At 35.1% G+C, this 66,276-nt stretch overlaps 1 protein-coding gene and 1 pseudogene across 2 annotated transcripts; one reads left to right on the forward strand and one right to left on the reverse strand.

Annotated features, from left to right (window-relative positions):
- Positions 1-453: 453 nt before the first annotated feature.
- On the reverse strand, positions 454-12,037 carry LOC115442357 (pre-piRNA 3'-exonuclease trimmer). 2 transcript variants are annotated; one of them, XM_030167368.2, is made up of 11 exons: positions 11,730-12,037; positions 11,167-11,401; positions 10,591-10,742; positions 9,955-10,090; positions 9,196-9,524; positions 7,621-7,748; positions 5,892-6,034; positions 3,558-3,644; positions 2,353-2,441; positions 2,178-2,276; positions 454-643 (listed from the first exon to the last, which is right to left on the reverse strand). In XM_030167368.2, the coding sequence occupies exons 1-11, from the start codon at positions 11,855-11,857 to the stop codon at positions 574-576; spliced, it is 1,596 nt and encodes a 531-aa protein (XP_030023228.2). In that variant the 5' UTR covers positions 11,858-12,037; the 3' UTR covers positions 454-573. The 2 variants fall into 2 exon arrangements, with proteins under 2 accessions (XP_030023228.2, XP_030023229.2); XM_030167369.2 differs by having other exon boundaries at positions 11,936-12,018.
- Positions 12,038-12,182: 145 nt separating this feature from the next.
- On the forward strand, positions 12,183-38,282 carry LOC115442356 (annotated as a pseudogene).
- Positions 38,283-66,276: the final 27,994 nt, after the last annotated feature.

Here is a 66,276-nt window from a genome sequence, read left to right on the forward strand (position 1 = left end):
TTTGGATTAAAAATCTATGTAAAGAACATAAAATTAATTAACCTTTACTAATGTAATCAACCAATCAAGTTTGCGAGCTCATTTGGAACGCGTTCGTTATTGTGGAACGTAAAAAAAATAAAAGGGCAAATGTGGGTATCTTTTGTATACGTTTGAATAAAATCCACTTGGTATTAAAGACTGCTGCATAATATTTTTTTTAAATCGGTAATATAGACATATTTTACAATATATTCACAAATATTTTAATATTAAGGTTATTTTAAAAATAACCACACAATTAGATAGAAGACTTCTGTTGAAATTTTTTTAATGGTAATTTCTGGGTTGAAGGACCAAAAACGGCTTTCGCATTTGACTTTTCACATTTTCCGCACATAATTCTTTTGGTTTATTTTCACTACAGCTGGTAATGAAAGATAGGAATATTAACGCAGTAATAAAATTACCAAATGAAAATATAAACTCACTTTATTACTTAATCAATTGATGCTAACTGGCACTTGTATAACTTACGTTCTAAGCGAGGTAGCGGTATACAGGACGTGCTATAACAAACTAGGCGATCAAATATCAAGATATGAAGTTAACTCTCTTATGAATGAAGTACATCACTAGTCCTCCGGTGATGAGTGCGCTGCTCCTGAAAAACAAAGTTACATTTAAATACATAATAATACATAGCTGTAAGTCAAAATCCGCCATCTTGCCTCTTAATAAGGTTTAAATTAGGAAACCGGTGATGTTTTTGATAGCTATTTAAGCAGTTCCTAATCACCTCTTAATGCAACGATTAAAAAGTTTATAAGTAAGACTGTTTTTTCTAAAAATTTCATTTAATTTAAAGTACCTTTAAAGTTAAATGTATGTTGTATTGTTTTCGAGTTCCAATAACGGTAAACCTTAGAGTTTTGTAGTTAATCTTATTAATATTATAAATGCGGAAGTTTGTGAAAATATTTGTATGTTTATTAGAAGTTAACGGAGGAACAACTGAATGGATTTGGATAAAATTTTGCACACGGGTAGAACATCTCCTGGATTAACACATTCTTCTTCTCAGTCGTACACTTCTGGCGGAGTGGTCGTGGTTATGGATTGTCTGAAAAATCGATTGCGACTTTTGCGAGTCTCCTCCATCTCTCTCTGTTCATGGCACTGCGTGTACATTCAGTAAGGGAACACCTTACTGAATGTAGGGATTAACACATAGGCTACTTTTTATCCCGGCAATATGCTCCCGTAGGATTTTTTTTTTATATCTGATCTTTTTGAATAGATGGCGCTGGCATCGTAGAGTTTTAGGACCTTTGCAGCGGGAAAAGAATTTCGCGCGGTCCAAGCCGCGAGCAACACCTAGTAATGTACAATGGACACTTGAACATTTGTTATGAGTTTCATAAAAATACCACCTCGTAGGTCAACGTCTCAGTTCTGTGTAATGTCGAAATAAATAACCGCTTTAATGAGTTGAGACAGACAATAAAATTTTCAGTCTTGCCTTTTGGCTAAGAAATACTCCTCCTCTTAATTAAATGTTCCTTTCGAAAAATGTAGGCCTCGCATCCACTCCGTGTTATATTCTAAAGAAATATTGGGAATAACGCACTTGTACTTCAACACAGTATAAAATTTCCATGTTTCCAGTTTTAAACGCAACAAGAAAATATAGTTTTCGCCAGATATATTCGTAGGCACTATATTTGTTTAGGCATCGACACAAACATATTACATCTAAAATATCTACATGACAGCGAGTTTTATGAACCACGATATACATGTGATTTTATTAAATATATTTTTGCATCAATCAATCGTTTTGAGTAGTTGTTTTCTACCTAAACAATAGGGAGTATTTTGCCACAAATTTATCTAAGCTTTCTGTATTTTAACCAAACTCTTTTAACAGCCCAAGGCAGTAAATATGCAGTAACATTGTAAGATTTTATAGAGTGCAATAGCTTGTTATAAACATCATGGCAATTTATATCGAGTTGTTAACGTTAGCCGGGGATGCTTTTTACATTTCTCGCATATTTATATTATTCATTTTGAATATTATAATGGCTGGAGAATTTATTTAAAATGGTGGGTGTTGACATCACACATAGACCGCGTCATCACTTACGCAGAAGTGTCGATCGGACAAGTGTTACGTGTTAGTGTTGGATGCGTACCACACTGCGACGCGGCCCGCTGTCGTGTGTCGGTACACGCTGTACCTCGATATTCTGTACTCAGAGTCGTTGTTGAACCTCTTCAAGATTTTCTCCACACTGAAATGAAAATGTTATATTTATTTCAAACTAGATGTTGTGATTTTAAGTTATTTTTACAATGACATGTTCTCACGTGTAGTCGGAGTTAGCTGCTATTAGCGCTGAGCGGTACCCGTGCGGCTTTACGTCTATGGAGCCAAAGCTCGACAGTATCGACGCCACCTGCAATAAAACATGCGTGTGACATTAACGGTTACACATTGTCTATGCCATTGTTCTATATTTATGGTACGCGACGCAAACCGACCGCGGCCAACGAAACGTACCGAGCGACGACACACGCTCTCGGATTAATTATACATCTCGACCTTAAATCAACCTTGGCAGTGACATGAAAAATTAGCTTTTATACATTAGAGAAATCAAACACCGGCCGATGGGGACACTCTGTCGGAAAAACGCCGGTCTGAGGTAAAAATAAAAATTTTCTGCGTGTGACACTCGGGCATTATCAATCTGTTTTAACTAGCAACGGGAAATATGTGCACGCCGCGTGAATTATGCGTGTGTGGGAGTGAGGACGTGCGTGTGCGTGTCGCCGGCCTGGCGCCGCGCCAGTGTCGCGCCGTGTCGCGCCGTGCCGCGCCGTGTCGCGCCGTGCCGCTCTGTGTCGCTCCGTGTCGCGCCGTGCCCACCCGCGCCACACACACGGCGCGCAGCTGGAACACGCCGCCACACTCCACCGGCCCAAGTGACAATTATTACTACCATAACTGTTCTTTAACGTATGAGCGCTAATTTTGGCTCCTAGGACCGAGGCGGTGTCGGGCCCGAGTTTGCTCAGTTTAGCTGAACCGGATCCTATTTTGAATCAATTTGTTAAGTCATCCCGTTGCATAATGAGTCGACGTCTGGAGCTACGGCGATGCGATGTTTCCGACGTGTGAGCGTTGAAAATATTTCACGCGCACATCAAATATGATTTGAAAGTATGTTTGAGCGGCGACGGAGCACTCGGCCTCGGCGCCGAGAGCCGCGCTCTGTCCGTCAAGCCGTATAATATTTTGATGTGTCTGTGTACAAAGCGATATGACAGTTTTAGACGAAGACTGACACCCGACAGATGTTCCGCGAACGACGGGAAATATGCTTGCATATTTTCAAATGTTCCTCTTTAAAATTGACCACGAGTTTTGCATAAAAATGCCGATTTATTACAGGTTTTAAAAAGTTTTTAAAAGAATAGCTCGAGATGTATTTGTCTTTCGGGTCGGCCGTAAGTCGGTTTACATAACGAGTTTACTGCTTGGTGTATTTATATATCGCAAGAAGTATTGCCTTGTCGACGTTAATGAGTTGTTCTCGGAGCGTCCTGACGTACAGCCAGGCGGGCCGGTGCCGCGCCGGGTCGACACCACTCATGTTCTGCGGACAAACTTCGCATCAACACAAAACTACAACAATGCTCTCGTAATGCTAAAATATTATACTCAATTACACCTCGTTAAAGGAGATGTATTGTTATTCAACATCATTAAACATTTTGATACAAAAAAATAAAAAGGCTCGCTTAAAAGCCAAAATTATGGCACATTTGTTTCCCAATTTGTACCGGTTCATTTGGGTAAAACACATCAGTTGCGATTAAAAACGGACATGACAATTGAAAAGAGAGTAATAATCATTTGGCAACCGACAAGACACACATACCACAGTAAGTACAAAAAAATAACAAAAACAGGTGATGAATCATGCCTGTCTTAAACAGCATTAAAATTTAAAATGATTTTGACGGGTTTTTGTTCAGTACCGTTTGCCAAAATATACGTTCCCCTTTTACTCACGATACGAAATTTTGTTAGTGGTAGGATAGGTATATTTGTATCCGCCCGGATAGCGACCACCGTACACAAGGAGTTGAAACCCGCCATAGTGGCCCACGTAAGTGTGTCACATTACGGGATCAGCATGTGTATATCCGGTTCTAAGAGGTCGGCTTAACTATGACGACTGTCGAGGGGTAATCATCTCTCGTCAGTTGACATTCTATTGGACCCCAATCCACTTACCATCAAGTGCAGTGGGGTCACTTTGCCATGCACGTATAAAAAAAGGAACAAATAAATACGAAAAAAACCCGTAATTATTGTTATTATAAGGTCGACAATCCATTCACGTTGCCCATGATATTGTATGTGTGGTGGGCGAGAGGTGCTGCTGAACAGTGATCACCTATTTATTACTAGGTATTTAAGTATTTTTCGTTTACTTGCCTTCTGGTATGAAGAAAATTATATGATTGTATTTATATTTAATACTTTGGAACTGTCTTAAGATTCTATCCTTGAAACGGTGCGCATTTTCATCGTTTCATTATATAATAGAAAAACATTATACGGCACATTTCTGCAATATGGTATTCTTACTTTGTTGTTTAAAATTGTTAATATACAATTAAATGTTTAGTTCATTTCATTATGGAAAAGCTATGAAAATAGTTGATTCCGTGGTATTCCTCCTGAAGTGTATATAATTTTAATTTGAACTAACACAATGAGATAGACAATTTACTTGGGAATATTTTGTTAGTTTAAAATATTCAAAAATACTTAACATTTTTTTAAAGCTTTATGAAACAAATAGGGTAGTTAAAGACTTTTTAAAATACATTTCACAAAAATGGTTTTCATCTAAAATCTATCGGAAAAGAATTTTAATATTCAAGCTATAATAATTAAGTTAGAAAGATTTGAAATTTGGTGGAAACGGAAGCTGTCAAATTACAGTAATATTAAATGTGACGTCAACCAGTGCCACCGGCCATAACGTTGCGTGAGTGAGAAAAGGACAGCGCGATAACCCCACCACGCCCTACTTTTGTTCACAATAATATTTTAAATATGAATAACTGCCTTATTTTTCAACCAATTTTGATGCTGATTTCACAGAGAAATTTCTTTTTAATATTTTTTTCTTTTACATATAAAAAATAAACTAAATCAAACATAGAAAACTATTCTATTACTCAAAGCGTTTGGCTCAGCTTGGAGGGGCTTAAATTCTCTGATTGTGGGTATGCCTTGTGGGTAGGTTGTAGGTATACTTATTATGAAGATTCGTAATAAATTTTCATTTGAATCCGTAGAATTGAAGCAATATAATATTTTCTATAGTATGGTTATTTACTAACGCAGACGTGAGACTGACTAATATTGAAAATGAAGGAAGTAAAAATATTTAGATTGGATATTCTCCTCTTTTACTATAAACAACAACAAAAAATATCTATGTTAAGTGTTATCTATATCCTTTATACGTATTCTAAAAATCTAAATTTCTCCAATATAAAAATTATATAGCCTTCTTAGTTAAATGGGCTATACAATACTAAAAGAATTTATCAATTCGCACCAGTAGTACCTGAGATTAGCGCATTCAAACGAACAAAGAAACTCTTCAGCTTTATATAATAAGAAAATTTGTGAAAATGATAGGATATTTTTAAAGGGAAACACAAAAACCTCTAAATGGATTTGGATGCAATTTCTCACATAACAAGCTAAGTAATATTTGGAAAATTACAAGCGGAGACTATATTCTTGAAACGGTATTTCACAGAGACGAAACTGCATACAACTAGAATTAAATAAAACAAAAATGACGGGCACTCACTACATATTGCACAGCGCCTCGTATGATGTTGACTTTGTTGCAGTAGTGTGCCAGCGCGGCGAGTTTCTCCACGGGCCCCACGGCGCGGGACCTGCCGCGGTTCTCGGACGCCGCCCAGTGACCGAACCGGATGAATATGTGACCTGGTGAGGAACTACATGTTTATAAACGCAACGTGACTCTAACTGTTACGCTCTCGTTGTTGAACCACTCAATCGATTTCTATGAAATTTGGTATGGAGATAATTTGAGACCCTGAGATCGATATGGGCTGCTTTTTTTTTTTATTGATTTGAATGAGGAGATGAGCTTGCCGTTCGTCTGATGGTAAGTGATACGACCGTCCATAAGCAGTAGAAACACCATCCAACACCTTGAATTATAAAGTATTTTTTGGTATTGCACTGCGCTCGCCATCCTGAGGCATGGGATGTTAAGTCTTATTATGTCCAGTAGTTACACTGGCTACAATGTCCTTTAAACCAGAACCCAACATGGACTACACACTGCTGCTTGGCAGCAGAAATAGACATTGCGGCGGTACCAACCCAGGCGGACTCTTACGTATGAGAGACCTACCATCAGTAAGTTTTTATCCCCGAAAAGTATGAAACGGTATTTATTAGACACCGACTCCAAAATAGGTAAGCTGTATATAAGTAATGTTAAATTACTTTTTGTTTTTTGAAGGCGGTATAATATTTTGTTAAAAAGTTGTTTTTTGCTTTTTTGATGTATCTTCGAAGTCAATGATCCAACAACAATTAAATTGATATGGGACTACGCGGGAAGCCCCAGCTTTTAAATAAAAAAAGAATCATCGAAATCGGTCCACACAATCAAAAGTTCTGAGGTAACAAACACACAAAAAAAACATACAGTCGAATTTAGAATCACCTCCTTTTTTAAGTTAGTTAAAAAGGCGTACAAAGGCTTTTCGTTCTAATAAGATTACTGTTCTAGAATATATTAGATTACTAGCCAATGTCATAATAAGCAACGTTCCTATCGCCGTATTCGGCGTTATTCCATGGAACAATTATTGTTTGTCGCAACAATAACAATTCCTGATAAATAGAATACATGAATATAGCTTTTAGTTTCCAGAGAAATATTACCAATATGAATTAGAATTTCGAATGTCAATGTAAACAATAGAAAAAATACACAATACATATTTCATTATTTTTAATTTTTATCAAAATATTTTCCTAAATATAATTATTTATATTCAGTGACCTATAGGGTTGCCAACCGAATAATCTATAGCATTGTACTATATTTTGGGTATGCGTACCTACTATATACTGTTGAAGAAATATATAATACGCAAAAATACTATATTTTCAACATCTATAGCTAACAAACAAATCCTTCATTTTAAAAATATATGAACGCTCCTTTACATTCACTTTCGAATAACGGGACAGCGCGTATCCAAACTTTCATGAAATAAATCAGTAATAAATATATATGTCTATTATTTTGTTTTTTTTTTCGTATATTACTACATTTGTATGTACTGTATTTTTTATAACTTATTATGAAAAATACTGCATTTTCGCGAAGAAGTGACGGCGACCCTAGTGACCTATAACATTCTCCTTACGCTTTCCGTTCTTCAATACTTCCATTACAATTATGGGATTTTATGTGTTTAAGGACATCTGTTTTCATTAAATTACATGCTAGAATTTTGTAGCTAAAACAGTAATAATAAATGAATAACCTGTGCAATAAGAATCCCAACCGGCTTCATGATATGTCTGCTTCACGTTGAATGGCGTGCTCAACTTTATAAAGTTCAATTCATTTTGGAGCTTCTTGCACTTGCCTTCAGAGAAGAATTCGTATAAACTGGAAATAAATTATTTAATACAATTTAAAAAACTTCAATAGCGGCGATAGCGTAGTCGGATGTGGAACTACCGAGACGAATGACCGCAGGTTCAAATCCCAAGGTCACCTCTGACTTTACTAATATTATGTGTGTATTCTTTGTGAATTACCGCTTGCTTTAATGGCGACTGAAAACATCGTGAGGAAACCTGCATACTTGAGAATTTCTCTATAGGAATTTTGAGGGTGTGTGAAGTCTAGCAATCCGCACTAGACCAGCGTGGTGGACTAAGGCCTAGTCCCTCTCAGTAGTAGAGGAGGCCCATGCTCAGCAGTGAGACAGTATTAGGGATTGCAATCCGGTCCGGCGGATCCGGTAATCAGGCGGATCCGGTACGTTTTCGTTGCCTACCGGATCCAACAATATCACCGGATCCGGTGGCCGGTTCCGATATATTAAGAAAAACGTAATTTCTCTATCAAAACTGTGCGAAAGTACTAAAAAACACTGCGTATGCAAAACCGAGGCAACAAATTTTCAAGGGTCAAGGAATAATTTTTCCCCGTAGATTATTCCTTATATTATGCCATGAAGTTATAAATATGCGCTATGTTGGACACCCAAAATACCAATCCGGATCCGGCCGGATCCGGCGGAATTCTCGTGATTCCGGCTGAATCCGGCCGGATTTAAGTTTGTATCGGATTGCAATCCCTAGACAGTATATAATACAGGGCTGATAAACTTATTATATAAAAAAAACTTTACAACTTAACATTGTACAGTTTACCTTCAAGCAATATGACAAATACAAGTCTTACATACTTTAACCCAAATGAAAGTATTGGTTGTTAATAATGAATATTTTCATATTACACAGGGTTATTTTGACATACATTTTTCAAATCCCAAGGGCACACACCTCTGACTTTTCTAAAATCATGTGTGTATTCTTTGTGAATTTATCGTTCGCTTTAACGGTGAAGGAAAACATCGTGAGGAAACCTGCACATCTGAGAAATTCTCTATAGGAATTTCGAATTTCGAATCCGCACTAGGCCAGCGTAGTTGACTAAGGCCTAATCCGTCTCACTAGTAGAGGAGGCCCGTGCTCAGCAGTGGCCAAGTATATAATACAGGGCTGATATTATTTATTATTATTTATTTTGACATAGCTTAATAAATTAAACCATAAATCAAATGTAATTTTACTTTTAGTTACACCATGCAACCATCAAATAAGTAAATGTGTCACCCAGTAGTATATAAAAGTATAATTGTTTTTCTTGGATATTTTAAAGGCAATCAATAATGGAACATTGTAATACATTATACCTTCACTGACATGAAATTGTTATTGATTGAATAGCCATAAAATTACAGCTCTTGTGACAATACAATAGAATACAGAATAATAGAGGTTAAATCATCTATTGAAGGACTTGATTGTGTAACATTACTTACTCTTGCAATGCAGTACTCTTCCAAACTTCATCTGACTTTAACTTCTTTCCCATTTCCCATGCAATAAACTTTGTATCATACAACTTCGGAAACATGTTGTGAATATTATTTTTGAAGGTGGAATATTTTTTTGGCAGCGGTCCTATGAACTGGTTATGTAGAAGTACTAGATCGAGGTATAAATTGTGTCCTACAATAGGCTTTTTGTAGGTCTCTAGTAATGAAATAATTCGTGAAAAACCAAGAAGACAGTTTATAAGATTCACTTCTAGTGTCGAAATTGGGGCGCTGTTGGCGCCTTCTACATTTTTATCTCTGTATATAAGTACCTGTAACAGCAAATAAAATTATATTTTTAGTTTCGTTATGTCAAAGACATATCTAAATAATTTTTGCTAGCTAACTTAGCCCAGTGCATTCACAAACTTACATATTATATGCCTTTAAAAATTTTAAGTTAATTACCAAGGATTTTGTGAAGTTATTAATGTAATATATAATTAAGTTTATTTTTAGTTATACATTTTTTTATTGTACAAAATGGGAATAGGACTATCAAATTATTGACATTGTTAAAACTACTGAAGCTATATCTTTTCTATTCATAAGCGTATATTGTTAAATTTCTAATATTTTTAATATCTCTATGCGATACATACACATATTTTATTAAATAAACATTTAAAAAATTAAGGATTTTAGTCCATTTATTTCATTGGATCAAGATTTTTTTATTTCATAATTGCTAATGTAACTTACCATCTTGCTATTACCTAAGCTATCTGTAGTAAGGACGTCTGGAAATCGAGATCTGATCTCATTGTGCACTATGTACCGCATTAAAGGCTTCTCTATATCTAAATACATAGTGCCTTCATCACTGTTACACAGCCATCTGAAATTTTTAATGTCAAATTTAATTCAATATTGGAAGTTGATTTTAGTTTTTTAAGTAAATAAATAGTCTATGTGACGACAACCTTGATTTAAATGGTTTTACTAATGTATTGTTTTATGATTGATAAATATTTAACAATTCCACATAGGGAGTAATTTTAATACTTTTAACTTTTGTTTGGTAGATTGCATTATTTTTAATGAATGTTTTCCTTTGTCAAGCCGGTATGCAACCTTAACTAACATATTTACCAACTATAAAAATAACATAAAAATCAGTGACATGTTTAATCCAATAACTTATTTTCAGTAGTCATTTTAACTATCCATAGACCATTGCTATTTGAATAATGTTAAGTAAACCTCAAGAAGCACTATTCATTTGTTGGTTTACTTGCTTCTAAATGTACACAAAAAATATTATTACTTCTTTTAAAGATCTTTATCTATTATAAGATTTCAAAACAAAGAGAAGTGTTCAGTTTTAATTTAACTTACTTTGAAACTTCAGAGCAATACTGCTGAAGCAGCTTCTCATCTGCCATGTCTAATGAACTGATGGCTTTGCTCAAAAAGGTTTTATTTTTCATGTCTTGTTGTACCTTTGCGAGTTCAGCTTTGCTTAAAAATGGAAGCCCTTCATATATAAACTGAAAAGTGGATAGTTTAAATCACAGAACTTTAGGACTGCCTGTCCACTAAACTGATGTGTGTATATTTGTCAGGAAAGTGAACCCAGTTTCTCTCAGTATATAATCCATAATTGGCTGGCAATGGATAACTTAAGAAGAATGTGTATCCTTGCATTGCAGTCCCTTTAAACAACAGATTTTGTTCTAGATGATTGTAAATTTCACAAGTGAAAGCTAGCTACAATATTATTGAGAAATATAACTATTATATGGTAAAAATCTAACTAACCTTGGCGAAAATGTACAAAATCTAGTTTTCATCATATATACTGATTTTTTCATGCAATGATTTGTATGCTTTGGCATTAGAAGAATCATTGGTTACACTGGGGTGCCATAATTTATAAAAATAAATAACTACTTGGACTTTCTATCAATTTACCTTATTAAAATCAAATTTATGTTTGCACAAAAAATCTAGTGTAGATGCTTGGAAGACAAATGATTGATCTATATCCCCAAATGATTGAGGACACAAGTAGAATGTGTACCCAACAGCAACATAAGAGTCTCGCTCCCTTTCATAATGGAACATTGTCAGCCCAACTTGAGTCATTATCATCTTGTTCACTTCTGTTTTGATTCGGTCATATCTCTCTTCGTTTGTGTCAAATAACCTGGAAAGAATTTCATCATTTGTATTTCGTAGTTTTCTCAAACTTCTTATAATTAAGGTGTTTATGGTAATTGTTATTGCCTTTTCTGTTAGTTAATATTTTTTCATTTACACTTATCTAATTGTCATGTTAACAATGTAGAAGAATTAGTGACTGAATTATATAATTAGCAAGAATTGTTGTGCTAGCCTTTTACATTTAATTTGAATTGATCGGCCAATGAATTCTTATACCTGAATAAAAATACATCAAACCACTATAAAAGTTCTATTCTAATACAAAATAGTAATATTATTTTTTAATATGATTAATTAAATTTACTTTTTACCTATATTTGAAAGCTTCTCCGGCAAGAATAGCTGTAAACTCAGCATCGAAAGCCACAAAACATGATTTCTTTAAATTCTTGGTTATGTTATCCAAATTTTCAACAAAGTTATATTTTGTTATTTCCATATTGCATACGTTTGATCTCTGAATGAACTAATAATCTAAATATAAGGATTAATTTTTACGTTAAAAACATAGTATAACCTGAGATTTAAGTTTCAATATCAACAAATTTTAAAATTAAAAATAAAACGGGATCACAAAACTGACAGAACGTCGACTGTCAGCGGTGTTGCCAAGAATAATATTTTCAATTCCGTAACTAAAGTAAGAAATTCCGTTATATAAAATCACCAAAAAATCCAGCAAAATATTATACAGTCTCATCACAGTGTTTTTATAATTCACACTGTTTACATTTCATGGTGTATAAATTCAAATTCAATTGTTTCCCGTTTTCATTCGTTCATCCCGCCATGGCTGACGGGAAATCAGTTAAGTTGGCAAACCTGACTATCAGCTGTCAATTGCACTCAATTGATGGATGGTATCTCAGAACAATAATAAGCATTGTTCTGAGATTGATATCAGTAACTAAGAGTTGAGCAGAGTATGTCTCTACTTATGAGCCTTAGATTTTACGACCTAACGTCTGCGTGACGGCAAATCCCTCGGGGGGATTTAATTATGAGCAAATCATTATGGAAAAATCATTAAGGACATCTTCATCCCCCCACGCCTGATTTGGGATTCGAACCTATATAGAATTTCCCAGTGCATAGCTCACGTAGTACCTGCGCTGTCACTAGGGCTACTTACCAAGAAAGTGAATGTTTTTATTTATAATATTATGTTATAATAGTACTTATATGTTTTTTATATAAGTAAGTATATATTGGGCTCCATTTCCTCCGCTTCCCCTATCTCTATTAATTCTATATAGTGTTTATTTTTGCAGTAAGTAGATAAATTTCATTCTTTTGAGCAGTATTTCTTTGTGATGTAAGTATTTTTTAATAAACATTCCGAATACGAATAAATAATTCGTTTTTAATTAATCAATAAAATATACCTTCACATAAGTTTTCGTATCAAATACACTTTTGAAAGAATCTAAGTAGTTAAGCATCCTTTGACAGCTAAGCAATTAAGATAAATACCTAACTATACTTACCTAATAACGTAAGTAATTCAACTCCAATTTATCTGCACTACTTACTTATGTCATTCGCCCTGATCTGTTGTAAAATATTAAAAACCGTTACACAATACAACATTGCGCAACCACAGAGAGAGTTCACTCCGACAGTCGGCAATTTACTTCCGAATTGGAGCCAATGAGAGCCCTGAGACTAGGCCTGAGACTGAAATCTGCACTTCGCCGTTGCAAAACAACCAACCATACCAGTTACCACTTGATGGTCGGCTCGCGCTGCCGCGTTTGGTGCCTCCACGCGACGCGTTTACGTTTAAAACGTAACTTTTCGGCCGATTTTTTCAATAAACATGTAATCAAAGAGTTTTACTTGGAGTACACACGGTAATAACTACACAATATGGCGACCGATAAGAGCGCAATGCACGTCCAGGATGAGCCAGTGCGAAAGCCGAATTACATGCTCATGTCCTTGCAAAGGATATTAGTGCTTATTGTAATATTTGCAAGCGTCATAGTCGTTGTGTATTACACTCCGATGCCAGGTAAAGTACTTTGTTCGGATACCGATATCTTATTCCTTATAATCAATAAGTATAATTGTAAATCGATAGAATTGCTTTGATGTTGAGTAATTGCATTCGGTGTAATAAATTCATCGTTGCAGTCTCATTTGTGGTTGTTGTCTATATCCAGTTAATCGTTATAATATTATGTAGAGTTATGAAGCAAACTTTATGTAAGAAAATGTAATTATGCCAAGACAATATCTAAAGACCGTTCCTTCTAATTGCATAATTTAACGATTTCTTTGAATTAAAACAATGCTAAGTAATTATTCATGTTAATTTATTTAATTCTTTGACTAAGTTTATGACGAACAATTGTATTTATTTATTACAGAGGAATACTTCGAAAACTGTGATAGAGAATGTCACGAATTGGACTGGCCGATGATATGTCGTGTGAAGCTAGTCATCGAGGTGTACAAGACACTTAGCAAGTGAGTGTTAATTAATCTTATGACAAAACTTTTATAACATATGAAATTATGCTTCGTATATTTAGTCTCATTGAGTAATATAACTAATTAACGCATATATCTATTTCAGATCGTGTGGAAATTGCACTGATGAGGAAGGCGGTTTATGTCCTCCAACATGTATATCAGCGGATGGTCGGGAGCGCGGCGTCCTTACCGCAAACAGGGCTTTACCGGCACCACCTTTGCACGTCTGCCATAACGACATTCTAGTGGTAGATGTCGTACACCGGGCACCAGCTCATACACTATCCATACATTGGAGAGGACAACCACAAAAAGAAACACCATTCATGGACGGAGCTCCCATGTTAACTCAATGTCCGCAACCTGCGTACACCACATTTCAATACAAGTTTCGTGCGTCAGCAGTTGGCACGCACATGTACCATGCGCACTCTGCCGCTGACGCCGCAGACGGCCTGGCTGGAGCTCTCATTGTACGACAGTCAAAGCGTATGGACCCTCTAAGAAAGTTGTATGACATAGACTCGACTGAACATACTATATTTGTTTCTGAATGGGGTCACTCAATGGGTCCCCTGGCGGGCATGATGTCAAATGTTCCTAACGCAGAATCACTCCTTATAAATGGAAAAGGAAGGACGGGCGAATCGCCAGACGCGCCGATATCAAAGTTCACAGTTGAACACGGAAAACGATATAGATTTCGATTGGGATACGGTGGCGGTTCCAAGAGCTGTCCGATAAGATTTTCAATAGAAAAACACGTAGTTGGAACTGGTTGCTTTAGATGGAAATAGAATAAGTACGGAATACGTTAATTCTATTGGATTAGGAAGGGGAGAACGTGCGGATTTTGTTCTGGAAGCTAAAATGATTCCAGGTGTTTACAAAATCACAGTGATTGCCGATGAATCGTGCCAGAACAATTTAGAAGGTATCGCGGAATTAGTGTATAATAAAAATGATAAAAAAGTGCTACTTAAAGACGGGGACGGTAATGAACACATTATTCGTGAGTTTACAACAGTGTTCAGTGACCGGTGCACCGCTGAAAATGTGCTATGTTTAACAGAGGTGCATTCGCCGGATAAACTTCCAGCTGACTTGGTTTCGTACCCGGACAAGATAATTTATGTACCTTTCAACTACTCCACCAGACAGATTTCTGCTAAGCGTGTTGGTGAGCATTTTACACTTATAATTAATTTATATATAGTATTATGCAAAACGAATACAGCTAGCGAGTTATTATTTACAAATTGCATAATTCAGGTCATGATATTCAAATAAATTGCGTAGTATTATCGATTTGATATCATAATGAGTACATATAACTTTTAACTAATATAAAGTCGCAATATGTGGAATCAATTCCCGCTATAAACGAAATATGTGTCGATCCGCAAATATTTCCGGATCGCGATATTATGGGATTTGGGATCAAGAGCTGTAAATCCTGACATTAACGTTAAAAGTCTTTTGAATTACTTATTGTGTCGAGAGTATAGCGGTTTGTTGTATTTATTTGTAAATAGGTATTATATGTAAGTAAATAAAACTTTACTGGGCTGGTCTCTTTAGTTGGCTCACTCTGACTTTTTTGGAATATAGATAGTTAGATACAGAATTCAAGTCATAGCTGCAATATAATAACACCATTCAACATTTTCCGAATTAGTTAAACATAAACATAGAATTTTATTTAAATTAAGCAGTTTTGATCATTTTGATCACCTTTCGATTCAACTCGTTTGAACTTTAATATTGGTTAAACTAGTTTGACTATTTAATAAAAACCAGCACAATTCATTTCTATATATACTTACAGCTTTGATATAAATAATACATTAAACATTACATATTGGTTAGAAATTTATAACCATGCCTAAGTAGCGTAGTTGTGTTACGGTACCAATGCAGGGCTGTGGTCTCCCATTTGATATAATATTATTATGGTAGGTATATATAATCTTTTGCAACTGACCGCCTGTTGTGTTTATCTATTAATCATTGTATTTTTTTTATTTCGGTTGTTGGTACCATCTATGCTTTTACGGTCTATCGTTTATGAAGCAGCATAGAGCCTTTAGTAGAGACTTTATAAAATTGATAGAATCGTCAGTGGACAGCTCACAGCACTCATATTTAAATATCCTACTGATATTTTCAAATTAGTGGATAACACATCAAAACATTACGAAAAAGAGGTTTAACGTAATGCAGGCAATTTTGCAAAGGTTGCGATATTTTTTTATATAATTTGTTTTCATCTTTTGCAAGAAGTCGATGACCAACATAAGACTCAACAGTTAAATTAGGGTTTATTCAGTGTAATTATATAAAATTGCTTTTATATATACATATTTATTTACATGTTTGTTCGAGTACAGATGTTAAGATGTTTGAATGTTGCAGTAGTGTGTAAATTGGAATAATTCTTTAGTTATAAACGAAATGTGAAATAATAAGGCAAATAAATTTCGCGTAAAAAGTAATGAAACGATAAGTTTTTTTGTATATGCACGACAGTGACCTCACTGCACCTGATGGTAAGTGGAGTGGGGTCCAATAGAATGTCGACTGACGAGAGATAATAACCGTTCGGCGATCGACAATTATGCTGGCCTGTTGGGCAGAATGTATACAGGCTGATGCCAGAATGCGTCAAATTTCGTGGGCAACTATGGCAGGTTTTAACACTGATGTCGCTACCGGGATCTTTGTATCCGCATATATTTTAATATATCCACCAGCAAAAGTGGAAGTATTTTGATCAGTTATGTAACCTTCCCACACGATGCTTCTGTTTTCAAGGTGAAGAATAATTAAACTAGTTTTTCTCTAAAACATTATGTTTAAAATCCAAATTGTAAAAGGTATGTGTCAAAATTTATTTATATCTATTCGGGAAACAAACAGAACAATATTAGCTAAAAAGTAAACAAAGACTAAATATCACACATTCCAGCAAAGTTTCCACGATAAGGTAGCACATGTTAAGTCAAAAAGTGAACAAGCACTGGTACAAAAAATACGGTATAAATATGAATGAATAAATAACTCAGCAGACTAAAGCCTCTTTATATTTTCTTGTCAAACGGTTCACAAGTGATTGGGCCACATACACTTGTTTTCGCAATGGGCAAACGTAGTGTACTGCCATACTCGCCGTCGCCAAACAAACAATCTCACGAACATTCAAAGACAAAGGAAACGTCGACGGCAAATGTTTACTCGTCCATTAGTGGATGTGGTACGGGTCAAGGTCGGCCGCTTTTATAAAATTATATTTTGTTGCGGATACCCAGATGGCTGACGTGATTTATTTATATTTACTAAGAATTATGTTACGTTTCTTATAATGATTTTTTTTTCTACTGGTTGATGCATTTGGTAGGGTAGGTTGAGTATCCCGCCCTGTGGAATGGGGGCGTTTGGAGAATTCCACCATGGTATCCCCTGCCTGTCGTAAGAGGCGACTAATAGGGGCCACGAAGGGGGTCGTCGGCGGGCAGCAGGGGGCTGTCCGCCCTAGTGCATTTCTGTGCATCTTTGCACATTTGTCGGTTAACCCCCGGGTTGGACGGTAGTATGTGTAGTTGGCCTCACGCTGCTGTAGACGCCGAGGGCGTCCTTCGGTGCGCGGGGCTTCTGAGCCCCCCCCATAGGAGACGGGCCGCAAGGCGGCACCGCGCAGGGGCGGCTGCGGTCGCAGACTAGACACTTCAACGTCAGAGGAAGCCCGCAGCCGTCCCTAATGCGCCGAAGAGGGCCACCGCGGAGTTTTAGCTGGTAGGCCGTGCATAGGTTTAAGTTGTATATAGGGTTAGGGACTCGGCCCGGCGGTCGCCCGAAGGTCGTCATCAAATCCGGGCGGCTCAATGCCGGGCCGTAAGGCACGGTTACCCCAGCATAACCGCTCAGTCGCCCCCCACGAAGGCTGGGCGGTAGTAATAAGGGACTTTCTCCGCGAAACCAAAAAAAAAAAAAAAGGTAGGTTGAGTATTCCACTCCAGAATTGGAGTAGGTGTGCAAATGCATTGGATTTTTATTTTTTAAAAGGTTTTTAAATGGTTTTAAAAGGAATCAATAAATAATTGTTGATTTCCTCTGAACTTATCTCTAATTCATACATATTTACAAATTTGCTTTTATATGTTTTATTACTATAAACGGTTTGTCTGTGCATAGTAATCTGTTTGCATATTGAGGGGTAACTAATATTTTATTCACTAATGTAGGCATGATTATTATATTAATTCAATTAAAACGTGGTATGGAAAGAACTTTATTTGTTCAAAAATATTTATCTAAAAAGCAATAAGTACCTACTTGACATTGCGCTTAACAAAATATTGTGTTATACGTTCCACTTACTCATGCATGTTTACACCATATTGGACGGCAAGTGTTGCGTACAAAATATTTCGTTATAGCTTTAGCTCTCGGTTTCGCCCGCGTGACTCTATATATTTTCCCTCGACAAACAGTAGCTTATGTTTTACTCAGGGTTTCATACTTTCTCCATACCAAATGTCGTAAACAGATAGAGTTGATTTCGCATTCATAATATAACTATGGATTAGATGACGCAAGGATTACGACTTAAACATTTTTAACATTGCCCGAGTTTTATTTGCTGCAACGACAGTGTATATATAAGTCGTTAAACAGGTTTTTACTCATCTTTTACGAGCAGACCCATGAGTAATGGAATGACAAAAAAAATTTTCCTTGTGAGGAGTTTGCTTTCAGTTCTTTATTTAAAATCTTGAGATTTAATTAAAGTAGAAACTTTAAATTAATTCTACGTCCGTTTTGAAAGAAAAGAAATAATGTACTCTTAAATATGACATTGTATTTGTACATCATGTAATTTAATTTGGTATTTACTGTCTAAATACTCTTCGAGAACATTTATATCGAAGTAGGTTAGTAATATCGATATTAAATTAAGATTTGAATTTAAATATCATGATGTTTATCGAATTGCCACGCTATATACCGTTATGGAGTGGTGTTCACTGAAAGTAAATCGAGCACATTTTATTAAAATTGGTCGAGCGTATAAACAGTTACGGAGAAATTCGGCTGTAGTTATCTATTTATAGAAACGAATTATTTATAATAAAAATATCCATTTTAATGTCAATTAAATTAGCTATGTTTTCATCGTACTTTAACACAACAAGAAGCACTTCTTACGTCAACTTGCCTTTATGAAATCCAGGTCGCCGGCGGGTATCAATTTGTGACTTGTCAGTTGTTTTATAAGAACACTAGATATAGTAAATGAGAAGTCTTAAGTTATGTAATCTTTTAACGAACGAGTAATATTCAGTAAGATATTTCCGAATCTTGGGATATTAATACTGCCGTGTTAAGCTCAAAAGCGGTATCTCAAAAAATCATGATTTTTATGGCATCGGATAGCTTAAAGAAATGCCCATCCAATGAACTTACCTAAATAATCTTTCTTAGAACTTGTTAAAAAAAACCTTAAAAGAGTTGCCTCTATCTCTGTTTTACTTAAAAAACCATAAAGCTATATATACAAAACTTTGATAATCTCAAAATAAGGTTTACCTGAGATACCGCTTTTGCGCTTAGCACGGCAGAATACATCATTTTAAGGTTATAGCTTAAGGTCCATTTTTCATACATTTTGTTTCACCTTTAATCTGGGTAACTAAACAAGTATTGACAATTAAAGAATTTAAATTCACGTCTAGTTAGTGATTAGTTCTCGCAGTTGAAGAAAAACGTAAAATAATTAATTTCAACTGCGAGAACTAATCACTAACTAGACGTGAATTTAAATTCTTTACTTGTCAATACTTGTTTAGTTACCCAGATTAAAGGTGAAACAAAATGTATGAAAAATGGACCTTAAGCTATAACCTTAAAATATTATTGTCAGTATATTTTACACTTAAAGCATCTGAATGTTTGCGGGCAAACATGACAGCTACATGACATTACGCGTGTCACGGAGAAATAACCTTATTATGTTGTATATAAGGTTACATTCCCGTGACACCCGTAAATGTCAATGTAGCTGTCATGTTTGCCGGCAAACATTCCGATGCTTCATGGGTTAATGATAGGTAATATACACGATAAGAGTTGGGAGCCCGTCAGCCGTCAAGCAACATTGACAAGGCACGGTTGCCTTTTGGACTGAAAGTACACAAATTAGCCACTGTAGTTACTCGGCCCAACGATACATTATATCTGATGACTCAGGATGATAGATAGCCATGCAGTATGCGCATTCTTTGTAATTCAAAGTTTGCCGGTGGTATTATTAATATGACCTTTTGGAGCAGGCAATCAATGCTTGTCTTAAAGTTCACATCTATAATACAAAAAAATGCAATGTTTGTCTATTTTTAATCGACTTCAAAAAAGGAGGCGACTATCAATTTGATGTGTATTTTTTTTTAGTATTTGTTACCTTAGAACTGGGATATTTATTCTGTTTGTTTACGATTATTTTAAGCATGATGACGCTGTTGCAATTGCCGTATAAATGCGGCCTACAGCGCTCATATGTTATGAACACACACCTTTGATTATGTAATGGAAATAACTTAAGTCAGTTGGAAAAGTGGGTCGTGTCATTTCTTAGATTATGCTGAGCACAGACTAACAACCAAAGATTAAAATCAATTAGTCTCATTGGCATTTCGTAATAGATAATAATTTTACATATTTACGCGAATGTTAGAAATAAATGTATTGTTTTCGAATTTAAAGGTTATCGTTCCGACGTTCCGACAATACAGCCATAGCAGCAGTTTACTTGGCGTAAAATGCATACGAAATCATTCAGAGGTTATATAAATATTACATAGCAGTTAGCCTACCCACGATCTTTAACTATCTCTATACCAAATTAAATGAAAATCTTTTATTAGATTTTAAGAAAATAATAACGTACAGAGAAACAGAGAAGGGGACTTTGTTTTAATTAATTCTTATCTTTGCGTGTCATAAACAATAGAAAATATAAATTCTGTTATATTAATTGCTTATGAAATAGTAATTTCGCTCTAAATTGATTTGAAAAATCATTTAGTGTATACTACATAAAGTATTTACAAGAACTGAACTGAACTATATGCGAGTAAGTTTTAGGAGAAAATTTTACTTCTATTTTTATACGATTTCGTATAAAATTCAATGCATTTAAAACGACTCAGTTGGAAACAGGAAATTCGTTTCAAATACGTCCGTTTTATACTTAATTTAACAACGTGTTACATTCTCGCTCGTAGTGAGAGGTCTCATTAAAAAATTAATTAGTCGACACTAAGTATAGAGGTATACAACATAGAGGATGGTGTTACGTCAGTCACTTTTTTAAATTGGTTACGAAAGACAACCGGCGAAATAATGCTCGCAAGTTAACATATACTTATTTAGTTCACTGTTGTCATTTATAATTTTGTTATATTTCCTCTAAACACCTTAATTTGGCAGAGTACTAAGACTGCAAACATTTGTGAGTGAATTATTTGTGATTGGAATATTATGTGTCCAATACATGTAATGTTCGATTATCACATAGTGCGATTCGATAAAGTTTTGGTACCTCCTTTAGTAGTTATCCAGTGAATATAATTCATAGAATAATTTTCTTGCAGCATAAACTTACAAATCGTTGTGTAATGGTGATTATGGTAGTATGAATGAGCAGTTGGTGCAACTGAGAAGGCCATTTGCGATATACAAGAAAAATACGCCTGGAAAAAAAACACACATATCACGCCTTTATCCCCGAAGAGGTAGGCAGAGGGCACTAGGGAACATTTTTCGAAAAGTGTTTCGTCCCATGATCTATTAGCGGGCGAGTCTGTTGCTATATCGGACACAAATGTGAGACTCCGTGATGATAAGCAGAAAAACCCAAATATCACGTATATCCTCTGCCTACGCCTTTGAGGAAAAGGCACGAGTGTATGTATACGTAGTATGATGTCTTTTATTAACTAGAAGGGCGCGTTACATACATAAGTATTAAGATTAAATATGATTATTTAGGACGTTAAATATTTTTATCAACATTGATACTCTACCTTGTTTAAAATTGATGACTGAACATTGAAGTACCGTAATCTCTTTGGCTTCGTTACTTTATTAAACAAGTTATCGACATATACTCAATCTAGTTCGATCGGGTAAATTAATTTTAATCCAGTAAAAGTTTCAATATGTATCGAAGTCAGTTTGGTTAACTCATAATACCATGTTTACCGCAAGTTTATGTAAGCATTGAACCCAACGTATTTAATATAACGGCGTATCAAAGCGCTTATAAAGAAAGTGAAGTAATCAGCGTTGGATCACGTCCACAGCGACCGCTAATAATATGGCATGATTGCTCTTGCGCCGACACGCCGCGTGGCGCGTCCCGCCTCGTGCATGCGCGGGAGCAACACAAGTACGTACCAGTGATTTGCGCGCCGCTTATACGTTATGTTTTACCTGTGCTGTAATATATACAGTATCTATTGGTATGTACTCACTAGCTCAGGTTCAACGTCTCTGCTAAGTTCTTATGTTTTATTGATGCGTTAAAACAAATTTTCACATTTATCCGTGTTGTATATGTCAATAGGGCGTATAGGCTGTGGCCTACAAGATTAATCAATGATTGAATATACTGAAAGTAGGCACTCGATTTATCTGAGTGATTACACTGGAACTAAGTTAATCGGTTTACGAGAGCGCAAGAAGTCTATCACATTTTTTGTGTCTGGTTTTGTCACCTCTCACAAGATAAGATGAATGTTGCCCAACCTAGATAATTTATAGATCTAGTTTTGCAACTAGCGACGATTTTAGCTGTAAGAAAATGTATCATTTATCATATTTAACGATTAAAGTTTTCTTTGCGTTTAAAAGTTTATCTACTAATTCATGTTTTGTAATTAAGTTTAGAGCAATACAATTATTAGCCGTTTTTCAACTATGTTGATTTATTTATTGCTTTCAGGTGATTATTTGATAAATTATATTTATTGCGTGTACCCACATGTCTTGTTTTGTACACTATGCTTTTATTTTTGTCCATTTTTATTTCTTATTATAGTTTTTTATTGCTTCCATCGTATTGAATGTCAGGTTGCTTATCGTTAACGAATGCAGAATATTATATGTACCAGCAAGCAAATATTTTTTATAAATCTTCTGAAATAATATGAGCTCATGATTAGTGACTTATGTCCAGAAAACAAGGAGAAAATATTGAAATTTTCTTTTTATCCTATATCACCTTTGTTCAAAATGCCTTTTAGTGTTATAAAGTGGAGGGTAAGACTAAACAATGGATGTATTTTTGCGCCACCGTTGTTCCTATTGTTTTCTATCCCTTGTCCATAATAGGCATAACCGTGTTACGCTTTGTCTACTTCCGATATTGTAAAAGATAAAGGAGTAAGATTTGTTATGTAATTAAATTATCTAAAGGAATTAAATATATTATATAATAATCTATATATACAAAAATGAATCCCTATTTACCTTGGTCACGCCATCACGCGTGAAAGGCTGGACCGATTTCACTATTTTTTTTTGTTGTATTTGTTATTGTCAGGAGAAGGATCTTATGAAAGAAAAAATTAAGGAAGTTGAGCGGAACGTTAGAAAATTTAAGAAAAGTTAGTTTCAGCGATTGACTGAATGCGCGCTGCAAATCCAAAGTTATGATGGGACAACGTCTGTCGGGTCAGCTAGTAATATTATATATTCATATTTGCTGGTGGTAGTATATATTTTATATCCGCCCGGATAGCGACCACCGTACACAAGGTGTTCAAACCCGCCATAGTGGCCCATGTAAGCTAATATCGCGTTCCGGGATCAGCCTGTGTATCCGGTTCTAACAGGCCTACATAATTTTTGAATTGTATTGAAGGTTAATTTAAATATGCTTGTAACGTTTGTATTTCATTATCCGTATTTCGTGTTTTTATAGAGATGTATTTAGTTAGAATTGGAATAAAATTTTAAAAATGTACGCTGCCGAGTAAAACGAATACTTAAACCAAAATACTATTGTATGTAGACGAATTTTAAATGAAACGATGACCTAATTAGTAGGTAGTGACAATGAAACCACAATAAGGTCAATGTTTAGTGGCTTTAAACCTCTATAATTTGTCTATTATCGGTTTCTAATAATATAAGAACCACTAATTTGAAAAAAGAACACGAAACTCATTTTTGAAAGTCGAAGAGTGTTCTGCCCCAATTGTACGCACAGTGAACTACTATTATAAAAATAAGTATGCATGCGTGTTTATATAATCACTTTAACATAATAATAATATATTATTAAGATTTACCATAGGCTTGGTAATAGTTGTGACATAGACTCCTTAATATTACAAATTCGCGTACTATTTCAGAAAAATAGAACATTAGTGTAATTTAAAGAAAGTTTTATGAATTATTAATATTATGGGTACAATACAAAGTTTGTAAATTGGACTTTATTTGAAGAATCGACAACGACTAATTTCGTAAAACAGAATAGAATGATTATAAAGTGCTGACAAAACCCTGTAATACGCAAATAAACATTTTTATTGACATTTGGCTTCGAGCTCGCGCAATTGCTCTATGTTTATCAACTTTTGTATTTAAAATCTCAATTAAGTAATTGTTTCAACAAAAAAACGCATTGCTCAAATACATACATAAAATTTATCTTTTTACTAAAATTTAATTTAGACTGCAAACTGCAATTAGAGAGTAATTTTTCACCGCGATTCAGACGTTATGTTGCGAAACATTTAAACTTTTTGCTATAATAATAGAATGTTGTAAAATATAATTGAGCGTATCTAAAAGAATAATAGTAATTTTATTCGCTTGCTATTTTCATATTCACTTAATGAAATTTAAGATTATAATATTACGCTCTGTCGTGATGCGAACAGTCGTTGACCCGTTTATAAAAATAAATTTGTGTTTTTATATTTAGTTTTATTAGATGGGTTGCCCTAAATTCTAAACCGAAATTATATTTTAGTGCTTTTTACAAAATATTGATACGTCTAGCTTACATTTGTGAATAATTAGGTGTTGTTCGCGGCATCGCTTGCGTGAGAAGCCTTTCCAAACAAAAGTCGCTAAAACACTGATCAAAGACAGCGCTATTTAAAATTATAATCAGATTATAAAATTCCATTATTTCCGATGGCAGCAAAATATTGGAATAAAAAAGTAGCCTATGTGTTAATTCAGGACATGATCCACCCGTGTGTTATATTTCATCCAAATTCCTTTAATTGTTTCTGCATTTACTTCTAACAAACATTTAAACATTTTCACAAACTATTGCATTGATAATGTTAAATACATATGTTTAATATATTTTTACAACGATAGTTAAATACTGCGAATAGGTACTACAGTACAGTAAAACTACATTAGTACAGCACTGCAGTACTGCTGACTGGCAGGAGGCAGCGCAATGCCTAGACGGCGGCCTGGTTTGACCACAGACTCTACCGGTTATCGTCTGTCTTTTTTAATTTTTTTTATTTCACAAGAGGCATAACACAGAACACCACACAAGGTAATCGTCTTTGACTTTTTTTTTTAATACAAGGCGTAACATAGAACCCAATCATTGTTAATAATACTTAAGTGCAAAATTACATTAAGACTAGATTGTCTTCCTTAAACATATGCCCTAATTGAAATTAAACTACGGAAACGACTCTACAAGAAACAATTAACAACATTTACGTCTGCTTATACTTAAGTGACTTATATAAACAAAAAGTGTACGGAAACTAATTGTACCATCTATAAACTATTTTATTTTCAAATACTTATTTTTTACATTTTAGAAACATGTATATAAATATTGTTTACCAGATCTGATGGCGTGAGTCCTTTCTTGTTTTAAAAGTACCATTCTGCTATTTTCCGAAAAAATCAACCCATATTGTATTAATTCGAGACGTATGTAAGCATACTGTTGAACTTTTTGAAAATGAGCGTTATAAATGATCACTACAATTTTGTTCAAGAAAATGGCTTTATAATGTCTTTCATGATTGAGACCACGTAACTAGCATAACAACGAAGTAGGCAAAACATAGGACGTAATTAAAGTATTTCTTAGGTCTTAAGGACCTCGGTTGTATCTTATACAATATATTTTTTTAATTAGACCATAAAAGATTATTTCTTGATCACATTTCTCATGAGTTTGTTTATTCATTATGATGAATCAAATGAATTCAGACATTACCAAATTCTAAATATACAAAATTCTTCAAATTCTTGCTTAATTAACGACAAGAAGATATTTTTATAAATGCCAACTATTCCAATTATATATTTCTTATAAAAGTAAATATTTTTCAACAGAGAGCTGGGGTCAGACTGATGGGCACCGATTTACGTACCCAGCATCGCCTCTGCTCACTCAAGGAGGGGACGTGGGCCCCAACGCCTTGTGCTCCGACGGCCCTGGACAAGGAGATGAGTGCGTTCATGTGAAGAACATTCCACTTCACTCCACGGTGGAGATCGTGATGTTTGATCAAGGTAACTAATGTTTCCAACTTGATTTTTACTTAGATTACAGCCCTAATGTGTATGATTGTTAATTCTTTAGTCAGATGACAGTTTGATAAGTATGATACGATGGTATGGGATTTTTTTTTATAACTTTGAATGATGAGACTAGGTTGCCGTTCGCCTGATGGTAACCGATATGACCGCCCATAAAAAGTACAAAAAACATCATCCAAAACCTTGAATTATAAAGTATTGTTTGGTATTCCACTGCGCTCGCCATTCTGAGACATGAGATATTAAGTTTTACTATGTTCGGTGTTTATACTGGCTACAATGTCCTTTAAACTGGAACACAACAGTGACTACACACAGTTGCTTGGCGGCAGAAATAGACATTGCGGTGGTATCTACTCAGGCGGACTGTCACACATGAGAGACCTGCCTACCAGTTATTCCAGTATCACTTTCATTTGAGTTTGATTTATTACCAAATACGAATAGCAAAAATATTTGCGAAACGGTAATAGAAAATACAGCTCTAAATCTCTTTCGTGCAGAGCAAATCCTTAATTATTTCTGAATCACGTAATAAATGATATTTTATCTATATTTTCTCTATTACGTAAACGCGTATCATAACCATAAAAGTGTATATAGAGGCGCAAATTGCTAGCTTTATGGTGCAAAAGCGATATGAAATCCCCCAACTTTGTTATGAGCATCCTCCGGGGGAAATATTGCAAACACTAATATTGTAACATGAACCGTTATTGATACATTGTTTCATATGGAAGCAATAAGGAATAATATTTTTATGTATCGAAACTGTTAAATTTTAAGTATTTATTTTCTGTGCTGGAAATAAGCTTGAATGCCGAAGTCCATTTAGCCGTAATTGTGACGTCTTTATTCTTCATAAACAATACTTTATTGAAGCGTAGACGTTAATTTCGCATCAATTAGATGTCAACACGCATATTAGTCAGCTCTAAACCATTTTGTTTTGTCTATTTCTTAATTTTATACAATATCATTATTGTCGATTTCGCATTTTTATGCAAACACAACTCGAATTTTATGAACAAAATAAACCATGACCCATCGCAGCGGAAGAATTCGCGCTAAAACTTTGTCGTTTTTTTATTAATTTGTTTAACTAGTGACCAGTTGGAACTGTCGAACCGCCGCACTATAAATTTACAATTGCAGCAATTAGTCTACAATTCAGAGGCGAATGGTCAATATAGGCCTATTACTACCGGCTTTCCTTTCGTAATTTAAAATCTAATTATCATTAAAATGATTTGCAAACCGCATGGGTATTAGCGCCTATACATCAGGTTACCTTTCGGAAATTTTCACTCTTCACCACTATTAAAATTAATTTAATTTTGCGGTACTAAAACCTATAATATTAGGATTTGTGATTATTATATTATTTTTATGTGTTATTTATTTTTTGTATTATTCGTAACTAGTTTGTTTTTCTGAGGCAGGAGCCAAAATGTTTTCTACAATCGTTTACGCTAATAGAAAACAAAAAAATGCTGGGAATGAGATTTTATAACGATAAGTCTGTAGTGGCAAAGAGTCCATATAATCCGATTCCTGCTGTTTCTAATCTAATCACCATTAGAACGATTTACAGACTACATTTATGCATTGAAATTAAATTATTTTTCGGATTTTATCGCGGTTTCAATTAACGTCGGGAGAAAACCAAAATAATTAAAACCGCGAAAAAATCCGAAAAATAGTTTAATTTCAATGTCTAACATTCGCGTAAACATAAGAAATCATTATGCATTCATGCATATTAATACCTATATATTGTCTTGGGTTCTCTTTCGGTAAAATTCACCTTTCGCCACCGATCCCTATGATATATCATTCTCATAACGTTAGCGTTAACGATTGTGCAGAGACATTTCGGTTACGACTCCCAATCACATTAAAATACGTTCACCTACACATACTTTTATGGAATTACCGTAGGTTAAGTTCTCAGAACAAATTTAAGACTTAATGTTCTTGATATAAAGTTCAAGACAAGCTATCCTTTGAGAACTCTTTGTTGTCACCTCTAAAGAGGTTTGAATCAATCTATTTACAATTGACAGCATCAATCAAATTAATACATCTTTTATCCAATCGTTCAGAAATAAACTGTATTCCATTCTCACCGTTTATAAATTGTCTGTCGTTATAGAGTTGATGTACGAATCTTTATATTGAATCTGATGGTTTGCGAGCTTGTACCGCGTTTTATCGATTGCGATTCTCTGCATTGATATGAAATGAAATATTGGGGATAACGTTTGTAGAAATAATGCCTTGTCACGATTGTAAAACTTTGTCTATTGTGTCCATTGTTATGTGAAAAGAGAAAATATTCATCTATGAATATATTTGAATGCAACATCTTATTGTATTTTATACAGTCGATTTTACCAATCATTTAGACACCGCTTTATAGTTTCCATGTTTTTATATGGAAACTATCAGTAGTTTCTGAGCACAATACACTACAGATTGAAGGAAAGTATAAGATATTTTTAGTAAGCAAAGTCGACTCTAAGTGAAAGTAAAGTGTTGGCAATTGATTTGGAATGGACAAATGAAATCTGAATTACGTTAAGCCGGAGGCTCGATTATTGTTAAAATATGTTGGTCATTAGACGATGTCGGAAGCCCTTCACCGTGCCCTTAGATGGTGTAACATTGGTGCTCTTTCAAATTCACTTAGTGTTGCCAATTTGGCTAAAGACTTTAGAAATTGGTTCTAAAATATATAAGGTAGCTTTTTTCCTCTTATATGACAGTATCTCATCTATCTCATCATCTACCTTAGCTATTTAATGTTTACTAAACATTTTAGATTTCTTTTTAACGGCAGCTGCAGTCGATGATGCTCAATCAGATAAACAGTAAGTCATAAAACGCGACAAATGCTATACTCCGACACTTCAGGGTCGCGCGTGATATTAATGTATAGTTTAATTACTCCAATAAAATGTAGCCGTCATGCAACACGGTTTACTGCTCACTTGCCATCGAATTATATGAAACTGTAAATCTGACAAGTACTCACGATTTGCTTTCACAGTTAATATTTCAAAGCGATGCTACTTCATAGACGATGAAGTGATGTATGTATTTATGATTAAGCACTATTACACGGTTGTATACATTATTGACGCTTATTCGCCTATGACCTAAGAATGATTAGCAGTAAGTTTTTGTTACAGCGATTCGCATATGATCTAAGAATGATTTGCAATGTATTATTGCTTTGAATTGGCAATTATACTACTGAAAAATTGATGTTTTTTTAGTTTGGGGTTTCAATGGTAATCACGGAGGTCAAAAGAGCCTGTTTAAAATAGTTACATTGCTTCTTTAATTTATCTTCATTTCATGGTAAGGTTCCACAATTAGGTCTCTCTCATACTGTGCCACAGTGGCGAAGGGTGAAATTTTTCACAAAGGAACCCGGTTATAGGACTTAGCTTATAGGTACTAATAATAAGCATAAATCAGGTCTGCAAATCGTTCTAATGATAATTCGATTTTATATTACGAAAGTGAAGCCGGTAGGAATCGGATTATTCGAACCCGTCGCCACTGCTGTGCCAGCTTTCCGATCTCGAGCTACATACATCCGGGATCTCGTTCTATTAATATTTCGATTTTACATTAATTACAAAATGAAGCCGGTAGGAATCGGATTATTTGGATCCTTCGCCACTGCTGTGCTAGTTCTGCCGGTCTCGAACTACATACATCCGGGATCTGAGGGCTAAAACCTCATATAGAGGTTATATACGAGTAACTAATTACCAAGACACTCGAACAAAATGCATGACAACATGCTATACGTTACGCCACAACCTCGGAGTCTCGTAAATACGGTGTTCTTTTATTAGGTAGTTAAACAGCTTTCAAGTTTCCACTTTCCTTCACTGAAAGCTGCAAACGACACTTATTTCGACACTCAGCTCGCGCTATGGAGTTTTACATTGTCAATATTCTCAGCATACAATGGTAATGGTCTTCACTCTTGTGAAGCTATACTAGCATTGGCACGCTGCTTATGCGCATCGATTATATTCAATGCTAAGATAATGTATGCGAACACGGTTATACATTAAATCTGTAACAGCCTGCCCTGAGGCAATGAGAATAGAAAGTAATGGTATTTAATGATCAATTTTTGACATCATACTTATTACAGCGTATGGATTCAAGAATGTTTTCACGTCTTATAATTTATAGTTCATTTAGTACCTAATCGGGTTTAGTATTTTAAAGTTTTATTGTATTAAATAACCGTTGTTACCATATTTTTGGAAAAAAATCCATAGCTTCTAAGTAAACTATCGTATCTAAAATAGCGATTTTCACTTTTGAACGTTTCGTTATCTATGTACTATTTACTACCAAACCCAATGACGTTTTACAACCAAACCCATCAAAAAATCTTCATTTATTAACTTTTTGAATAGGTTTGGAACTGAGTTAGTAAATAGAGAAAGCTGAAAGGTGCATATTACAGTACATAGATAACGAAACGCTATAAAAGTGCAAATCGCAACTTTTTCAGATACCATAGTTTACTTAGGAGCCACTGAAATATAAATTCCATGCTATCTTGAAATAAAACTAAAAACTATTTAAACGGATTTTATCGCGGTTTTTTATATTATTATTTTCTCCCGACGTTTCGAAGACTTTGCAGCCTTCATGGTCACGGGGGGGACTGAGGTGTTGTTCATCCGTAAAGTCAAAGTTACAATATCTACCTACATTTTTCAAATATACAACTTTTAAAATTTTTATCTGTTGACGGTCCGATCTACGCAGAATGAGCTCACAGTGTCTTGAGGTCTGGCAGCCGGTCTTTTGGGATCCGATTTAATTAAATGTAGAACAGGATCCCAGGCTTGTGCAAGCTTCAAACCATTTTCCCTATTGAAATTTGGGTGTTTTTTAATTTCAATAGCCTCGCGAATCATCCTAGGCAGGAATCGGTGTTCTTTGGCAAGGATTTGTGGCTTGTCTAATCGCAAATAATGATTGGAGCCTCCTTCAGAATGTTCAGCGACTGCAGACTTCATAGAGCGTCGGTGTTTCACGTCAGCTATATGTTCTTTTACGCGGGTCCCTATATTTCTTTTTGTTTGTCCTATATAAGAGAGGCCACAGTTGCAGTCTATCTTGTATACACCCGGTTCTTGCAGAGGTATATGGCACTTGACAGGTGGTAAAAATTGACTAATCTTCTTAGGCGGCTTGAAATAGGTTTTTATTGAAGCACGCTTCAGGATGTAGCCAATCTTGTCGGTGACTCCTCTCACATATGGTAGTACAACCGGAACACGTTCAACTGTGGCTGGTTTCACTCGGTCTCTGTGACGGCGGCGTGGAATTTGGAGCTTGTTGTCTCGCAGTACTTGCTTGACATGTTGTAGCTCAGCGGCCAGGTGTTTCTCATCACAGATTCCTCGTGCTCTCTGAAACAAACTTATATAGGACAAACAAAAAGAAATATAGGGACCCGCGTAAAAGAACATATAGCTGACGTGAAACACCGACGCTCTATGAAGTCTGCAGTCGCTGAACATTCTGAAGGAGGCTCCAATCATTATTTGCGATTAGACAAGCCACAAATCCTTGCCAAAGAACACCGATTCCTGCCTAGGATGATTCGCGAGGCTATTGAAATTAAAAAACACCCAAATTTCAATAGGGAAAATGGTTGGAAGCTTGCACAAGCCTGGGATCCTGTTCTACATTTAATTAAATCGGATCCCAAAAGACCGGCTGCCAGACCTCAAGACACTGTGAGCTCATTCTGCGTAGATCGGACCGTCAACAGATAAAAATTTTAAAAAGTTGTATATTTGAAAAATGTAGGTAGATATTGAAACTTTGACTTTACGGATGAACAACACCTCAGTCCCCCCCGTGACCATGAAGGCTGCAAAGTCTTCGAAACGTCGAGAGAAAATAATAATATAAAAAACCGCGATAAAATCCGTTTAAATAGTTTTTACTTTTATTTCAATGTCTAACATTCGCGTAAACATAAGAAATCACCATGCTATCTTATTAAAAACATTTCGACACAACTTGTTAAAAGACGATATTGTTTTAGCAAACCTGACCTAAGAGTGTTCTCTTAAATAGCAATATCTCGTTCTTGTTTTTTTTCATTTAAATATTCTATTCTTTGTTTCATTACTAACATAATTGGAATTCATCGGAGCCATTATTATGTCGAAATCGTGCACGCATTTAATCATAAAAATATGAAACAAAAATAAGAGCAATAATAATTGAGAACAATTGTCTGGCAAGAGAATGTAGATGGTTATTTTCCATTTTGTCGGATAATACTTTCGCAAAGTGATTGATATTACTTGCTAATTGTAGCCTTAGAACCACTAACTATGACTTTCATTTTTCTTATCCTTGGATTATTTAAGAGCATAGCGTATATATTTGTTTAATACCTATTATATGTTTAGAGTTTATTAATCATATTTGTAATAAATTAACAGTAATGCTAATAAATAGAAACAATATTTGTGCTTTATATGAATAATGGAAATATAGAAATGTTTTTTATTATTAGTTTTACCAATTTTACATCATACAATTTTATTTATTATTGAGTTAAATTACTATTAAATTAGTAAGTATATTGAATATCATATTTGAGATATCATATTTCGATTAGTATTTATTCAATTTCTAACGCTTTAATTAGTATCTCTGGCAAAAACAAGTTCCTATGTTAAGTTTTATTTATGTTGCAAATATGAGATTAAAAAATTTCATGTTGGTAAAAATTTAAAAATAAAATAACTCGTGGTTTCTTCTTTATTTATCTCTAGGTATTATTGAACATTTTTACTAAAAAAGCATACAATTATGCACACATATCGTATTTATCTCCGAAGGTGCATGCAGAGGCGCAACCAGAGCACCCACTTTTCGTTAAATGTATTCCGTCCCAGGATGTGATAGGGGGCGAGCCCATCGCCATATCGGGCACAAATTCCAGACTCCAGGCTGATATTGAGCAGAAAAACCCAAATATCACTTTGTCCAACCCGTGCATGTGGTACTACTACGCCACAGAGGCAGTCATAGAATTATGCGATATACATAATTAAATTCGAGCAAAAAATACAACATAGAACTTTGTAATAGTGGGCCAACGTAATGTCTATAGTCATTATACACGAAGTAATATATTAATATACTTCCATTTACGGAACAATAAATAATACAAAGAGAATACACGAATAAAATCTTTTATAACTCAGCAGCGGTTATTAAAATCACAGACGTTTTATTGCAATTATTATATTATGAAATATGACTTGTTATTTTATTAGCAGTCTACAAGTGAAATTGAATGTTCAATAGATTCGTATATGAATTGTATTCATAGAGATTATATCATTTGACCTCGATGATTTGACCGTTGCTAGAGGCCTGCCAATCATACGAATTATAAGATAAGAGACTTTTAACATACTGTTATTTAGTTTAGCACATATATTTTATTTAAAATAGAAGAAATTTCGGTACTACTACTACAGTTTAGTAATTTTAGCATCAGGATTGAAGTTTTAAGTCAATAGAAGCATCAGGAGGTGATTCATTATATTTTAATTTTCTCACGACGTTTCGAAGACTGCAGTTTTTATGGCAAGAGGGAATTGAGGTGTCGGTCTTTCGGAAGTTAAGGATAAAATATCTAACACGTTTTACAACTATATATTTGTTTTTCATCTGTCAACGGACCGATCTACACGAAATCTTTATTAATAAAACAGACAAGAAAAAAACATAAAGTTTAGCAATTAAACTTAGGTACATTTTATTGTAAAATTCTGCTAATGTTAAATTACCATGACGAATATAGTTACGTATATACGGACATGATATGGTATACTTCGTAGCCTGCTTGTTGGATAACGTTTCATAGATATAAAATACCTTTCGGTGGAATTGGATTACTGCTTATATGTTCCGGGTTTAAGATATTAGATCTAATTTGTGCGGCTTGAAATACACTTGAAAGGTGTTTTTAATATAAGTTTATACACACACAGACATACACACATACGCCTTTTATCCCCGAAGGGTTAGGCAGTGTCGCAATTGGTGTACGAACTTTTCCCCGTGTGTTTTCGCTCCTATGATGTAATAGGGGACGAGCCTATCATCGTCTCAAGCACTAATACTTGAACAGAACAGGACCCGAGAGCTTAGCTCTGCAGTCGTACTGTAACACAACCGTGCCACTGAGGCAGTCTATATAAGCTGCATTATTGTATTATTATAAGTAGTTGCCCTGGTTGCATCTTTACCTACTCCTTTGTCGATAAAGGCGTAATGTTTGTGTGTTTTCATGACTCATTACTAATGCTAAAAATATATTCTACTACATAATTATATTATATAAGCGTGGTGGATTTGAAAGTAATCCTCGGTTATTAGGTAATCGTTAATCCAAGTACGTTTGTAAAGGGATTGTCGGGAATTACTTTAATTAGATATAAATAACCTCCGTGGATATACTGCCTAAGAATTATTCTGATAATATAAAATTATACGTATTTTTTTACTAGTTTTCCGCTGTTGTGTGTTATATGATGTTTTATTGTTTCCGACACCAAGGCCTTTCGTCTAATGTACGTAGGCGTTGCTACAAACGAGCGAGTAGAACGAGGGATATAGTTGTGAAATATTAATTAACATATGGTGAAAGGAGATATAAAGTCTTATTAGCGGTGTGTCAAATTTCACGGCTAAGAATATTTTAGACAACATTAAGTGTTGAAATATTATTTTAGACACATTTCTATTTTTAAATTATTATTTCGACAGAGAGAGATTTCTACCACCAGTAATATAACAGAAGAGTTTATCTTCTGTTGTATTACTGGTGGTAGGTCTCTCATATGTGAGAGTCCGTCTGGGTAGGTATATGGGTACCACTGCAATGTCTATTTCTGATGCCAAGCAGCAGTGTGTAGTCACAGTTGTGATCCGGTTTGACGTACATTGTAGCCAGTGTAACTACTAGACATAATAAGACTTAACATCTCATGTCCCAGAATGGCGACCGCAGTGGAATACCATACAATACTTTATAATTCAATGTATTGGATGGTGTTTCTACTGTTTATGGGTAGTCGTATTGTTTACCATCAGGCGAACGGCAAGATCGTCTCGTTATTTAAAACAATAAAAAAAAAAAACTATGTTATTTGTTGGTTTTAATATCGATATTGATGTACCGCAACTGAACGAATATTGAAATAATTACAGACTATTTCAAACTGTTGGACTGTTTAGAACATATAGGTAAATTTTTAACGTTCTTTACCTCAAAAGAAATTCTTATTTACTTTATTGACCGTCTGTCTGGCAAGAGCCTTATTCCCATGTACGCGTAGAGGTATTAAATTAAAATTGATATCAAAATCTCACCTTTACGGTCTTTATCAGTTGTCAAAACTAGTAAGTCAATGCGATTTAAAGTTATGATCATTTATATTGCATATTTTGCGGTTTCACAAGGGAATCAAAACCTACAGGGCATTTCGTATATCATATGCATATCCGTATTTCGGTTTAGGTAGAATCATTTAATTTGGCAAATAGCAATGTCTCACAGCATATGTAAAGGTAAACACCAGAACAACGAAAAAATGGACTTCAATAATCATAAAAGCTAGTTTGTACGGAACTCTGGGTGCACGTGTTCAACTTGCACTTATCCGATTTTTTTAAATTATACTATAATCTTCAATATTTTAACAACGTAGTTATAGTATTACTATACAGTTATATATTCGGCAGTGGTAATCGTAAGGGCAGTAATCAATGGCGGTCAATTTTTTATTACTGATTTGGAATGTACATTAAACAAAAATTCTTCGTATCTAAGTTTCATACATCCGAAATTAGCAATGCATTTTCTTGTTTGATAAACAGCAGTAAGAACGATAAGATAGGGTGCAATATTGATCCATCTATAATACTCAAATGCAAATGTAACATACGAGTATCTTACACGTTCTAAAACAACACTGGAACGATTGGCCAACTCCGACATGGCGCATAACTTCACATACTCTTGATTTATTCACAGTTCTGATGCAAACGTTTTCGTTTGTGCTCCAGCGAGAGTATCTAAACTTTTCCTATAAAAACAATATTAAAAATATCCTTGGGAATTTGGTTTAGGGTGTTTGTGAGTTATGGGTTTTTAAGACTTGGTAAACTTGGTGGAGTTTAAATTAGGTGAGGGGAAACGTTCGTGTTATGTTTGTATTTATTTATGGGTCTATGTACAATAAAATACAAAGCAACAGCAAAGACTTTCAATTAATTTAATAAAATGTTTCTATTTTGTTACCTTTAGGTAATTTTCTGATAAAAATCATTCAGTAAATAAATCTTTTATTACCACTTTTATAAATTGTAAAACAACTTGTGAGAAAAAAACCTTTAAACGTTATGAACACAAAGGGCATTTAAATTTTTATTTTCACTGAACATTTCGTATAGTTGAACGCGTTTCAAAGGAAACGGCACTTTACCGAGCAGTTTCAGCTCGGCAAGCATTCGCCAGGGACGTAATTAGCTCTTATAATTACACAATTTGATGACTAATGTGATGACTTAATAATGCAACGAGATGATAATGACTTAATCACCTAATGCTGTGTTAATTTGGTACAGATTTCTTAAGCGCGCGGGCGTTCCTTTCGATTCCTGCGGTACATTTATGAAGGTCCATAGTAATGATTTGATGAATTGTTTTATTCATCATGTTTAATTTAAAATCCAATCTTTGTGAAATAAATATCGTAGATTATCTTAATGTGGGAATTAAATCTGCGAATTTTTGTCCCTTGCTCGAATATAAAGCGTTGTTCCAGAGCTTTTATGGAAATTTAATAAATTTTTCATCACAATATAACAATTACTTTTACTATTAGAAATTATATAAACCACAGCCAAAATGGGGATACAAAGAAATGTATAAACATTACATACATTTAACTCCTTAACCAGAATTTTAGTTTTATATCTATACTTTCTTATTACAAAATGTTTATCGTTTGTTACAGGCGGCGAATCAGACCACATATTCCATCTCCATGGCAATAGTTTTTATGTAACTGGAATACGCGAGTTCAATACCAGTTTGGCCAAGGAAGACGTTATCAAAATGAACGAAGAAGGTACACTGTTCCCTTCAAGAAACATGTTAGATCCCGTGATAAAAGACACAATAGTTATACCCAAGTTTGGTGCAGTATCTCTTCGGTTTAAAGCTGATAATCCCGGATACTGGATGATGAGGGACGAAAGATCCACTCACTGGACTAGGGGATTAGATTTTATACTCAAAGTTGGAGAACAAAGCGACTTCGTGCAGGCGCCTGCGGATTTTCCCAAATGCGGTTCGTATGTAGGCCCGGAATATTTCCTAATATGAAACAATTGTTACCATTGAATTAATTAAATGTATTTATTTATATTGTTATGTTTGTTTAGGCGTTTGAATTGTAATATCCTTTGTAGTACCTTAGTCTTGTGGAGCAAAACTTTCTCACGAGGACTCAAGTTACATGTCATTGAATGTTAGTAACTTCGTATATTGTACGTACAATTGTAATAAGTAAATAAACTTACGTAAGGCTGTACCGTCGAATTTCGAGTATTTTAATTTCTGTTGTATTATAACTTTATGTAATAGTATAAAATAATTAAGATAGATAATAATTATAAATGTACATAAAATATATAGCCTTTTATTTACGACTAGCTGACCCGACAGTCGTTGTCCCGTTCTTAACTGTGAATTTACAGCGCGCATTCTGTCAATCGCTGACAGTTATTTCAAACAATTGACAGTTATATAAACTTAATATTTCGTTAAATTTTCTAATTTTCTGCGCAATGTTCTGAATGTTTTCTTTCATAAGAACCTTCTCCTGACAATAACAAACACAACAAAAAAAAATAATAGTGAAATCGGTCCAGCCTTTCACGCGTGATGGCGTGACCAAGGCATAAAGGGATTCATTTTTATATATATAGATGTATTTTCTTGTTTCAATTTATACTCAACTAAATCTGGAAGCGTACGAAATTAAACGTCACTAATAATATATCTGAATTATGATGTATAGACACAAAATAATAATGATATATGGCTTTTAAAGGCGAGTTACGATGATGCAGAAGTGAAAGTGTTCTTAATTGGCATAGTGGGCCGTTGCAATGGAAGCAAAAATGTACAGCCAGGCATAAAAGTTTGTGTTATTATGAGTGAAATGAACTGAACCTGCTTACATGTATTTTACTGTATCATGTCCCAAGGTTGGGCAAAGACCTCCCTGAGATCCTTCCATAAACCACGATCTTGCGCTATAGTGAACCAGCTATTTTGAAAGGATTCTCGTTCGTCCTGCTATCTCTTCTTTGGTCTACTTCACTTACTTACTCGATGTTTGACTTACTTAATGTTATCTATACTATTATATAAAGCTGAAGAGTTTGTTTGTTTGTTTGTTTGTTTGAACGCGCTAATCTCAGGAACTACCGGTCCAAACTGATAAATTCTTTTTGCGTTGGATAGCCCTTTGTTCGTGGAGTGCTATAGGCTATATATCATCACGCTATACCCAATAGGAGCGGAGCAGTAATGGCTGATCTCAGGAACTACCGGTCCAAACTGAAAAATTCTTTTGCGTTGGATAGCCCTTTGTTCGTGGAGTGCTATAGGCTATATATCATCACGCTATACCTAATAGGAGCGGAGCAGTAATGGCTAATCTCAGGAACTACCGGTCCAAACTGAAAAATTATTTTTGCGTTGGATAGCCCTTTGTTCGTGGAGTGCTATAGGCTATATATCATCACGCTATACTTAAAAGGAGCGGAGCAGTAATGGCTAATCTCAGGAACTACCGGTCCAAACTGAAAAAATATTTTTGCGTTGGATAGCCCTTCGTTTGTGGAGTGCTATAGGCTATATATCATCACGCTATACCCAATAGGGGCGGAGCAGTAATGGCTAATCTCAGGAACTATCGATTCGAACTGAAAAATTCTTTTTGTGTTGAATAGCCCTTTGTTTGTGGAGTGCTCTTAGTTATATATCATCACGCTATGACCAATAGGAGCGGAGCAGTAATGAAACATGTTGCAAAAACGGGGACTATTTATTAGTTTTGAGAGCTTCCGTTGCGTGCGCTGCGTAAACAGTTAAAGTTATGCAACAATGATGTATGACGGGATTGTTCCTCTTAAAAAGATCTACAAAAATATATTATAAAACAAAGTCCCCCGCTGCATCCGACTGCCTGAACGTGTTAAACTCAAAAACTACCCAACATATTAAGATGAAATTTGGTATGGAGACAGTTTGAGACCCTGGGAAGAACATAGGCTCCCGGGAAAATATATATAGCGTGACTTTTATAACGGAATACTTTAGCCCAAAAAACTTTGTAACGCGGGCGGAGCCGCGGGCAAAAGCTAGTGTTAGATAAAAATAAATGATTCTTTATCGAGTTTAGTAATTTATAGTTATAAATTTGTTCAGTTATTTCTGTGGCTGACTGTACGTGTAGAGAAATACCTTTTTTGTAGAGCTACCTCCTTTTCCGAAGGCCCAAATAAATTGATGAAACTGGCACTTTTAATAAAAATAAGTGTCAAGTAGCAATAAAAAGACGGCACCTATAGAAGTGCCTATCGCGGTCAATAGAACGATCTTATTTGTTTTGTTACGAACAAACTAGAACTAGCATTAGAATGAGTTGATTCGCATATTTATTTTAACAATGTCCCTTTTTTTAAAATACAAATTACATACATACACACTATACATATTAAATTATATCTCTTAAATGTTGTAAAGTCTGTATCTTTCAATAAAAACTGAATTCGAATGTACAAATGAATTGAGTCATTATCCGTGCATTGTATAATGCAACTGCAATTTGGAAGAGTTGGAAAGACAAGCAAATTAAATATTATTACGCGAACAAACATACGACTTGGTAATAATACAGAGCGAAACAAATTATTGGTATCTCTTTGTTTTGTATGTTCTCTGCAACGTGTTTATTAACCAAGAATTACAGGTCTATCTGATGTAGTATATCAAGATAGTGAATAGTCCATTTCTGAGTTCGTCAAATTCACGAAATGAGTTCTTGATAATAATAACCTTACTGTTTTAGATGACGTAAAGATAAAAAAATACTTTTCTCCAATAATTATTATAAATTAGTAAATACAAAGACTTTTCACAAGACCTACAAAACTTAAATTATACTGTACCTACTGTATTGTTATTTATTTATTTTTTACAAAAACTTACAATTTAACAAATAAATACTCTTACAATTATTAATAAAATCAACCACTACACAATATTATTATTTATTTAGAGTTGGCGGCTATGCTACATTCGAAATTCAAATAAAAAATCCGACTTCCGTGTACGGCTTAAGCTTACAAAACTAAACGCATTATATCTCGAACAAATAAAAAACAACATCACAAAATGTTTGTGTATTTTTTGCACAAGATTACACGTATCGATGGGTCCATTATATTTGCGTTGTCACTTGCGTAATGAATGGTGCGTGGGTTTTTGCAACCACCGTAACAGCTATTATCGAGCTAACGTCATTAATACTGCCGGATACAGCGAGTTTTTTTATTGTAAAGTATGCTTTATAGTTGCGTTATTAAATTTTTTAATGAAAAATAAGCATCGTTCAAAATTCCGATAAGAAAAAGACATTTTCAATTGGGCATTTTATATTAAAGAAGATAGGAGAAGTAAATAAAGAACTTTTTGCCGAAGTCGTAAGTAAATACAAGGTGTCTTTTTGCCGCGTATAAGTTTTATTTGGACTGAAATCGTTAGGGCGTAACTTATGTCTCTAGACGATTATGGTTCTCGATAACTACTTAGTCCTCATTGACTGTAATTAGATTAACTATAAAATGTATTATGTACGAAACATACATTTTCTGTTTTAAATCGTTTGTGAAGCTTTATAAATTTCAAAAGCTGTAATATAATAGTATTTGTGCGAAGGAAAAGTTCTTTAAAGTATTTATTTGTTCCTTATAAAATATGTACAAAGGAAGGAATGCAAACTGGCCGTTTTGTCATAAAATGTGTTTTAAATATAGAATTCTTATATTTGCATGATGTAGGTAGCGAGTTGTGTTTATTTAGTTGTTTTTGAATATCTTTGATAGAACGTGATTATATTTTTACTAAAACAAACACGTTTTCTATTGCACGTTTAATTCTACTGCGCGACTATTCGCTCTAGAATGCGTAGTAAATACATACATAGTAAATACATAGTAAAGTATATAATATTATATTCCTAATTCTCCAATGAATACACACACAATTTCACATAATTAAATAGAGTATTTCATAGATTCATTAAGCGCATTCATTATAAATATATATATTCCATATGCAATTGACTTGAGCTAATGAATTTATAATAAAAAGGAATGGTTAAAAAATGTAAACAAAACATATATTAACTCACTTCAAACATTTACTTCACAGTATTTTGAGGTTTCAGATTTTTTTAAATAATGCTAAGTAATATTTCTTTAGTAATCTTGAGGGATACTTTTACATTTCGATTGTCGATTTTCACTAAACTTATTATTAAATGACGTCATACCTAACTAATACATATTTCTTTTATATTAGCACTGCAAAGTCACGTCACTGCACCTGATGGTAAGTGGAGTGAGGTCCAATAGAATGTCGAATTACGAGAAATGCCCTTTGGTCGACACAATTATGCCGGTCTGTTGGAACCGGATATATACAGGCTGTTCCCGGAACGCGACACACTTACGCGAGCCCCTATGGCTGGTTTTGACACCATGGGTATAGATGTTGCTATCCGGGCAGATATAAAATATATTCTATTAACTATACTGCCGTGCTAAGCGCAAAAGAGCTACGTCTGGGAAACCTTATTTCGAGATATTCAAAGTTTTGTAAATATAGTTTTATAGTTTTGTATGTAAATTGAGATAGAGAAACTCTTTTAATGTTTTTTTAACAAGATACCGTAATTTAGGTAAGCTCATCGATGGGTATTTCCTTAAGCTGTCTGACGATATAAAAATTAAGATTTTGATTGTTTTTGAGAAACCATTTTTGAGTTAGCTATATAGCATTAGCTATATAGCATAATTTTCTATGGTTACTGTATACCGAATAAGGTATACTGAATTAACATTTAAACACTTGCTGTAAATAGTCATTGTAAAACGGGCCTAACCCAGAAATATTTCCTACGCCCTTAATCAACATAAAATGGTTCCATGCCACGTGACTGCCATTGCTTTCACTGTCAAATCTTTCGTACCCACGCGACGTTATTTCTTCAGCCATTTATATTCTATTGTGTGTTTATATCGATCAGGCACTTTCCTCATTCTTTTCGCACTTACAATAAATGTTCGACATCAAATTCAATGCCAGATTGATTGACAGCTCTAGCATTGCGATTTTAGATAAACGAAAAGGATTGTCACGATTGAATAGAAATACGTGTTATCTGAGTTGTTACAATGAGTAAGATATTTTTTTATTATGAAAGGATGGGATATTTTAGAAGTTCTTTTATACAAGACGTACGTACCTAAATTATTAAGTAGTTTTGCAGATCATTATAAATAATATTTAACTATAATATATACTTACAAATATTAAATGATAAATATTTTGGAAGATTTCAATGCACTACAAAAGCAGTAAAAATATCTGGAGATCAAAATTTGTAGGCGTTTTAGTGTTTAGATTACACACCTGTGTCGTTCGAGACGAAAATTTGTGCCCAATATGGCCATAGAGTCACCACTTATAACATCGTGGGATGTAGCTGGAATGTGGGCTTAAATGTGTCTTTACCATGTGCGAGCTTGTGTTCTTGATAAAGGTCGCAGGAACACGCTGGATGCAGGCCGCCTTCGACAGGTTTGTCTGGAAATCTTTGGGTGAGGCCCATGTTCGGCAGTGGACTTTATGTGGCTGATAATGCTGATGACCTTGTATTCGCTTCCATAGCGCAGGTCTGGAAGACTAAAAAGATGATTTTAGCAGTTTAGATCCCTATAGAGACAAATATAAATGAACTACTTCCGAACTTTTATTTGCAACCTTTTTAGAGTCAAGTGGAGGGTTACCAAGAGCATTAAGAATACAATATTTTGTACCTAATCCTCACAATATTTTAGTGATACATCACAATCTTATTCTGTCACATCAACGGATTACGCAGGTCCAATAATCCGTCGATAAATTGTAGTATAATCATATCTCCGTTCAAAGGCTCGGTCAACAAATTGACAATTATCGTAGGCTGTTGTAATTAATGCAAGCCAGATTGGATCCAGAGTGTTATTGGTTTGGTTAACCGAATCAAATTATGTATTAGTTTAAGCGAAGTCTGATTTGATGTATAATAGTTACTGATATTTAATATTTGGCATAATAAAGTTTAAACAACGTATAAAAAGATACAACTGCCTCGGTGGCGTAGTTGTATTGCATGCGCGGAACGACAGCGCTCTGAGGTCCTGGGTTCGAATCCCGGGTCGGGCAAAGTGATATTTGGGTTTTTTTGCTCAGTATCAGCCCAGGGTCTGGAATTTGTGCCCGATATGGCGATAGGATCGCTCCCTATCACATCATGGGACGGAACGCACTTGGCGAAAAATGGGTGCCCTGGTTGCACCTCTGCATACCCCTTCGGGGATAAATGCTGGATGTTGTATGTGTAAAAAGATACAAATGTTTTAAATAAATTCTATTCTGCTAAAACATAAATTGTAATGAAATAGGATGAAAGTCATTGCAGAACTTTTTCAATATAACAATTTGGTAAACAATGTTTTTGTCCAAATTTTTACTTTCATTGTAGTAACATAGACTATACTTTAACAAAAGTTGACCCTAATGACTCTAGCAAGTCTTGCCTAAGAATATAAACATAATGTGATGTTTATTGTTATACGTTGCGCAAATAGAAATTTATCTATGTATGCCATAAGGAAGTTGAGAGACATATAACTTTTGTTTAAATATATGTCTTTGATGAAAGTGCAAAGTTGTAAACCAGTGTTGCAAATGTAATTATAACGTTACTTAGTTACTAATATTATTATGTGGTAGGTTTAGAGGTATGAATCTTTGCTTAAGTTAATTCTTTTATTAATTGTATACCTGAATGGAAAGAATTAAGAAAATAAGTTTAAAAAGGTAGTGGCATTTTTTCTATTCTTTTATTTTCTTTAAGGCTGGAATCGCATTCATATCGAGCATAAATAAAACATTATAATAATATATTGAGCGTAAAAAATCTTTCTTTTTAGGAAACTCGCCGTTTCATTCTGACCTAATATTATGTGGTATTAAATATAAATTTCTACTTCGTGACAATTACCCACTAGGTGACCTACTTAAAAAATGAGCAGGTCACTTACTTGTTGGTATCGGCCACGCATATCCATAACCATATAACGTTTAAGACTTTCGATTATGCATCGATCAAAATACATTAAATTGTATTTTCGGTGTATTGGCTTAAGTGTCTCTTAAACCAGATCCCAAGAGTGCTTGAACAATGCTTGGCTGCAGAAATAAACAGAGCAGTCTAGTATGCCCAGAGGAGGTTCTCACATTTGAGATATCTAAACAATTTAAATAAGCAGTTATTTTAACGTAATGATTAAACTTTTTATCATAACATAATTAAACTTACATTTGCAACTCAAATAATCCATATTGTATACGCTGTACGCATTTTGAGTACATTGCGCTCATAGAGGAGTGTGAGATTTAGCTTAATTAAAGTTCATATAGAGAAGTGCAGAAAAATAAAATTGATGTATAATATATAATATAATATCAGCCCTGTATTATATATATATATATATATATATATATATATATATATATATATATATATATATATTTTCTCGGGTATGCAGGTTTCCTCACGAACTTTCACATTTGTAATATTATAAGATATAGCTAGATTCATGAAATAGGAAAGATTTTAAATGTTTTTAGTTTTTATTCTCATCCAAGTATGCTATTGTGAAGGACACTGACAACTGCGAAGGACATTTACCAAATGCTTGAAAAAATTATATCTGATATTTATTATCATAATTTGATGTAGCTGGTCATTACAGCCATAAATAAAAATAAATATTCAGTAAGTAACAAATATACGGACACACTGGTTCACACGCTTTTACGTATTAACTGGAATATTTAATAAACTGATACTTAATGCTAAAGTTAATAACTTTGATAATAATTGACATAAACTAATTATCATTATGTTTTAATAAATGCTATTTTTGTTATTTTAATAATAATTTATAAATCTGGTATTTTTATTGATTTAAATAAAATAAAAAATGAAAGGACAGAAAATATCGAAGACATTTTACAAGTTTTTTTAAATCATAATAATCAGTATGAGAAACCAGAAGTCCCTTATCACGTTTCACAATAAAAAGCTAATAAATAGAACACTGAACCTATAATCGTAATTGTTTCCGTATAATATTGGCTTTATAGCCCGCGCCTACCCAAAATGTCTCACAACCAGATGTGCACAAAGAATTCCCGTAATATGCAGAAGCCCATTTAAATCCTTATTACAGGATTCTAGCTCACATGGTCACGTAATAAGAGCGACATTCGTTCAAAATTTAACTAATAAGGTGTATCAAGGGCGTTGTCCACCCCACATTCATTAATAATTCAGATACTTCCTTAAATCCGTGTCCCGCAAAGTGTGGTCTTCACATTACTAAATTATTCATATCCGACGATGAGTCTTCTGATGTAGTCATCCGGAATCCGGATTGTAGTCGAGAGTTTCATAGCCCTATTATATTTTATGTATTACTAGCTTTTGCTTGCGGCTCCGCACGCGGGATAAAGTTTTTCCGGGATAAAAGTCCGATATATTCCCGGAATAAATAGCCTTATCCTTCCTAGAGACTCAAATTATCTTCATACGCCTCCCCTTGGCAATTCTTATGTGCTCGGTCTCCACACCAAATAGGACATTTGTCGTGGCAAAGTTAAGTGTGTCTGCCTCTTGGTTGCCAAATTCACATTAAGATCTATAATGACTCGCGAACATCTTCCTTCCTTCTCCCCTCCGCCCCTCCTAATATAGTTCCTTTTCCTCCCCACACCCTTTTTTTCCAGCTATCCCTTCCCTATTCCCCTAGGGACTGCCGTAGTTACTAAGCCGCGGGATCGCCTGTACACCGTTCGCAAGGGATCCCCAGAGATAACCACGGTGGCTCCCCAAAAAAACAACTATCTTAATATGAAAATTCACCAAAAACGGTGCACAGGTTGAGCTGCGAAAGCGTATAAGACAAACAGACAGAGTCACTTTCGCATCTTTAATATAAGTATGCATGGAATATAAGTATGGATTGTATTAGAGAACAAATGTTTCGGAGGTCTCGGTGTAGGCTCGTCACGTCTGCGCCAAATTCTTCACGCGCCGCTTTAATTTCATTTCTGACGGTGAGCAAAATCAGGACTAAAATTACTTGACAAATAAAATTTTTGTTCATTTCTGTAGTGGCGATAAGGTTCATTTTACCGTACTGTATTTGTGAAACCTCGTTATTTCTAGTTACTGTGCAGGGCAAAGGTTGCTTGGGTTAACGACTGATACTTTTTACTTTCTCATGATGACTATGTTTATCATTTGTTTATTGGCTGACTGGTAAAAATCTAATAGAGACAATGATTTCGTTGTACAAACAACTTTCAAATCTAACCCAACTAAGTCTATTTAAGTTATTTTAATCGGTAATAATTTAAACATCACTATCTATTATCACAGTTTTCTGCTTTGCATGACGGGACGAGCTTGCCGTTCGCCCGATGGGAAGCGACACGACCGCCCATAAAAAGTAAAATCACCATCTAACATCTTCAATTACAAAGTATTGTTTAGTATTCCACTACGCTCGCCATCCTGAGATGAGATTTTAGCTCTTATGTCCAGTATTTACACTGGCCACAATGTCCTTTAAACCGGAAAACAGTGCCACACTTTTGCTTGGCATCAGAATTAGACATGGTGGTACCTACCCACGCGGACTCTCACATCAAACCTACCACCAGTGCTGTAAGAAACAAGTTGAAATGTTCTTTGAAAAATATATATACCACCTGACGCTTGTTTAAACGAAAACATCAGATGTCGAATGTATTTATGTAGAAGCAATTACGTCGTTTACGTAACTGGAGAGAACGCGACCCTTGTCAAGAGCGTCTTGTTATTATTTGAGCTGGATAAAAGGTCCTAATAACCTTTTGTCTTCGAGTCCTACACTCCACAATTCTATAATATCCACTGAGCCCGAAGATCTAAGACGTACAATACAATTTGGCGAGTTGTCTGTAGCAGATAGTTGAAAGACGTACGTAAATTAATTGTTCTTTAACTGACGCTTGCTTTTCGTTTACGATGTATTTGATCTTTAATTAATATAGAGTACCCTACATAATTTGACATTATATTTCATTTAGATGTAACTTAACTTTCTTTCTAAATTTCCCCATACATCTTAATACATATATTGACGTGTTTATTACTCATACATATCTTTTCTAAGCAGTCCGATTTTTTTTATTTGCTTGTCACAATATAAAATCCTGCGTACAAATACAACGAAGGGTGTCAAACATTTAACATTTGCGTGGACCTGTATCTACACACAATACATTATAAAATCCTACATGCAAATACAACAAATAGTGTCGGTTTGGTTGAATCATAATGGAATTTAACCAAGAACTATATTCTCAAGTCACGCCTTATGTAAGCGGAACGCATGGGCCCATCTTGGAACGGCAACAGAAATTACTAACTTATTGACTAACAATGTAATTGTGTATTTAAAAGTGAAAGCTGTAATGTAAAACAAGTTTACGTCTGCGTAGCGCATGCCTTTATAGTATTTTGTAAGTACGAGAGGCATATTTTTGCAATACGCACGACACACGTACTTCCTGGTTGTATTGTAATGTATTAGAAACGATGTTGGGTAAAAATACTCGAGATCCTTCCATGAATCGTGGAAATTTGAAAAATTACTATTAAATGTAACTATCCGTCATTTCTTCTTTGTAATGACACACACAAGGCTGCAAAGTCTTTTCGAAACGTCGGGAGAAAATAATAATATAAAAACCGCGGAAAAAATCCGTTACGTACTTTTATTTTCAATGTTCAACATTCGCGTAAACATAAGAAATCAAATTCATCAATAGTTTGTATTTATGATATATAACATACGTATGTCAACTGTTCTTTCTTATTATGCAGTTCTTATTACCTCCGTTACTTAATAACATTTTAGTACCCTCAAAAATGGAGTTATGAGGAAGCGACAACTATTTTGATAAATTAGTTGCATGTCATTATGTAAAGTATTGTCGCTGGGTAATATAAAGTTAGAAATTTTAAGTGGGCTATTGTATATGTATAATTACATTTTATCGGATGTCCGGCTCAAAATCTGTGGCAGGCCGCATCCGGGCCGCGGGCTCGGGGTTACCCATATATGATATAGTCATTGGCAGTTACCATATTTAAGTTGTTTACTTTCACTCCTGACAAACTTATTTTAGTGTAATTATTTAAAATATTCATCGTCCAGCCAATGGTATTTGTAACCCATATTATACAAATAAAACGACGAGACGAATGTCCGCAGGTTCAAATCCCATATATATATATATATATATATATATATGTGCTACTGCGGATTGGTCTTCACAGACAGACACAGACAGACTTCACGCACCCTTCAAATTCCTATAGAGAATTTTCTCGGGTATGCAGGTTTCCTCACGATGTTTTCCTTCACCGTTAAAGTAAGCGATAATTCGCAAAGAATACACACATAACTTTTTAGAAAAGTCAGAGTTGTGTGCCCTTGGGATTTGAACCTGCGGACATTCGTCTCGTCGTTTTATTTGTATAATATGGGTTACAAATACCATTGGCTGGACGATGAATATTTTAAATAATTACACTAAAATAAGTTTGTCAGGAGTGAAAGTAAACAACTTAAATATGGTAACTGCCAATGACTATATCATATATGGGTAACCCCGAGCCCGCGGCCCGGATGCGGCCTGCCACAGATTTTGAGCCGGACATCCGATAAAATGTAATTATACATATACAATAGCCCACTTAAAATTTCTAACTTTATATTACCCAGCGACAATACTTTACATAATGACATGCAACTAATTTATCAAAATAGTTGTCGCTTCCTCATAACTCCATTTTTGAGGGTACTAAAATGTTATTAAGTAACGGAGGTAATAAGAACTGCATAATAAGAAAGAACAGTTGACATACGTATGTTATATATCATAAATACAAACTATTGATGAATTTGATTTCTTATGTTTACGCGAATGTTGAACATTGAAAATAAAAGTACGTAACGGATTTTTTCCGCGGTTTTTATATTATTATTTTCTCCCGACGTTTCGAAAAGACTTTGCAGCCTTGTGTGTGTCATTACAAAGAAGAAATGACGGATAGTTACATTTAATAGTAATTTTTCAAATTTCCACGATTCATGGAAGGATCTCGAGTATTTTTACCCAACATCGTTTCTAATACATTACAATACAACCAGGAAGTACGTGTGTCGTGCGTATTGCAAAAATATGCCTCTCGTACTTACAAAATACTATAAAGGCATGCGCTACGCAGACGTAAACTTGTTTTACATTACAGCTTTCACTTTTAAATACACAATTACATTGTTAGTCAATAAGTTAGTAATTTCTGTTGCCGTTCCAAGATGGGCCCATGCGTTCCGCTTACATAAGGCGTGACTTGAGAATATAGTTCTTGGTTAAATTCCATTATGATTCAACCAAACCGACACTATTTGTTGTATTTGCATGTAGGATTTTATAATGTATTGTGTGTAGATACAGGTCCACGCAAATGTTAAATGTTTGACACCCTTCGTTGTATTTGTACGCAGGATTTTATATTGTGACAAGCAAATAAAAAAAATCGGACTGCTTAGAAAAGATATGTATGAGTAATAAACACGTCAATATATGTATTAAGATGTATGGGGAAATTTAGAAAGAAAGTTAAGTTACATCTAAATGAAATATAATGTCAAATTATGTAGGGTACTCTATATTAATTAAAGATCAAATACATCGTAAACGAAAAGCAAGCGTCAGTTAAAGAACAATTAATTTACGTACGTCTTTCAACTATCTGCTACAGACAACTCGCCAAATTGTATTGTACGTCTTAGATCTTCGGGCTCAGTGGATATTATAGAATTGTGGAGTGTAGGACTCGAAGACAAAAGGTTATTAGGACCTTTTATCCAGCTCAAATAATAACAAGACGCTCTTGACAAGGGTCGCGTTCTCTCCAGTTACGTAAACGACGTAATTGCTTCTACATAAATACATTCGACATCTGATGTTTTCGTTTAAACAAGCGTCAGGTGGTATATATATTTTTCAAAGAACATTTCAACTTGTTTCTTACAGCACTGGTGGTAGGTTTGATGTGAGAGTCCGCGTGGGTAGGTACCACCATGTCTAATTCTGATGCCAAGCAAAAGTGTGGCACTGTTTTCCGGTTTAAAGGACATTGTGGCCAGTGTAAATACTGGACATAAGAGCTAAAAATCTCATCTCAGGATGGCGAGCGTAGTGGAATACTAAACAATACTTTGTAATTGAAGATGTTAGATGGTGATTTTACTTTTTATGGGCGGTCGTGTCGCTTCCCATCGGGCGAACGGCAAGCTCGTCCCGTCATGCAAAGCAGAAAACTGTGATAATAGATAGTGATGTTTAAATTATTACCGATTAAAATAACTTAAATAGACTTAGTTGGGTTAGATTTGAAAGTTGTTTGTACAACGAAATCATTGTCTCTATTAGATTTTTACCAGTCAGCCAATAAACAAATGATAAACATAGTCATCATGAGAAAGTAAAAGTATCAGTCGTTAACCCAAGCAACCTTTGCCCTGCACAGTAACTAGAAATAACGAGGTTTCACAAATACAGTACGGTAAAATGAACCTTATCGCCACTACAGAAATGAACAAAAATTTTATTTGTTAAGTAATTTTAGTCCTGATTTTGCTCACCGTCAGAAATGAAATTAAAGCGGCGCGTGAAGAATTTGGCGCAGACGTGACGAGCCTACACCGAGACCTCCGAAACATTTGTTCTCTAATACAATCCATACTTATATTCCATGCATACTTATATTAAAGATGCGAAAGTGACTCTGTCTGTTTGTCTTATACGCTTTCGCAGCTCAACCTGTGCACCGTTTTTGGTGAATTTTCATATTAAGATAGTTGTTTTTTTGGGGAGCCACCGTGGTTATCTCTGGGGATCCCTTGCGAACGGTGTACAGGCGATCCCGCGGCTTAGTAACTACGGCAGTCCCTAGGGGAATAGGGAAGGGATAGCTGGAAAAAAAGGGTGTGGGGAGGAAAAGGAACTATATTAGGAGGGGCGGAGGGGAGAAGGAAGGAAGATGTTCGCGAGTCATTATAGATCTTAATGTGAATTTGGCAACCAAGAGGCAGACACACTTAACTTTGCCACGACAAATGTCCTATTTGGTGTGGAGACCGAGCACATAAGAATTGCCAAGGGGAGGCGTATGAAGATAATTTGAGTCTCTAGGAAGGATAAGGCTATTTATTCCGGGAATATATCGGACTTTTATCCCGGAAAAACTTTATCCCGCGTGCGGAGCCGCAAGCAAAAGCTAGTAATACATAAAATATAATAGGGCTATGAAACTCTCGACTACAATCCGGATTCCGGATGACTACATCAGAAGACTCATCGTCGGATATGAATAATTTAGTAATGTGAAGACCACACTTTGCGGGACACGGATTTAAGGAAGTATCTGAATTATTAATGAATGTGGGGTGGACAACGCCCTTGATACACCTTATTAGTTAAATTTTGAACGAATGTCGCTCTTATTACGTGACCATGTGAGCTAGAATCCTGTAATAAGGATTTAAATGGGCTTCTGCATATTACGGGAATTCTTTGTGCACATCTGGTTGTGAGACATTTTGGGTAGGCGCGGGCTATAAAGCCAATATTATACGGAAACAATTACGATTATAGGTTCAGTGTTCTATTTATTAGCTTTTTATTGTGAAACGTGATGAGGGACTTCTGGTTTCTCATACTGATTATTATGATTTAAAAAAACTTGTAAAATGTCTTCGATATTTTCTGTCCTTTCATTTTTTATTTTATTTAAATCAATAAAAATACCAGATTTATAAATTATTATTAAAATAACAAAATAGCATTTATTAAAACATAATGATAATTAGTTTATGTCAATTATTATCAAAGTTATTAACTTTAGCATTAAGTATCAGTTTATTAAATATTCCAGTTAATACGTAAAAGCGTGTGAACCAGTGTGTCCGTATATTTGTTACTTACTGAATATTTATTTTTATTTATGGCTGTAATGACCAGCTACATCAAATTATGATAATAAATATCAGATATAATTTTTCAAGCATTTGGTAAATGTCCTTCGCAGTTGTCAGTGTCCTTCACAATAGCATACTTGGATGAGAATAAAAACTAAAAACATTTAAAATCTTTCCTATTTCATGAATCTAGCTATATCTTATAATATTACAAATGTGAAAGTTCATAAAGAGGTTTGTATACTTGTTATATTTATTACTAGCCTTTGATCGCGGTTTCGCTTGCATGAAAGAATTTTGCAGTATAAAAGTCCCGCTATATATTTTTAAGAGATAAAAAATAGCTCATGTCCTTCTCAGTGTCTAAAACTGTCTCTACACCAAACATTGAAGCCGTTGGGTAGATATTGAGTTTGTCGCGTTTAGACAGACAGACGCGGCTGAGACTTTCTTTTATAATATGGATGAAAATGCCTAAGTCTTAGAATAAATTAGGATAAAATTTAAAACACAAGTAAACCAAATTCTGAGAGTTAACATTTATAGGAATTTATATTACGAGGAGCGAAATATACCTTTTATTTCGGTATAGGAAACTCACGCAAGCAGAGTCGCGGACAAAACTGAGTATGGAATTATTAGTGTCATATATTGCGTAACATTGACGTACGCACAATAACTATGTCGGTAACGGAAGCGTGCAAACTTCTGCGTGATTTTGCCATTTTATACATGTATAATGTATATGTGTACATATATTTACAAATTTATATAATACGTAGGACGTAATATAATGCAAGTGCATTTTATATTCATTGCATGTTACATAATTCCTCTACTTCTATTCACTTAGTTAATGAAGAAAACGTAAGTAAGTACGCGATGTTAACTGCGCCCTGCACCGTCATTGTTGCTAATCTATACTAATTTTATAAAGCGAAGAGTTTGTTTGTTTGAACGCGCTAATCTCAGCAACTACTAAATATATATTTTTTCACTAATGGGAAGGTACATTACTTCTCAGTGCTATTGGCGACATTTTATTCCGAAAAAATATTTATCCCTTTTTTTGTATATTTTATTCTAATTTCTAATACTACTTGCACTTTCGATTTGAAGTGTTTTATTATTATAAAAGTATCTTAGGGTTAGTGTACAGTCAGTTACAAAAGTAGCTTAATAGGGGCCACGATGGAGGTCGTCGGCGGGCAGCAGGGGGCTGTCCGCCTTAGTGCATTTTTGTGCGTCTTTGCACAATTTTCGGCAGACCCCCGGGATGGACGGCAGTGTGCAGTTGGCCTCATGCTGCCGTAGACGCCGAGGGCGTCCTTCGGTGCGCGGGGGCCCCTGAGCCCCTCCCCCTACAGGAGACGGACCGCACTAGGCGGCACCGCACAGGGGCGGAAGCTCGTAGTCGTCCCTAATGCGCCGAAGAGGGCCACCGCGGAGTTTTAGTTGGTATGCCGTGCGTTGTATATAGGTTAGGGACTCGGCCCGGCGGTCGCCTGAAGGTCGACATCAAATCCGGGCGGCGCAATGCCGGGTCGTAAGGCACGGTGACCCCAACATAACCGCTCAGTCGCCCCCCACGAAGGCTGAGCGGTAGTCATAAGACACATTCTCCGCGAAAACAAAAAAAAAAGTTACAAAAGTAGCTGACCAAGTCAACATTTTAAATCACCTTTAAACTTTTGTGTCCTACCATCACATATCGTTTTTTCTTCACTAAAATAAATTTCACAGGGTTAACTACATTTTAGATAATTAACAAATAGTATTTGATTGCAGTTTTCTATTTGGTTAGCTAATTTTTGTGGCTGAATGTACCTACCTATACAGGAGTGAAAGTGTTTTGTTCTTTATTAAGAAAATATATAGATTGTTAGAATATATTAAGTTCTCTATGAAATGGCATTTCCTTGCATAATTAATAATTAGAATTATCATATTACAGAAAGTAATACTGAAACCGCTTTATTAGTGCCAAAATTTTTACCGCTCCATTAACAAAGAATACTCGAATAACGTCTCACAATATTCCAATACACTGTATTGTCTCTATCGGCTTAATTAATTTCCTATATTAAACATCTATTCTACACACATTATTAGCTTGTTATTGTTGCTAAATATTTCATGTACTCACCAAGTTTATATAATAATAAAAGTCCCACTATATATATTCCCGGGATAGTAAGTGCTATGTAATTCCCAGGAGTCCAAAATATATCCATACCCAATTTCACCGAAATCTATTCGGTAGTTTTTGAATTTATTCTGTTCAAACGGGCAGACGGATGTGACGGGGGACTATGTTTTAAAATATACTAGCTTTTGCTCGCAGGTTCGCCCGCGTGAAGTAGTTTTCCGGGATAAAAGTCCCACTATATATGTTCCCGGGATAGTAGCCTATAATCTTCCCAGGGTCTTATACTATCTCCATACCAAATTTTGCTTTCTTTTACCACGTCTTATGTCACGTCCCGTTCCCGTGGGAACGAGATAAAAAGTATCCTATGTCCGTATCCTAGTTCTAAGCTACCTCTCCACCAATTTTCAACCAAATCGGTTCATCCGTTCTTGAGTTATAAATAGTCTAACACCACTTTCTTTTTTATATATATAGATTCTCTAGAATTTTGTAAGAGGAACAATTCCGCCATACATGATTGTTGCATAACTTTAACCGTTTATGCAGCGCACACAATGGAAGCTCTCAAAAGGAATAACGTTTCCCTGTCTTTGCAACAATTGTTGATGTTGCGCTCTTATTGGTCATGGCGTGATTTTATTAAGGTTAATTATAAACCTTCCTCGATAAATTCGCTATTCAGCACTAAAGTTATTTGTCTTTTAGAACCTGTAGTTTCTGAGATTAGCACTTTCAAATCTACAAACATACTCTTTAGCTTTATATAATAGTATAGATATAATAATACCTGCATTATATACCACTGTTAGACACGGCCCAACTCTACTATTGAGAAGCTTTGACATTCTTATGGAAAATTCTCAGGTATGCTGGTTTCCTTAGGATGTTTTTTTCACCGTTAAAGCGAAAGATAATTGACAAAATATACACACGTAACTAAAAAAAATAAGTACCTTGAGTTTTGAACCTACGACGTTTGTCTCGGTGATCCGTTCCTAACTAAGCCATAGTATACTATATTGACATATTTTTGGAATATCTAGAAAGTGCTGTTAAAGTAAATTTATCCTCAAAAGAAATTACATTAAAATTTAAGATATACAATATTAGAAATAATTATTATGCTGGTAATTCATAATTTAATAGTGTAGGTAAGACTCTTCATTTCTTTAACAATATAAACGGTAACATTATCAAAATACCCACAAGTCAACTCACAAATTCAAAACAGCCAGGACCGAAATCGAACCTTCGATTTTTGAATAAATACTTTTAGTTTACATTTAAAACCATGTAGTCCATTGAAAAGTTACATTTGGGGTTGAGTTTTTTAGAGGACGCAATTTTATTTTTTTGAAGTGTGGGGGGTGTCAGTGTAAAGTTAAAACCAAGTTTGTGGGGTCGCCACCCTTGACCTTGACCTTATAAACACACGTTCTGATGACGTTGCAATGGACATTGCTCAACATTGAATTTCTTAACATTTTCGCTTATAACTTTTTTATTTATAGTTCTACGACAAAAAGTTACTGAACAAAAGTTGTAGATAATTTAATTTGCATCAAAAAATGTCTATAATTTTTTTGTCAGATAAATAGTTTAAGAGATACGTCGTAAAAACCATTTCAACCCCTATTTTCAAGATGGCGGCCGTGGGACAAGGGTGGCGACCCCACAAACTTGGTTTTAGCTTTACACTGACCCCCCCTACATTTCAAAAAAATAATATTGCGTCCTCTAAAAAACGCAAGGTAAGGCCTAAAAATGTAACATTTCAATGGACTAATGTGGCTTTGATGATTGTCGGTATTTTGTTATACATTTGTGGTCATAAAAATGATTTTTTGACATAGTATTGCATGGTATAGGCGGTCGATGTTTCTTAAAACATCAGAACCCTTGTCTAGACTGCGTCGGCTTGCCTGTCAGACGATTAACCTACTTCGGATCCAAAGCTGGCAGAATTGCGTGTGCCGACATGTTCCGGCATACACGATTGTAACGAATCCATTCGGACTTCCGCGTTTATTTGGTTTCTTGTTTGTTTTGTCACGTAAATGAAAAATGTTTTTGATTGAATTGTTGTCGAAAAATCTATGAAGTAGAATATGCATTCAGTTAGAAAGTTTATACTTTTTATTATTATTTCTGGATCGATTTATAAAGGTGTACTTCAATTTTATTAACATGATTAATTAACATCTACTAAATACATCCCTATTAAAGATTATCAAAAAAATTACATTCTTAAATATTTTATTGGGCATCTTAATGCATGTAGCAAAAGCTGAGGATGGCAGTTAGCATTCTTTGAACTAAATTTGTCGGAGGTTTCTTTTATATAGCGGTGCTAAACGGGATCGCAAGTGGTCATCTCTCGGAGTCAAACATGAACACGATATACGTTTAAATGATATAACCTTGTTAGGGAAAAATTATAAAAAAATAACGTTTTATTTTCTATAAGTAGGGTCTGTTGTTATTAGCATTAACTTTCTTTCAAATATATGCATCAAAGGTATTATGTATCTTAAAAAATATTTTAGTTTTGTGTCTGAAATAAATTTCAATTAAAACTTAGTAAGTTTAGTAAGGTAATTTTTATTTGTATTAGATTCTGGCCTTGGTTTAATACTAATGTAACTGTTACTTGAAATGTAGAGAATATTAATAACTTTTGAAATTTCACCTTTTTTGGGCAACCCATAGAATTCAGGAAAGAACAGTAATTTTTATAAAAAGGGTCAATATTTTTCTTAATATACACAATATCGGATGACATACACCACGTTTAACAAAGTCAAAGTATATTTTTATTTTCTGACTTATTATGTATTGTGCCTTCAAATCAAGGAATATTAACAATTACAGTGTACTTAAATTTGTTTTTACATTTTACTCCCTTTCCTCGGAAAAGCTTTGGCATTCTATGATACATTTTCGAATTGTAACGACATTACCTACCGAAGCACTTAGGGCGCAGCTCCAATGGAAACTGTCGGAATAAATCAATTAATTATCCAATTTTATTTCTATACTGTAGCCCGGATATGAATGGTGTGCACTCTCCCCTAAATGTTCGTCGGTAGCCCGTTTGAAACAGAGATTTACGCGAACGGTGTGGCGGCCAAAAACTAGTACTAGAAATAAAATTGGAAGAAGTGCTAAACTAGCGTCGCTTTGTACAAACAGTTTCTTTGGCTGTACGCCAGAAAAACGTTCAGTATATTAGCTTTGTCTTCCTCTGTTGAAATATATAGTTTATCTAATCAGTACATCAGTTAAAACAGACGGTCTTTAATTTATTCTTTTCGATTATCGTTAATATTCCACTTTGAAGCATTATTACATATTATATTTCTAGTAACTTTATGATGTTTTTAACACGTTATTTGAATTTTCTAATGTCAAATAAAAATTGCGGTTATTGATTTTATCATAACAATTACATTAGTTATTAATTTATATGCTCCTTATTCCGACACTCAAAGGAATCATGGATTCGCTATTGAAGAGTAAATTCATAACAATAATATGAAAAATTGCTCTACTATTTCATTGTAAGTTTAACAGTGTAAATATATAATTTGACCACGTCTTAGCGTCTTGGGTCAATGTTCTCGAACTACGGCTCCTTGTAAAAATGCAAGAGCACTGTCGAGAGAAGGCAGATATTATACTTTCATAGAACATCGAGGGAGTAAGACAGTCTACCAAATATTTTATCAGACAAGAACAAATCTTAACAAAGCTTTGTTGCATAAAATGTATTTGTTTGTTAAAAACGTAATTAATTTTAAAATTTATATTCTTTTTGTTGTAACTAGCATTATGAAAAAGTAGAATGTTTTTAATCCCTTCATTCATTAGCTAATAAAAAGACACCGATACGGTAAAATACATACAAAGAGCGAACAGGTTTGCATAAAATCTTTGTTTGATTAAAGTAAATCAAATACGTTCTGATAGCTAATAATAAAATCTCCTCATTTTCCAGTTTTGTTTTATTTCGTTTGCAAAATATATTTTAATAAAGGACTAGCAAAGTTGTTTATTTGTGTTATATGAATCGATTTAACGCTGTATAAATATTTTTGTTTCATAGAGCATGTATTTCCATCCTTGCGTAGAGATTGCCATTACGCAGGCGATGAAATTATGCCTAATCCTTACTGCATCTACTTGAAAAAGTATATGGCGCCTTCACATTCTATCTATCTATCTAATCAGCCCGTATCCACCCACTGTTGAGTATAGGCCTCTTCTTTGTCACGCCACTCTTCTCTATCTTCTTGTTTCACATTGGAGGGATATAATTGCAGGGGAATGAAAAGTACATTAATTAATCTACAATTATTCAATTTGTATACCACTACTAAATATAGATACTGACGGGCCCAAATCTGTTATTGACTCAATAAACATATCTGGAATATGAACAGTTTACCACCGAATAATTCCTTACATTTGTGTCAATGTTAGACATTGAAATAAAAATTGTTTTCGAATGATATCACGGTTTTTTATAATTTAACTTTCTCCCAACGATTTGAAGACTTTGCAGCTTCTGTCACGGGAAAGACGGAGGTGTAGCTCGTCTGAAAAGTGAATGTCATAATATCTACCTACATAATCATATTTATCAATTTGTATACTTGTAAAATTTTATATAAAAATTCCGCGACAAATTAATCTGAGAACTATTTTTAATTTGAATAACAAACGTACTGTGTTCAAACTTACGGATCACGTGTTCGTTAACTGGATTTAGTTATTACAAAACATCGTATTTTTTCATTCAGCAAATTTATAATTTAATTAACAACCTTAATAATATCACGCGTGGTAATCAAAATATTGTACAATTGTTAACTATTACCGATTTATTCACAATGTATTCTTTTAATTAAAACTGTAAGTGTAATATAAATGAGTGTTAATCATGAAACTATATAAACATTTTAGCTGTGCTCGTCGCCTGGTCCACAATTTAACGAGATTTAGGACGGGCGGCTGCGGATTTGAACGGATCATGTTTTGAATCACAATTGCCATACTTATTCTAAAACGGGTTTAAATTTTGAATACAGTGGTAAGCATATATATACAGTCTATTACATATAATGTATCTATGTTTAGAATATTTTTCTACTCTAAGTGCATTAAGGACTACTTAGAGCATTGTAATTTAGTTCCACAACAAAAAGTTTCTTCATGCAAGTAGAGTGTGTTTGTATCATGTTTGCGTATAAGATAATGGATTTTCCATTAGCCTCCACGGTTCGATATTAATGCATGAAACGGAAACTAATAGTAATAAAAAATGGACAAGAGCGGAAGGTATGAATTTGCTTATTTCATGTTATATTTTGCGTTGGTAATGGGCTGAGAGCCAAAGAATAAAGTCCGAGCTTAAAGTGGCACGTTAAGTGCTCCTGACATAAATCTGGAATTTGTTCATATTTCTAGGTTTTTTAAAGCTGCAAGCCGGTACCTCTTCTCTAGTAATCAATAGTTGGATGTCATTTAATTTTTGTTTTGAACTCTTACGCCTAAACAGTAATGGAAGAGTTGTTTTCTCTCTTATATGAATTAATAGAAGTCTGTCTATACGTACCTATCCCTTTGGTTGTAGAACCTCGCATGATTTTCTGCAATTATAAGGCGTGGAGTAATTGGTTACGTGGGCATAATTATAGGTTCTGAGAGTCGAGACATTCCTTTACTTCCCTTTTTATTATTTTCTTTGAACTGAGTTCGAGTGCTTATAATCTTGTTCACTTCACTTTCGCTTTGTGCTTTAGCTGAAATGCTTTGAAATATTCTTTGGATTGGAAATAAATTTTAAACATGTTTTGTAACGAATACGAAAGTTCCTATTGTTGGAGAACTCTTTGTATTGGAGGTTACAAGTTATTTCCTGCAAATATATCAGAAAAAAAACAATTTTTTATTTCAAAAAGTTAGATATTCTTAGGTTCTCTAACCTAAATCGATAACTGTTTTCAAGCCAATTTGTTGCATACCAGCTGACAGTGGCGAAAGGTGAAATTTACCGAAATGGAACCAGACACAACATATAGGTACGAAAATGCGTAAATGCAGTCTCCAAATCGTTTTAACAATAATTAGATTTTACATAAATTCTACACAAAGGGTAGTCGGCAAAAATTATGTTATATGGACCCTTCGCCACTGCCAGCTGATTTATCTTTTTATACAATTTTCAAATTGCAACAAAAAAGAAATACTTGATATTACACAGTCAATGTGAAAGCCACTACCAGCTGATTTATTTTTTTATACGATTATAAGATTTTCAAATTGTAACAAAATAAACTTAGTATTACACAGTCTATGTGAAATATAACCACAGCGACATTTTTTGTGATTGTGGCTCTCGATTGCCTCGTCTGAAAATGCCAGAGGGTCACCAGGGCCGGGTAATTAACATTTATGACGCGTGTTGAGCAAGTGCACAGGCTCTCGAAGAAACCTGCCCCTCCCATTACGACATATAAAGGCTGTAATGTAATGATCACTTACGCTGACTGCACACACCTTTATTAGGGTTCCGTGGCTTAATGAAATTAGAGATAAGGTTCAGAGTCCTATATTTTTTTCTTTAATGGGCTAGATAAAATGTCAGACAATCTTATATCTTATATCTTATATTTTTTATACAAAAGGTAAATATATGTCGGAGTGTAACTGTTTACTTGGTTATTTTTTTACATGACCGGTAAAGTTTCACCGGTCTATATTTATTCAGACAGTTATTGAAACACTTATTTACTTCAATAACAATTTACTGCATAGTAAGACTAGCGGAATACACAATGTGCTCGGTTCGAGCGTCCAAACAAGACTACTGAAGACTACTACTAGAGTCGTACATGACTCCAACCAGACTCAACCAACACTCGTACAAGACTGAGCTCTCGTCGTTCGGCCGGTCCTTATATTGGCAACAGTCGACCTCCCTCCTTTTCTAATACTTCCTCGATGTAATAATAGATGGCGCCACTATCGCTCCGGAAATTCACCAGTGCTGCGGCGACACGGCCATTCTGAAATGCGATGCGTGCTCTGCATCGCTGGTTCATGCTCTCTCTGTAACAGAAACTCATTGCCAAGGTGTTTACTTCCATTGTACACCTCAGTCAATTTATTTGTAAGCAACATAGCTTTGGATATGGAACATGGGTTTCACGAGTAGTATGTTCACTCCTCGTGAATACAGGCAAACTTAAAGCTCACTCTTAATGAGTGGCATATGGTAAGTTGTAAAAGACACAGCTCACTCCACTGAGTACTAGTCGAAAAATGTGATGAACCGTTGTATTTGCGCCAGCACGGCCATACTGACAGGCGGCGCGCGCTCTGCGCCAGCCTCGTTGATTCTCGTAACTAGATTTTGATTCTGTAAGAATAGAACGTACTTTCTCTTATTAGTACAACTGTGAACAACCCATGTTGCTTATTTTGAAATCATTATTATTGTAAGGACAGTACACAGAGATGCCTTCAATGCGCTGTTTTATCAATTTAGAATCTGTGGTGTGCACGTGTCTAATCACGGTTCCACAAGGCGTCCCAACGGTATCTCAGGGTTCACTTTTGGATACATCAAGGACCCGTGGTTAGCTCAAGGGTAACACATGATTTAGCTCAGAGGTGCCACTCTCCAGATATTTTATTCTCGAAGATTATTGTAAAGTACAGAACGCAAAGTGAATACAGGCAAACGCTTTAAGTTTGCCTGTATTCACGAGGAGTGAACATACTACTCGTGAAACCCATGTTCCATATCCAAAGCTATGTTGCTTACAAATAAATTGACTGAGGTGTACAGTGGAAGTAAACACCTTGGCAATGAGTTTCTGTTACAGAGAGAGATGAACCAGCGATGCAGAGCACGCATCGCATTTCAGAATGGCCGTGTCGCCGCAGCACTGGTGAATTTCCGGAGCGATAGTGGCGCCATCTATTATTTCATCGAGGAAGTATTAGAAAAGGAGGGAGGTCGACTGTTGCCAATATAAGGACCGGCCGAACGACGAGAGCTCAGTCTTGTACGAGTGTTGGTTGAGTCTGGTTGGAGTCATGTACGACTCTAGTAGTAGTCTTCAGTAGTCTTGTTTGGACGCTCGAACCGAGCACATTGTGTATTCCGCTAGTCTTACTATGCAGTAAATTGTTATCTTTTACAACTTACCATATGCTCACTCATTAAGAGTGAGCTTTAAGTTTGCCTGTATTCACGAGGAGTGAACATACTACTCGTGAAACCCATGTTCCATATCCAAAGCTATGTTGCTTACAAATAAATTGACTGAGGTGTACAGTGGAAGTAAACACCTTGGCAATGAGTTTCTGTTACAGAGAGAGCATGAACCAGCGATGCAGAGCACGCATCGCATTTCAGAATGGCCGTGTCGCCGCAGCACTGGTGAATTTCCGGAGCGATAGTGGCGCCATCTATTATTTCATCGAGGAAGTATTAGAAAAGGAGGGAGGTCGACTGTTGCCAATATAAGGACCGGCCGAACGACGAGAGCTCAGTCTTGTACGAGTGTTGGTTGAGTCTGGTTGGAGTCATGTACGACTCTAGTAGTAGTCTTCAGTAGTCTTGTTTGGACGCTCGAACCGAGCACATTGTGTATTCCGCTAGTCTTACTATGCAGTAAATTGTTATTGAAGTAAATAAGTGTTTCAATAACTGTCTGAATAAATATAGACTGGTGAAACTTTACCGGTCATGTAAAAAAAATAACCAAGTAAACAGTTACACTCCGACATCAGAAGTGGGATGGGATCCTACCGATTTCAATATCCGCAATCAGAATGTTACGTCCATATGGAACCAGGACACGAAGACCTTGAGCCCGATATACTGAAAGATAAAATACGAGCGAGCGACTATTGCGGCAACGGACTCCTGGTGACTTAGGATCACAAATGTGCTCTTACCATCTTACAAACCCGTCTAAATGGTTCACTACACACCTACGCTATGTAGCATACTATGCTACAATGGAGAACGGTATGTGTGAACAACTTCGAATGATAAAATGTCTGCGGGTACCGCGTTCCAATTGCTACAGCGTTCCTGTATGGGTGCCGCGCAAGGTGTGGAAATTCTACGGAAGCATCTTGGTTAAAGTGACTACATGAGTGGCAAATGGCGGTTGATGCTAACTGGCCTATCGCAGAGTATGTTTATCGACACCTGGAAAGTGTGGTATAGTATGACCCATAACCCTTGTTTGAGGGTTCTGGTTTCAGTTATTTTCCCGTAATCTCTGGAAATATTGAAATTTCTTTTTTTTCCAGGAGGTATTAACTGGAAATGATGACCGATTCACTACGTAGGTACATTTGTTTGACAAAGCAATAAAATTGCTGTTTAGAAAGTTTAAAACAAATCTGATTAAGGTCAGAATAGGCCGAACGATATTTCTGTTTTGGTTTTACTTTTGCAGAAATATGTTCGTGATCCATGGCGTGCGCAGACGCGCCTCAGGGGGTGCGGATGCAAAACGACGCGCTCCAGGCTGCGCGGGTCCTTAATGTATCCACATGTGAACCCTGAGATACCGTTGGGACGCCTTGTGGAACCGTGATTAGACATGTACACACCACAGATTCTAAATTGATAAGGCGGTGCATTAGGGATGTCTTTGTGTACTGTACTTTACAATAATCTTCGAGAATAAAATATCTGGAGAGTGGCACCTCTGAGCTAAATCATGTGTTACCCTTGAGCTAACCACGAGTCCTTGATGTATCCTAAAGTGAACCCTGAGATACCGTTGGGACGCCTTGTGGAACCGTGATTAGACACGTGCACACCACAGATTCTAAATTGATAAAACAGCGCATTGAAGGCATCTCTGTGTACTGTCCTTACAATAATAATGGTTTCAAAATAAGCAACATGGGTTGTTCACAGTTGTACTAATAAGAGAAAGTATGTTCTATTCTTACAGAATCAAAATCTAGTTACGAGAATCAACGAGGCTGGCGCAGAGCGCGCGCCGCCTGTCAGTATGGCCGTGCTGGCTAGTGTTGCCCAAATGCAAGAACAAGACGAGACTAAGCCAGTCTTGGTCTTGGTCTTGCGCCAATACACCTGATCTTGGTCTTGGTCTTGGTCTTGCGCTCCCAGTCTTGGTCTTGGTCTTGGTCTTGCAGCAAGAGTCTTGCAAGTCTTGCAATTACCTATTAGTCTATTACTATTTATTAAAGTTTACTTTAAATCTTAGAAAAACGTATTAGAATTGGAACATTGTGAGCTTGAATTAACATAGCCATAGTAAAGATCAAGCAGATTAATAAATAACTGAAGATTTGATAAGAAATTCGAAAAATCAACTGACCTATATGTCGTTTTCCATGGAAGTAACTGTTTCTTAATAAACATTTATGATTTATAAAGCTTACATTTGCTAAAACATGTAAAAAAACAAATTAATTACAATAACTTGACTGTATTTTAAAGAACAATACTTATCTGTCTAGAAAGAGATTGAACCTTCAACTTATAAGAAATTTAATAAAAGAGTTTTACGATTTATCATTGTATCCCAAAGTAAAAATGAAAAATTATTATTAATATTTCCCAATTGGGACCCGAGTGGGGCCAAAGTGGGAAATCACAAAGTAAAAATGAAAAATTATTGTTAACATTTCCTAATTGGGGCTTGAGTGGGATTTAAGTGGGAAATCCCAACGTTGAAATAGTAAATTATTGCTAATAGTTCCGCTTGAATAAATCTAACTAAGATAAACGAAAAACAGAAACAAATATTAAACATTTAACCGCAATATTAGTAATATCATCTAGTTGATTCGATGTACATCAAATAAAGCGACGAATGTAATATTCCCGCTTGGACCAGTGGTAACGTGAACGACTGATGATCAAGAGGACCCGAGTTCGAGCCCAACTGACGACAAGGATGCATTCAACCAATAGTTCACTTTCTAATCGAAATATAAAGTTATAGTACCATCAGAGT

Source organism: Manduca sexta, chromosome 17 (genome assembly GCF_014839805.1).
Source record: "Manduca sexta isolate Smith_Timp_Sample1 chromosome 17, JHU_Msex_v1.0, whole genome shotgun sequence".
Classification (NCBI taxonomy): Eukaryota; Metazoa; Arthropoda; class Insecta; order Lepidoptera; family Sphingidae; genus Manduca; species Manduca sexta.

Excerpts from the sequence above, each read along its gene's own strand:
- LOC115442357 (XM_030167368.2), bottom strand. The coding sequence starts at position 11,857 with ATGGAAATAACAAAATATAACTTTGTTGAAAATTTGGATAACATAACC. Across the intron at positions 7,749-9,195 it reads AAGAGTACTGCATTGCAAGA|TTTATACGAATTCTTCTCTG; the intron begins GTAAGTAATGTT and ends ATTTATTTCCAG. Across the intron at positions 3,645-5,891 it reads GAGGCGCTGTGCAATATGTA|AACATGAGTGGTGTCGACCC; the intron begins GTGAGTGCCCGT and ends GTTTGTCCGCAG.